This window comes from Scyliorhinus torazame, chromosome 1 (assembly GCF_047496885.1).
Source record: "Scyliorhinus torazame isolate Kashiwa2021f chromosome 1, sScyTor2.1, whole genome shotgun sequence".
NCBI classification, from domain to species: Eukaryota; Metazoa; Chordata; class Chondrichthyes; order Carcharhiniformes; family Scyliorhinidae; genus Scyliorhinus; species Scyliorhinus torazame.
The window spans coordinates 319,100,791-319,172,879 of NC_092707.1; positions in this window are offsets into that span (position 1 = coordinate 319,100,791).

The window sequence follows — 72,089 nt, forward strand, 5'->3', positions numbered from 1 at the left end:
ATGCAGGTAGGGAATATACAGTGAATGGTACAACCCTCAAGAGTATTGAAAGTCAGAGAGATCTAGGTGTCCAGGTCCACAGGTCACTGAAAGGGGCAACACAGGTGGAGAAGGTAGTCAAGAAGGCATACGGCATGCTTGCCTTCATTGGCCGGGGCATTGAGTATAAGAATTGGCAAGTCATGTTGCAGCTGTATAGAAGCTTAGTTAGGCCACACTTGGAGAATAGTGTTCAATTCTGGTCGCCACACTACCAGAAGGATGTGGAGGCTTTAGAGAGGGTGTAGAAGAGATTTACCAGAATGTTGCCTGGTATGGAGGGCATTAGCTATGAGGAGCGGTTGAATAAACTCGGTTTGTTCACACTGGAACGACGGAGGTTGAGGGGCGACCTGATAGAGGTCTACAAAATTATGAGGGGCATAGACAGAGTGGATAGTCAGAGGCTTTTCCCCAAGGTAGAGGGGTCAATTAGTAGGGGGCATAGGTTTAAGGTGAGAGGGGCAAGGTTTAGAGTAGATGTACGAGGCAAGTTTTTTACACAGAGGATAGTGGGTGCCTGGAACTCGCTACTGGAGGAGGTGGTGGAAGCAGGGACGATAGTGACATTTAAGGGGCATCTTGACAAATACATGAATAGGATGGGAATAGAGGGATATGGACCCAGGAAGTGTAGAAGATTGTAGTTTAGTGGGGCAGAATTGTCGGCACGGGCTTGGAGGGCCGAAGGGCCTGTTACTGTGCTGTACATTTCTTTGTTCTTTGTTCTTTGTAATACACCGCCTCCCCCATATGCCCCATCCATTCCCCCATTCTCCCAGGACCCTCTATTCCCACATTGCTCAGGCGCAGTGTCCAGGCATCACAGTCTGATTGGGATGCTAGGCAGAATCCCCCACATGCTATATAGCACACCTACCCACGAGTATCCACTTGGAATCTGTGAGATGCTCACTTAACTATGATTGCAAATTCCTTCTGTCACAAAGCCAGAGGCTTCCGCAGTCAATGGGAGTTATGGGTGGTCGGTGGGGCAGGTAGGCTGGGATTGCCTCCAGACCAGGAACTCATGGTTCAGGGGTTGGCATGGCGGACCCATGGGCACTGAGACACCCATCTCCCCCCCCCCCCCCACCCCTCCCCAGCTGAAGCCATGGGCGACTACTCCCCCTGCTCTCCAACCCCCCCTCCCTTCCCCCCCCGAGATTGGTGGCCCACCGTGACCGGGGCTCCCCCACCCTTCTCTAAGCACAGGGGCAGCAGCCCCAGTGCCCGCTGGGCTCATTGACTGTGAGCGAAGATGGCTACTCAGCTCCCCGGGTCCCTGCAGCAGCCCTTCCGCTAGCTTCACATTTTAAGAAAGGAATACTGATTGGCGCTCACCCTTGGCGCTCACCCATGTGACCGGCTGCTGGGGAGACTGTTAGATCATGGGAGGTCACTAGATAGGGTGTCACTCCCGTTAAGTGCATGGAGATTGGCGTGAAGCAGTGATTTGGTTTCTGGCCATGCTATGGCAGGATCCTGATTTTGCCAATGGGGACGGACCGGTTAGATCAGCTCGGCATGGTTCTCTATTTTGGCCCCTCCGACAACTTAATGGTCTCGTCGCACCCTTGCTTAAGTGCAACATGGCCATCCATTGAATCACGCCAAGAAGTGAGTCCAAAAGTAAAAATGAGTAAAGAGGTATGAATCAGCCTTTTGGCTGGTCTGTGAGTAGATGGTGACCATTAGGTGATTCCTGTGGTGCTGATTTTGGCACTTGAGCAGTTGGTTTGGAGATTCTTGGTTCTGCAGGTCAGCTGCAAGGAATCATCCTGTCCCTTTTCGATTGTGACTTTGCTGACTTGTGACTTGTTTTGAGCAATCAGAGGGGGAGACGTTTTACCTAAAGCACAGGGATGCTTAATGGATGTTCTTCAGCTGTGAAGATGAGCCGGGAGGATGAACTGTGATGGGAGGGTGAACTGTGAGGAGGATGCAGAGATCCTACTGCATTATATAAAACAAAAAGGAGTGGCTAAGGTAAATATTGGTCCTTTAGAGGATGAGAGGGGAGATTTAATAATGGGAAATGAGGAAATGGCTGAAGAACTGAACAGGTTTTTTGGGTCGGTCTTCACAATGGAAGATACAAATAACATGCCAGTGACTGATGGAAATGAGGCTACGACAAGTGAGTACCTTGAGACGATTGTTATCACTAAGGAGGTAGTGATGGGCAAGCTAATGGAGCTAAAGGTAGACAAGTCTCCTGGCCCTGATGGAATGCATCCCAGAGTGCTAAAACAGATGGCTAGGGAAATTGCAAATGCACTAGTGATAATTTACCCAAATTCACTAGACTCTGGGCTGACCCCGGTGGATTGAAAATTAGCAAACGTGACACCACTGTTTAAAAAAGGAGGTAGGCAGAAAGTGGGTAATTATAGGCCAGTGAGCTTAACTTCGGTAGTAGGGAAGATGCTGGAATCTATCATGAAGGAAGAAATAGCAAGGCATCTGAATGGAAATTGTCCCATTGGACAGACGCAGCATGGGTTCATAAATGGCAGGTTGTGCCTAACTAATTTAATGGAATTTTTTGAGGACATCCCCAGTGCAGTAGATAACGGGGAGCCAATGGATGTGGTATATCTGGATTTCCAGAAAGCTTTTGACAAGGTGCCGCACAAAACATTGCTACATAAGATAAAGATGCATGGCATTAAGGGTAAAGTAGTAGCATGGACAGAGGATTGGTTAATTAATAGAAAGCAAAGAGTGGGGATTAATGGGTGTTTCTCTGGTTGGCAATCAGTAGCTAGTGGTGTCCCTCAAGGATCAGTGTTGGGCCCACAATTGTTCACAATTTACACAGATGATTTGGAGTTGGGGACCAAGGGCAATGTGTCCAAGCTTGCAGACAACACTAAGCTGAGTGGTAAAGCAAAAAGTGCAGAGGATACTGGAAGTCTGCAGAGGGATTTGGACAGTTTAAGTGAATGGGCTAGGGTCTGGCAGATGGAATACAATGGTGACAAATGTGAGGTTGTCCATTTTGGTAAGAATAAGTGATAAAATATTGAAACATGCTGCTGAACAGGGGGACCTGTGTGTCCCAGTGCATGAGTCACAAAACGTTGGTTTACAGGTGCAACAGGTGATTAAGAAGGCGAATGGAGTTTTGTTCTTCATTGGTAGAGGGATGGAATTTAAGACTAGGGAGGTTATGCTGCAACTGTATAAGATACTAATGATGCCACACCTGGACTATCGTGTTTAGTTTTGGTCTCCTTACCTGAGAAAGGATGTACTGGAGCTGGAGGGTGTGCAGAGGAGATTCATTAGGTTAATCCCAGAGTTGAGGGGGTTGGATTACGAGGAGAGGGTGAATAGACTTACTGTACTCATTGGAGTTTAGAAGGATGCGGGAGGATCTTATAGAAACATATAAAATTATGAAGGGATAGATAGGATAGATGTGGGCAGGTTGTTTCCACTGGCGGGTGAGGGGAAGTATATTTAGGATTGAGTTTAGGAGGAACCTCTTCACCCAAAGGGTTGTGAACCTATGGAATTCCCGGCCCAGTGAAGCAGTTGGGGTTCCTTCATTAAATGTTTTCAAGATAAAGATAGATCGTTTGTTGAAGAATAAAAGAATATAGGGTTATGTTGTTCGGGCGGGAAAGTGGAGCTGAGTCCACAAAAGATCAGTCATAATCTCATTGAATGGCAGAGCAGGCTCGAAGGGCTAGATGGCCCACTCCTGCTCCTAGTTCTTATGTTCTTATGATCTGGACAGGTTGGGTGAGTGTACAAACCAATGGCAGATGCAGTATAATTTGGATAAGTGTGAGGTTATTCACTTTGAAAGCAAAAACAGGAAGGCAGATTACTACCTGAATGGTTGTAAATTGGGAGAGGGGAGTGTGCAGCGGGACCTGGGTGTCCTTGTGCACCAGCCGCTGAAGGTAAGCATGCAGGTGCAGCAGGTGCTAAAGAAGGCTAATGGTATATTGGCCTTTACTGCCAGAGTACAGAAGCAGGGATGTGTTGCTGTAATTATACAGGGCCTTTTTGAGGCCACACCTGGAGTATTGTGTGCAGTTTTGGTCTCATTTTCTGAGGAAGGATGTTCTTGCTCTCGAGGGAGTACAGCGAAGGTTTACCAAACTGATTCTAGGGATGGCGGGACTGTCATATGAGGAGAGAATGACGAGGTTAGGATTGTTCTCGCTGGAGTTCAGAAGAATGAGGGGGGATCTCATAGAGACGTATAAAATTTTAACAGGACTAGACAGGGTAGATGCAGGGAAGGTGACCCGATGGTGGGTGTGTCCAGAACCAGGGGACACAATCTGAGGATTCAGGGTAAAACATTTCGGACAGAGATGAGGAGAAATTTCTTCACTCAAAGAGTGATGAGCCTGTGGAATTCATTACTGCAAGAAGTAGTTGGTGCTAAAACATTGAAGATATTCAAGAGGCGGCTAGATATAGCACTTGGGGCAAACGGGGGTCAAAGGTTATGGGGAGAAAGCAGAATGAGGCTATTGAGTTGGATGATCAGCCATGATCGTGATGAATGAGGGAGTGGGCTCGAAGGGCCAATAGAACATAGAACATAGAACATTACAGCGCAGTACAGGCCCTTCGGCCCTCGATGTTGCGCCGACCTGTGAAACCACTCTAAAGCCCATCTACACTATTCCCTTATTCTTCCATATGTCTATCCAATGACCATTTGAATGCCCTTAGTGTTGGCGAGTGCACTACTGTTGCAGGCAGGGCATTCCACGTCCTTACTACTCTCTGAGTAAAGAACCTACCTCTGACATCTGTCCTATATCTATCTCCCCTCAATTTAAAGCTATGTCCCCTCGTGTTAGACATCACCATTCGAGGAAAAGGCTCTCACTGTCCACCCTATCCAATCCTCTGATCATCTTGTATGCCTCAATTAAGTCACCTCTTAACCTTCTTCTCTCTAACGAAAACAGCCTCAAGTCCCTCAGCCTTTCCTCATAAGATCTTCCCTCCATACCAGGAAACATTCTGGTAAATCTCCTCTGCACCCTTTCCAATGCTTCCACATCCTTCCTATAATGCGGCGACCAGAATTGCAAGCAATACTCCAAATGCGGCCGCACCAGAGTTTTGGACAGCTGCATCATGACCTCATGGCTCCGAAACTCAATCCCTCTACCAATAAAAGCTAACACACCGTACGCCTTCTTAACAACCCGCTCAACCTGGGTGGCAACGTTCAGGGATCTATGTACATGGACACTGAAATCTCTCTGCTCATCCACACTGCCAAGAATCTTACCATTAGCCCAGTACTCTGTCTTCCAGTTATTCCTTCCAAAATGAATCACCTCACACTTTTCTGCATTAAACTCCATTTGCCACCTCTCAGCCCAACGCTGCAGCTTATCTATGTCCCTCTGTAACTTGTAACATCCTTCTGCACTGTCTACAACTCCACCGACTTTAGTGTCATCTGCAAATTTACTCACCCATCCTTCTACGCCCTCCTCCTGCTCCTATCTTCTATGTATCTACGTATTTATGACCTTCAAAGCACCTACTAGCACAGTAGAACTAGAGCACCGAAAAAGATCACAGAGACCTGGGTAGCAGTTGGCTCTTAACCCATTATCATGTAAATGTCTGGATGTATTTTGCCCAGAAACTGCTTTCTTTCAACTCAGATCATGGGTGGGATTTATCGCACAACCTGCCATGTGTTTCGCGGCAGCGGATGCAACCCGCTATTGGTTGGTAATGGGATCTTCTGGTACCACTGTTGTCAATGGGATTTCCTGTTGAAATCATTCCTTGTTGCCATGAAACATTAAGCGGGACCGCAAGATCCCATCGGCATCAACGGCTGGAAAGTTGCAGCCCCTGTCTGGGATATAACTCACAGGAGATGGTTTTGGCTGAGATGGTAATCAGCCTCCATTGTTTCCATAACCACTGGAGATTAAAGTTCAAAGTTTTGCATTTTCTTCGATCTCCATTTCAAATCTCTGTTTGAAGCCGCCCCAGACACCCTGCAGGTGTGACCTTCAGTTCTCTCTGGACTAGTTAAGCAAGTGAAACCCGCATAGGAATTCCAGTAAGTGGTTACTTTACATTCTCAGACAGCTTTTCCTTGTATGCCTTTCCTTATGTTCGGAAGTAATTTGAGGCTATGATCCGTTGTCATGGCAGAAGTGAGTGTTAGAAGAGGCACTGATGGATGTATCTTCTGTGGAATGAAGGAGATGTTCAGCATCAGTTGAGGGGCAGGTCAATGGTGGAGAGGTTGGAGGTCACCATAAGATCTTGAAGAAGCAAGAGATGTATTTGATCTAGGTGGTTGAAACTCTGACTAGGTATTTGAAGGTGGATAATAAACCAGACCAACCAGCTGGAGGATCTCTCCTTTAATATGTGACAGTAATGACAGGGGATGGGCTGTCAGCTGGAAAAGCTGATTTAAAGTTTAAGCAACTGAGCAGCAGGTCAGATTCACAGGGCGCAAATCTCCTGAAAAATTTCTAAGTGCGGTAGCAAGCGGGAATTGAGCGAGCTTCCCGGAGCTTGGCCCAGCAAGGCCAGCAACGCAATTCACCATTAAATGGTCCACTTAACGCCGTAAATAACAAGAGCTAGAAAGATGCCATTCAGCCCATCAAGCCTGCACCAGCCCTTGGAAAGAGCCCCCTACCTAGCTCCCATTACCTAGCTCGCCATCTGATTCACCAGCCCCCGACTAACTAAGCTGCACTTACTCAGCCAACCCCAGCCAGCTCGTAACAATGGTATCGAGGAGACCAGCCCCAAGATTCAGGGACACTGACCTGGGAGGCTCTTGCATGCGTTGGAGGCCGGGAGGGACGTTCTGTTCCTCCGAGGATCCGGAGAGTGAGCAACAGGGCAGCCAGTGCTGCCTGAGGTGAGGTTGCAGTGGCCGGAAGCTCAAGTAGTATGACCAAGAGGACTCGCCAGCAGTGCAGGAAGAAGGTCAATGACCTACACCGGGTAGCATGAGTGAGTAGATACCAACGCTCCACCAGCCCTAGAATAGACTCAAAGAACAAAGAACAATACAGCACAGGAACAGGCCCTTCGGGCCTCCAAGCCTGTCATGATACCAACCTTTGCCAAAACCCTCAGCAGTTTTTTGTGCCGTATCCGTCTCCACCCATCCTATCCATGTGTTTGTCAAGATGCCTTTTAAACGCCGTTAATAAATCTGCTTCTACAACCTCCCCTGGCAACATGTTCCAGGCACTCACCGCCCTCTGCATGAAAAATCCTGCCTCGCACGTTTCCTCTAAAGTTTGCACCACGATCCTTAAGCCTATACCCCCTAATGACTGACCGACCCCACCTTGGGAAAGAGTGCCTGCCCATCCACTCTATCCATGCCCCTAATAATCTTGTAGACCTCTATCAGGTCACCCCTCAACCTCCGTCTTTCTAATGAAAACAGACCAAGTCTATTCAGCTCTCCACATAGCTAATATCCTCCAAACCAGGCAACATCCTGGTAAACCTCCTCTGCGCCCTCTAAATCATAGAATCATAGAATTTGCAGAAAGAGGCCATTCAGCCCATTAAGCCTGCACCAGCTCTTGAAAAGAGCCCCCTACCTCGCTCCTGTAACCCAGTAACCCCACCTACCCTTTTTGAACACTAAAGTCAATGTAGTAAGGCCATTCCATCTAACTTGCACATCTTTGGACTGTGGGAGGAAACCGGAGCACCCGGAGGAAACCCACGCAGACACGGGAGAACGTGCAGACTCCGCACAGACAGCGACCCAAGTCGAGAATCGAACCTGGGACCCTGGAGATGCAAAGCAACAGTCCTAACCACTGTGCTACCATGTCGCCCTGCTAAGCACTCTGCTGCTGTGCCGCCCATCAGGTGAAGGCAGGAACCGCCAGGCGAGACAGCAGTTGGAGGGCTGCTGGATCCCAGGACTCAGCTGGGTCCCGGCCTGATGCTGAGCCTGTGGAAGTGGGTTACCGAAAGCTGATGGAGATGAGAGGCAGTGGCCGGGATGTTCAGCAACTGCCCCCTGCACCAGTGCACGGCCAACTCCAGCCCCACTTCACCTGGATTAAAAACACAGGTGAAATAAGATTTTATTTAAAATACCAGAGGTCCTTGGCTGAACCCAATATACCGCAGTCACCAGGCCTGTAACTTTCACACAAGTAATCTTTTATTATGTACAGTATTATAATTAAACGGACAGACAATGCGTGGTTGGTGTGGCGCCGGTCGGGGGCCACTCTACGCGGCTGGCCCGCCGATTCCCGGCCCAGGGTGGGCTGCACGGCCGTCGTGGAAACGGCGAGTCCCGCCAGCGACGTCCACACCTGCTCTAACTCAGCGTTAAAGGGTCGGGTGGCGGCCTGTGGCGGGGTGGGGGTGGGGTTGGGGGGGTGGCCTGGGGGGTGGGGGGGCGACCCCAGGGGGGGGGCCTCCGATGTGACCTGGCCCGCGATCGGGACCCACCTATCAGCGGGCCAGCCTCTCTGTCTCCCGGCCTCCTTTCTTCCGCGCTGCGCCTGTACTCCTGCGCCATGCTGGGTCCGGGCCGGCGCGGACAAGGGTGACACCGCGCATGCGTGGAAATCGCGCCGGTGGGACTGCGCATGTGCGGATTCGCGCCGGACCCACTGCGTGAACCGCTCCAGCGCCGTGCTGGCCCCCTATCGGGGCCAGAATTGCTGATCCTGCGACCGTGTTGACGATGTCGAGAAACACGACGGCATTTCCGATGGCGTCAACCCTTAGCCTCAGGATCAGAGAATCCCGCCCAAGAGCTGGCATGGGTGCGAGATGGGCAATTAACCAGCAATTAACGTAGTCCGGGCTAAAATGTAAGGTAAACTTGTCATAGTCCCATTGGCTGCTTTCCCCTTTGAGGGGGAGAACTAACTGGTGGTGATTTAACCCGAGGATCACCACACCTCAGGCAAGGGGCAAGGTTGAGAAGGCGGGCCTGAATGAATTTCCCCATATCCTTTGATCCCTTTCGCCCCAACAGCTATATCTAATTCCTTCTTGAAAGTACAAAACGTTTTGGCTTCAAGTACCTTCTGTGGTAGCGAACTCCACAGATTCACCACTCTCTGGGTGAAGAAATTTCTCCTCACCTCAGTCCCTTATCCTCAAACTATGACCCCTAGTTTTGGACTGTTAGAATTTTGTACGTTTCCAGGAGATCCCCCCTCACTCTTCTAAACTCCAATGAATATAATCCAAACCGACTTTGTCTCTCCTCATATGCCAGTCCCGTCATCTCAGAAATCAGCCTGGTAAACCTTCGATGCACTATCTCAGAGCAAGAACATCTTCCTCAGATAACGACACCAAAACTGCACACAATACTCCAGGTGTGGCCTCACCAATGCGCTATACTATTGCAGTAAAACATTCCTATTCCTATAGTCAAATTCTCTCGCTATGAAGGCGAACATACCATTTGCCTTCTTTTTTTAATTACTTTATCAGAGTTACAAAGCCAGAGATCAGAGTGTGGACAGGGGCAAACTCCTAATCTAGCTCCTTGCCTGCTCCAAAAACCAATTCAAATTGAATCCAATTCATGGTCCCCAGAAGAGAGACCTACCAGATCCAGGCATTACACCTGACCTCACTCTCATCTTAGCCAAAAGGCCGAGAAGCGATACCATTTGCCTTTTTTACTGTCTACTGTACCTGTGCGCTTTCCTTCAGCAACTGATACATAAAGACACCAAGGTCTCGCTGAGTATCCCCTTCTCTCAATTTACACCCATTCAAATAGTAATCTGCCTCCCTCGGCCGCAGAAAAGTACTTTTATTTGTACTTCGGTACATGTGCCAATAAATCAAATCAAATCAAAATCAAATCAAATCAATCCCATGCCACTTTAACTTTACATTGTAATATGCTATGTGAGACCTTGTCGAAAGTCTAAATAAACCACATCCGCCGGGTCTCCCTAGTCAACTCTACTTGTTACATCTTCAAAGAATTCCAGTCGATTTGTCAAGCATCATTTTCCTTTCATAAATCCATGCTGACTTTGTCTGATTACACCACTGCTTTCCAAATGCTGTGTTATTGAAATCCTTAATAATGGACTCAAGCAACTTCCTTACTACTGATGTAAGGCTCACTCGTCTATAGTTCCCTGTTTTCTCTCTACCTCCCTTTTTGAATAGGGGGTTTACATTTGCTACACTCCAATCTATAGGAACCATTCCAGAGCCCAAGGAATTTGGAAAATGACCACAAATGGATCTATTATTTCTAGTGCTACTTCCTTAAGTACTCTGGGATGAAAAACTAGAACCAGATGACACCATCTCAGACTAAAGGGACGATCCTTTAAAACAGAGATGAGGAGGAATTTCTTCAGCCAGAGGGTGGTGAATCTGTGGAACTTTTTACCGCAGAAGGCTGTGGAGGCCAAATCTTTGAGTGTCTTTAAGACAGAGTTAGATAGGTTCTTGATTAACAAGGGGATCAGGGATTATGTGGAGAAGGCAGGGGAATGGGGGTGAGAAAATATCAGCCATGATTGAATGGTGGAGCAGACTCGATGGGCCGAGTGGCCTAATTCTGCTCCTATGTTTTATGGTCTTATGAAGATTATCAGCTTCTAGAGATTTGTCTGCCTTCAATCCCATTAATTTCCCCGAAACCATTTCTCGACTAACACTGATTTAAATCAGCTGCTCACGAAAACTTGTGTTTCTCAAATCTACCGGTACATTATTTATGTCTTCCTTTGTGAAGACAGAAGCAAAGAATGAATTTAGTTCCTCTCCACTGTCTGAACAGTGATCGCAGCTCCAGTGCTCACTGCTGTCTGAACAGTGACCCCAGATCCAGTGTTCTCTGCTGTCTGAACAGTGACCACAGGTCCAGTGCTCTCTGCTGTCTGAACATTGTCCGGTCCAGGGCTGTCTGCTGTCTGAACAATGAGCGCATGTCCAGTGCTCTCTGCTTTTTGAACAGTGCCCACAGGTCCAGTGCTCTCTGCTGTTTGAACTGTGACAGCAGATCCAGTGCTCTCCGCTGTCTAAACAGTGACCGCACATTCAGTGGTCTCTGCTGTCTGAACAGTGACTGCAGGTCCAGTGCTCCCCATTGTCTGAACAGTGACCACAGGTCCAGTGCTCTCTGTTGCCTGTCAGCGAATGAGGTGAAGTGAGCAATCTCCACACCAAATGACTGAAAATTGAGGGCGTGCAACTGGAATGCTCTGTATTTTCCAATCACTTTGTTTATCCAGTCCTGTACCTGCTTCGGACCACTTGTAGAGATGGGAATATCAGCAGATGTGAGGCAGACCCTGAAGCAATGTAAAGGTGGCAGGAACCCAACATCCCTACCCTCTTTTTCTCTATGTAGCACATGGGAAAGCAATTTATTATTTTTGTAATTATCTTAAATTTATGTCTTTGTGTGACAATCTCTGGCTACTTATCTCTTCCAAGATGCTCAATAAGATTTAAAGCTGCAGTGAAAACCGGGTAAACTACTCAAACCTCTCTTCCAAAAAATGTTCTTCATGCCAGGTAACATCCAAATGAATCTAAACTGTATGTTCCCATTGGTCTTCTTTCCTTCTAATAACAGGTTACCCAAAACAGGCGACACAATCATCAGTTGTACAAGCTCAACAATCCCTCCTCGCTTTGGCATTCCAGAAACAAAACCAAAAGTAACATTTGCCTTTTTTGTTAATGACCTCACTTACTAGCACCAGTGGCATAAATGACTTGCATCGCTACATCAAGGTCGCCCTGCTCCATTTAAAACCTTATCATTTAAGGTTGATTCTTTTTGATATTCTTATTTCCATATTGCACCAATTCCGTTTCCACGCTGAAGTGCATCTGTCACCTATCTGCCCATTCTGCAACCTATTAATGTCCTGCAGCATTTTAGTTTTCATCACAATTTTCCATCCACCCCAATTAATAGTTGAAAAATAATGGGAAGCAAATCTACCATCACACTATACAGCTCTGACAAATGTGATTTACTGTCAATAGCATCAATTAATAAAATCAATTCTTAAAACCTTTGTATGCCAGGAGACATTAGATGTTAATGGCTTTTAATTAAAAAATGAGTGTTTTCAAGATTGGCTTAGATATCTCAGTGCAGATAATATTAATGGCAGATATTTTTTACAGTAGAATAATAATAAAAAGCATTGGCATTCCTTTAAATATGATGACTATTGCTATAGATCAGTTTCATAAGTAACTATGTTTTACTTTTCTTATCTTGTACAATAAAGTTATATTGTTTGTTTGAAACCATGGAATATTGTGGTGCTATTCTCTAAGCAAGTGCCTTGGGATTTCAGACTGTCTACTTTAAACTAGAAGTTACTGGTCTCTAACCAGATTGCAACAACATCAAACAGAAACATGTCAAATATACATAAAGGTAATATGAGGAGAAATTGCTCTCTGTTTCAGAATCAATCCTTCAAGGAAGTATGAAGCAAAATCACTAAAAATGGCCTTTCATTTGATTCATTGGACTGATCTCAGAAAATAAGAAAAGTTAGTTTAAAATTAAACTGGCTTAAAAGTTACATTTATTTAAATCAGTTCACATCTGCTTGGATTTAGTGTTTAATATAACTTATTATCTCAATATTCGTGTTGGTTGCAAACAACTAGAATTATAATCATGAAGGACAACATTTTGTGTCTCTTTGGATTTTTGTTAAACTGTAAACATGGAGGCGGCTATTTCCTACACTTCAAAATTAGTGCATATATAATGGAATATATATTTATACTTGATCCTAGAAAAATTTATAATGAAAGTTGTAACAAAACAAGAAAATGCTGGAGATATGAGCATCTGTAAAGGAAAGAGACAGATTGTATGTTGTGTACAGACCTCTCATCAAAACAGTTAACTTGTCTTCCCTCTTCACAGGCAATGATAGACCCAGGTGTTTAGTTGGAGCATTTTCTATTTTTAGTTTAGATTTCCAGCATCTGCAGTTTCATTTCATTTTTATTTTGAAAGAAGTAATTTTTTGAGGCGATGCCAAACTGTACAGCTCACTTCTTCACACATTTTCAGCCCTCGCACTTGCTGCAGTTGACACTACTTCAAAGGGAGAATGTCAGAAATGAAGGTACCAGTGGCAGTTATTGGTACAGATGGAAACGCAATTCCTCAGTCAGCTGCAAACGGTAATTAAGAACAGGAGCAAAATTTATTTTGAGGGCTGGTTTCTAATTTGATCGTGCAAATTGCATCCGGATTGTCGTACGTACTACTTCCATTCATACTGCTGCCAGCTAATTTCTTCCTAAACATCTTGTCAATGGTTGCCTTCACTTTGAATTGGAATCCTAAATAACAGGAGTAAAGCAAATGTTGTGGACTTCACAAGCTGAACATCAGTGTCAGTGTTTACATTTACTGTCCAGAAATCCAGGGAAGAGGCCTGCAAGGGGGCACAACCCTTGGCATTCAATAATCCTGGGAATATACCAATGCATGGATCATCGAAAATGTCACATCTGCTCTCTTTCAGATATGCTTTGGCACCTTCCTACAGTAGAGATGTAGGTAACATGGCTACTTTAATATTTAATATATGACATTGGTGATTGCACAGACTTGTCATTCAGGTTCCATTCGGTTGTATCCCACAAAAACAGAATTGGAGATCTGTCAAGTGCGGATCGTTGGGGTGACCTCATCATTCCGCACGCTCAATGAGGAGATGCTCTAACAGAAGATGCCAGTAGAGGAAAAAAATCAAGCAGCAGCCATACCTAGCTTTAGCAAGCCAGCTCTGTACCACTATTAGCTGGTCGATGTGGTACGGTATCGTACAGGACTGTCACTAAACTAGCAGGGCTGGTTTAGCCCAGTGGGTTAGACAGCTGGTTTGTGATGCAGAACAAGGCCAGCAGCGCGGGTTCAATTCCCGTACCAGCTTACCCGAACAGACGCCAGAATGTGGCGATGAGGGGCTTTTCATAGTAACTTCATACTTGTGACAATAAAAGGTTATTATTATTATTATTATTAGCATTACGATCGCTTAGTTTGGTAACTTTACCAACGCCACCAAATTTCTTCTGGACTCCCTTAGTGTTTCTTATAGATTCCAGCACAGCATTCACAATCCATGTCACTTTTTTCCATACATGTTTGGTGAGTTCTAGCTGTTGCGTAACCCACGGCTTTTCAAATTGTGTGTTGTGACCTGTGGGTGGGTCGTGGGTGGGTATTGGGAGGGTCAAGGAGCAATTGGTCACGGTGTTTCCGATTGCAGGAGAGTTAGTAAGGGAACTGTCAATAGTCTGGCAAGCCTTATTCAGTCACATCTGGCTGCGCTGATCAACAGTTTTGTTCACTGCTTTCTAGAGGAGGAGTTTCAGATTTTGAAAGAGAAGGGGCGGGTGAAAATTGTCCTTCACAACGACGTACTTGCGTGACGTTGGAATTTGATGTCCTCACAAAGGTGAAGACAGCACAAAGGAAGCAGCTAAACTCTGCACCTGATATGAGCTTTGTCCTCTCCTGTGAACCTGATTAGAGTGAGATCGTGAGACCAAGCGGGCTCACCTGTCGCATTAAAGGTAAGCGAAAATGGTGTGCTGCGAAGATCGGCCGTCGTAGGTCGTGAAGATCAGCTGTCGTGAGTTGTGAAGGTCGGCCGGCGTGGGTCGCGAAGGTTAGCCGGTTTGTAAACGTTGGTACGAGGAAAAAAAGTGTGAATAACACTGGTGTAACCTGCGAACTGGCATATTAGTTGGTGAGAAGCTCGAGCTATATCACCAACACAGACACAGCACAATCAATAAACACATTTAATACTTATTAATTTTACAAAATGCATCATTAGGCTGACACTATACCCCACTATGAATCCCATGTGGAGAATATTCAATATCATAACAGCATGACAACCTTTAAAAAGGAGCTTTTGACAATTTAAATGTTTCAGAAAATAATTTATACCTGTACCATTAATTGCTAATATGAACTTTCCTGTTTCAACATTTAATCTGTTAATTTGCATTCTTATTTTCTTTACATTAACTGGGAGGGAACATTAAACAAAAATAAAATATTTTAACCAATAAGAATCACATGTTTCTTGGACAGCACTCTTCCCAAGTGCTTTTACCACATTTACGAGGGCTGTTAAAGCACTTAATAGGTGCTGAACAGCTGCTGCTTGGGCTTTCTCTTTTGCTCCTAATGTGAGTGACATGCAAATTAAATTAGCCACATGCAGAGTGCTTGGGCTGTGACTGGTTGGAATGGATTTCTTATAAATGCTGCGCAGAACAATAGGATTTCCACAGTGCAGAAGGAGGCCACTTGGCCCAACGAGTCCGCACCAACCCTCTGAAAGAGCACCCTCCCCAAGCCCACTCCCCTGGCCTATCCTGTAACCCATAACCCCATCTTAACCTGTACATCTTTGGACACTATAGAGCAATTTATCATGGCCAATCCATCTAACCTGCACATCTTTGGACTGTGGGAGGAACCGGAGGAAACCCACGCAGACACAGGGAGAAAGTGCAAGCTCCACAGAGACAGTCACCCAAGACTGGAATTGAACCAGGGTTCCCTAGTGCTATGAGGCAGCAGTGTTAACCACTGGACCACTGTGCCGCCAGTGACCGCAATCTTGGAGCTGGCATTGGACAGGCCGAGCATTGGGGCTGCAGCCAGCAGCGACTACTCTCAGCATGTTTGCAACAGGCAGGTTCTTGTAACAGTGCCCCAAGCTCAGAGTTGTCGTCTGTTGGTACAGTCATTGCATCACTATGGGGCTCTGCCTCCTCTCTCACTGGACAGCATCCGGGATCGAGTGCTGCATGTGTTAAAATGATATGACAAATTTAATACTGACAAGCTTCTCATTTTGTGAAAGATGTGGACAGTTTGGATCAAGTAGAAATCATCATGCCCATGGAAGGTGGGTTTGGGTTTGGACTTCCGGATGTATATGCTGTAAAGTTAATGAAACCTGATGAAATTATATTTTATATCGCATATAAGAAGGATGTGTGTGAACAATCTTTATCACTGGAGACAATATGTGCTTGCTGCTGTGAGCATGTGAAATACTCAATGTGGGGGATCGCAAGCACTGCTTGAAGCATAAGTGTTGCTCCATGACTTTTGTTGTTAGATTATATTCATTTAACCCGTGAAGTTTCAAGTTCTTCAACACTTGACTTCAGAAATGAATAAATTATACAGAAAAAAATAAATGGCATTATCAGCAACAACTTGAGAGGAGGCAACAGTCCTTGAAATATGCTGAATTGACTGGATTCAGTACAGCAAAGTCTGTTCAGAGTCCATTAAAAAGACATGTTTCCAGTCAATTCAGTGAGGCATTAATGGTAAAATTAGAATCAAATCTGAGCTTTGTCGGAAGTATGTGAATATCTTCAATTGAACTATTAACACCGGCAAATTATGTTATCAATGTAATGAAACAGTATCACGCATTTAAACAGGTTTAAAGAGTTTCATTTTCAAAAATTGCTGTAAAATTTAAAGTCACCATTGTTGCTAATAAACTGATCACACCACTAGGGGCTGGTCCAACAAGAAATTGATGTCAATCTAAATCTTCCGCTTTGTTATGCTTTATCCAGGGCAAAATGTCATGATCCACCGCTTGCGGGTTTGCAGGTGGAGCACCCGGAAAATTTCCCGAGTGGCTTTCCACTGCCCTCCTGCATGTGCCCGACCAGTCCACACATCTACATGAGGTCTGGATCCTGGGGCCATTTTCCACCCAGCCTGGCTGGCAGATAGAGTTCAGAGACAGGCAGACCTCAGGTGCAAAAGGGATAGTGTTTTGCTCAAGGCCGGCTATCGAAATCAGGTGCCCCACTCAAGGTCAGTCCCCACGCGCGCTCTCTCTTCCCTGGACTCTTCTTCAGGACCCCTTAGCCTCTCTCCCTGCCCTGTCCATGGGCCTCTCCTCTCCCTACTGTGTGACCTCCAGTATTTACCTGGTCTTTGACTCTGGGATTAAGATTCTGATGGCTGCTTGTATCCTCAGTACTGGCTACTTCTGATACTAATGCTGGTGGAACTGCAGAGCTGTAGGCCAATCAGATCTCCCAGCATCTGGCTGAGGAACGACAACTGCCCACATGAGGATGAGTGCAGTAAATGCCTACGGGGCTGCTGTGATCTTCTGAGTGCATCTCCCACTAACTCTTTGAGTGCTAAGGCGGAAAACTCACCATGCAAAGTCCTACCCCTAGTTTAATTTGGCTGAACCATTCTGGCCACACGGAGATGGACTTGGAGAAGTGAGAAGCCACATTGAGGCTCTGACAACACATTTCTGCCTCCAGGTACTTTCCGGGACAGTCTTGGACAAGGGTTGACTGCCATGGAGGCAGGCAGCCAATTGGGGATCATGTTGCAACTTCCCCACCATCAGAACGGCCACCCATGAAGTGCAGATATTACCAACCCATTAGAGGTGGCCTCTCATTGTCAGGTTGGATGATCATTGGATCTGGAGCCTCCAAGGATGGGGCCATAGAGATAAAATGCTGACAGCTTCTTCACCACAACACCCATAGAGTAAGTTTACCTTTACTATGTTGGTCTGATCAGCTTTGGGCCTCTTTATTTGATGACTTATTTGCAGTTTACTCTCCTGCTGTAAAATACCCAAAGGATCAAGGTGGCGAGGGTGGGTAGGCGGTGGGCATGTTGCCGCTGTAATCCCAACTAATTTTACACGCTTTACCTGCCAGTCTTCTCCTGGAAGAAGAGTAAAATGCAGCCCATTTCTCAATTTTCCCAGTCTGAGAAGTCTCCAGACATGTGTCTATTATCCAAACGTATTGAAAATCCAAATATATTACATCAACCTCATTACCCTTATCTACCCTTTCTATTATTTCTTCAAAGAATTCAGTAGGTTTGGTAAAGCATTCCCATTTAAAATTCATGCTGTATTATACTTTAACTTTCTAGTTTTTGTCATTACTTCTTTGAATAAAACTTTCATTATTTTTTCTATCATTGAGATTAGGGTAAGTGGTTTAATTTCCTGGACACCATCTATCTCTCTTCTTCATTAAAGCATCTATTTTATGTTTTCATTATTGATAAGCATTCTTTATATGTTACACTGAATTGATCACACTATTTGATAGTGACCCATATCTTCCAGTCTCCGGCTGACCATACCCTGGTTATACCCTGGAAATTGAGCTGCAGGACCCCTCGAAAGTCTGAATACAAAAGGATGCTGCAGGAATTGCTTGGGAAATTTCAACTTCCAGTGGGCAATTACCCAGCTGCCCCGCACCCTCCAAAAAAGTATCTGAGTTAGAGTTCCGATTCGCTTTCCTCAATAGTTACCAAAGAAATGTTAGACTGAAAGAAACCAGGGGTGGAATTTCACGCTCTGGGAGAGTGCACATGGTGGCCTATCCAAACTCATGTGAAATCACCAAAAATCCCGTCAGGAGGGCATCTGATGTCATCGCACCATCGCGCCATATTACACTCAGCAGGCACAAGTGGGGCACAGAAGTGCGCCCACTGACAATCAAACAACCAGTTAAGCCCATTAAAATGTCTGGCTGAATTTCTGCCAATTTTGTACTCGGCACACGGATCACACAGCAGACAGACGGCCATCCCATCTTTTATTGAAACTCAAGGCAGGTAGGGATAAAGGTCGCCCAGGGCTGTGGCATTGTGAGTCGGTAGTATTTGAGGTGAGAGTTGGTTGTCGGTGATTTTCTGACAGTTATTGAATTTCCTGTGATTTCTGGAGGATTCTTTGGCTTCCAAGTTTTCTTACAGGCTTTCTGCGGCGTGTAGCTGTCGGGGCTGTCCCACCTGTATTCCAGCAAATGAAAATTGTATACTCTGCTGGAGCGACTTCCTCCTCTGAGGAGAAAAGAGTCAGAAGGGAGAGGAGGCCTGGTGTCACCAGGCTGGATGCCAGGGAGCAACATGTGGGAAGAGAGGCACAGCCAGAGGAGGTGTAGGGCTAGCAGGAAGTGCAAGATGGAAAGGTCTGCAGTAGATACCAATATCCTGCAGACTGGGTCTACCGCTAATGCTCTAGCTTCCTCGACATATCTGAGGTCCAGCGCCAAAGGAGGCTCAGTCTCTCTCGGGACACTGTGACCTCTATATGCTGGATGATTGGCCCAGAGATCACCTCAAACTGTGTAGGTGGTCACCCTATGCCAGTGGCTTGAAAAAAAGATGGTGCCGGACGAGGCGACTTCTTGCAAGCTGTGCCCAGCATACCCTCTAATTCTATCTTTTACTCTCATTCTATGCTTCTAAAACCTCATTCTAACTCTTTTAAACTCTCCAACAATGTTCTTATTCAATTACTTACAGATTTAGCGATCTTTAGGACCCTGGAGACACCTGAAACTGACGACCTGAAATTGACTTGGACCAGCCGACCACGTGTGAGCAGCTGCCGGAGCTGCAGTCCCAGGCCTGGGAATTCCCTTACAGCAGCTGCCAGAGACCAGGAAAACATTCTAGAAGCCAGGGACTTCACTCTGCAGGCTTCAGAGATCTGGAAAACAATGCAGAAGCCGGGACCTCCATTCTGCTACTCTCCAACGACCAGACCAGCATCGCAGCAGCTGCAGCCCTCCCCAGCACCACCCCCCAAGCTTCCAACCCCTCTGACGCGGAGAGCTGTGACCTCCCGCAGGCCCCAAGCTCTCCCTCCACTCCCCCGCTCTACAGTCGCCCCACAATCCTAAAAATGAACTCTCACAGTCTAACAATCACTAATACTGCTCTTTTGAATTTACTTGCAGGTCTAGAGATCCTGTAACCCCTGAAGGAAGACCACGATCTGGAAAGGACCCTGTGGACCCCAACACATGGACCCGGCCATTGCCTCATCAGCAATCGTGACCCCAGAGACGTCATACACTTGCCGGCCTTCACCCCACCCGCGCCGGAGCGTGGTCTGGACATCCACCAACCTGTGAAGACAAACCGTAGCTGGATAGCGACCCGGTACGCTCGACCGTGCAGACCCATCGACCGACGCAGGAACCGCAAGCAAGGCAACAAATCCCCCATCCACACACCGCCCAGAGTGAATAACCTCATTGGACACAACTATTCCCTCAACACTGCATTCTCTCACCGTCTCCCAGGCTCGAAAAGAAGCCGTCACTCCAGGAAGCGTGGAAAATGTGCAGGTTTGCAGGTGAGAGTGAAACAATGCGGCCCCAAGGCCCCTCTGCCTAGCTTACTCCGAGCTAAGGTCCAATCTCTAGAAAACAAGCTAGACGAACTTAAAGCCAGACTCACTTTTCAAAGAGAACTAAGGGACTGCTGTGTGCTCTGTTTCACGGAGACATGGCTCACTCCTGCTTCACTGTGCCCTACAACCAGAGGGCTTCTCAATCCACCGAATGGACCGTACGGCGTCCTCAGGCAAGGCAAGGGGAGGTGGGGTCTGCCTCCTAATCAACACCTCCTGGTGCCTAGATGTAGCAACACTGGCGAGTTTCTGCTCCCCGGACCTAGAATACCTGACGCTAAAATGCCGCTACCTTCCGCGGGAGTTCAGCTCCATTACCCTGACAGAAGTTTACATCCCACCCCATGCGAACGTGAAAATCGCACTGGACGAAATATTCACCACTACAAATAGCCTTGAAACGAAACATCCTGAGGCCTTGTTCATTGTAGCTGGGGACTTCAATCAGGCCAAGCTCAAGAGCATACTACCAAGTTACCACCAACATGTCACCTGTTCCACCAGAGGCCCAAACATCCTGGACCACTGCTACACAAATATCAAACATGCCTACCGCTCTATCGCCCGCCCACACTTTGCCAAATCTGACCACAAGGCTGTGCTCCTGCTCCCGGCTCATCAGCAAAAATTAAAGCGGGAGAATCCGTCAACGAAAGTAGTGCATTGTTGGTCTGAGGAATCGGATAATCTCCTACGGGACTGCTGAGAGTCAGTGGACTGGTCAGTATTTAAAAACTCTGCGACCAGCCTGAACGAGTACGCCACTACAGTAACTGACTTCATTAGTAAGTGTGTCGAAGACTGTGTGCCAAAGAAGCAAATCCGCGTGTTTCCCAACCGGAAACCCTGGATGAACAGGGATACCCACTGCTTGCTGAAGTCTAGGTCTGAAGCGTTCAAGTCAGACGACCCTGACCTTTACAAAAAAGCCAGATATGATCTAAAGAAATCCATCAAAGATGCCAAAAGACAGTACCGGGCCAAGCTCGAGTCCCAGGCTAGCTTCACGGATCCCCGCCGTCTATGGCAAGGTCTGCAAGACATAATGGGCTACAAGATGAAGGCATGTAAAATCCCCGGCTCCAACGCACCCATCCCTGATGAGCTCAATGCATTTTATGCCCGCTTTGAGCAAGAGGTCAGCGAGAGCGAGCTCTCCACCCCCAGAAGCCGCGGATGAATTTGTATCTGAGATCACCACTGCAGACGTCAGAGCAGCCTTCTCGAAGGTCGACCCAGCCTTCTCGAAAGCCACTGGCCCGGATGGGGTACCCGGACGAGCACTTAGGTCTTGCGTGGATCATTTGGCGGGGGTATTCACAGACATCATCAACCTCTCTTTACAACAATCTGAGGTCCCTATCTGCTTCAAGAAGATGACGATTATCCCTGTACCAAAAAAAAGTCAAGCAGCGTACCTTAATGACTATCGTCCAGTGGCTCTGACATCCATCATCATGAAGTGCTTCGAAGGTTAGTTATGGCACTAATCAACTACAGCCTCTCGGATTGCCTTGATCCACTACAGTTCGCCTACCGTTGCAACAGGTCCACAGAAGGTGCCATCTCCATGTCCCTGCACTCTCCCCTGGAACACCTATATAACAAAGACACCTATGTCAGACTCCTATTTATCGACTACAGCTCAGCCTTCAACACCATCATTCCTACAAAACCCATCTCAAAACTCTGTGGCCTGGGCCTCGGCTCCTCCCTCTGCGACTGGATCCTGAACTTTCTAACCCACAGGCCACAATCAGTAAAGATAGGCAACAACGCCTCCTCCACGATCATCCTCAACACCGGTGTCCCACAAGGCTGTGCCCTCAGCCCCCTACTATACACCTTATACACCTATGACTGTGTGGCCAAATTCCCCTCCAACTCGATTTTCAAATTTGCTGATGTCACCACCGTAGTGGGTCGGATTTCAACAATGACGAGACAGAGTACAGGAATGAGATAGAGAATCTGGTGAACTGGTGCGACGACAATAATCTCTCCCTCAATGTCAACAAAACGAAGGAGATTGTCATCGACTTCAGGAAGCGTAATGGAGAACATGCCCCTGTCTACATTATTGGGAACGAAGTAGAAAGGGTCGAGACCTTCAAGCTTTTATGTGTGCAGATCACCAACAGCCTGTCCTGGTCCTCCCATGACGACACTATAGTTAAGAAAGCCCACCAACGACTCTATTTTCTCAGAAGACTAAGGCAATTTGGCATGTCAGCTACGACCCTCACCAACTTCTACAGATGCACCATAGAAAGCATTCTTTCTGGTTGTATCATAGCTTGGTATGGATCCTGCTCTGCCCAAGACCGCAGGGAATTACAAAAGGTCGTGAATGTAGCCCAGTCCATCACGCAAACCAGCCTCCCATCCATTGACTCTGTCTATAATTCCCGCTGCCTTGGAAAGGCAGCCAGCATAATTAAGGACCCCACGCATCCCGGACATACTCTCTTCCACCTTCATCCATCAGGAAAAAGATAGCAAAGTTTGAGGTCACGTACCAACCGACTCAAGTACAGCTTCTTCCCTACTGCCATCAGACTTTTGAATGGACCTACCTCGTATTAAGTTGATATTTTCTCTGCACCTTGCTATAACTGTAACATTATATTCTGCAGTCTCTCCTTCCTTCCCTATGTACGGTATGCATTGTTTGTACAGCATGCAAGAAACAATACTTTTCACTGTATACTAATACATGTGACAATAATAAATCAAATCAAATCAGTGGCTCTGAAGGACACAGTGGCCCTGAATGTTTTTGTCTCCAGTTCTTTACAAGGGTCAGTGGGAGATCTATGTGGTGTTTCCCAATCTGCTGCCCAAGCTGAGTCAAGCTGCTCACTGAGCTCTGTTCAGACGGTGATGAACTTCACTCATTTCCAGAGCGACACAGCCAACTAGGCCGAGGGTGCCAGAGCCACACTGCAATTGCCGGGTTCCCTGCATCCAGGATGCCATAGAATGCATGTGGGCATAGAGATGCCAGCGGGTGAGCTGGGTGCCTTTATCAACAGAAAGAGCTTCCACCCCCTGAACGTTCAGATTGTTTGCGACCACAAGACACTGGTTTTGCAGGTTTGTACCAAGTACCCTGCCAGTTCCATGCTGCATACATCCTGTGCCATTCCCAGGTGCCAGCGCAGTTATTTCATTGCTCCAGCTGGGCTGGATGATTGACTTCTTGGTGACGAATTCTATCCCCTGAAAAGGTGGCTCATCACACCACTCCAACACCCAAGGGCAGAATGGAGCAGAGGTACAAAATAAATCAAGCAGCAATTGAGAGGACCATTTTCCTGCAAAATGAGATTCCATTGTCAGGCCAGATTAGGGGTGCTCTGCAACATCCTCCAAGTCGCATTTTGCTTATTGGCGTTAGGTGCTGCACTTTGTACAATCTGACTCTGGCGGGGGGTTTCCGCTAGAGGATGAACACAGCATGGCAGCTCCACAGGCTGCAGAGGAGAACACAAGTTATGGATCTGATGAGGAGCCAGAGGAGGCCCAGACTGATTAACCTTGTGGGAAGCCAGGAGACTAGGGATGCCTTGATTCACCGTTCATTCAGCTAGGCATCCAAGACATGGCTTGAAAGTGAGGGGGAGAGTGTTGCACCTTACTGAAAGTTTTTGATGAGACCACCCTGTGACTCTCTTGTCAAATAATAACCTGTGAAATAAAGTTCTGTAGCCCTCCCCATCTGTTACAAGCCAGTCCCAGCATCAATGAAAAGAATAAAGCACATTCAGGCCATGATACATAATAAAATCTTTAAATGGTGACCATTTTTACACAATTTGAACATTGAACACATATAAACTGAAGTTATATAACCCATGACAACCTCTCTTGTCTATATAGTGTCTTTATCATCTGCCTGAGAATGCTGGGTCTCAGTGCTTCCCCCAACCTCACTGGCAGCAGCATTAGTGACAGCTTGCTGGCCGCAATGTCCTGTCGGCACTGAGCAGCTTGGCGGATGTCCTCTGGCCAGCGGAGCCTGTCAGACACCACCTGTGTTACCCCAGGGTGAATAACACGACATGATACCAGGAGTGGCTACTGCTTCTAAGTAATTTACCTTGAAAATTCACTGACAACCAGCAGCTGCCTTCCAGCGCATGAAAAAGATCCAGGCACCTCCACAGCTCTGCATCTCCGGGAACCTTGGCGCCAACTGGCGGGTCTTCAAACAGAAATTCCGCCTATACCTTGAGGCCTTGGGCCTCGAAAGTGAGTCCGATGCCCGAAACATCGCGCTGCTACTGTCGACTTCGGGGGACCAGCCCATCTAAATCTTCAATTCGCTTACTTTTGCCGACGGTGAGGACAAGACCAAGTTCCAGACCGTCTTAGCCAAATTCAACAGTCACTGTGAGGTCAAGACGAACGAAAGCTTTGAGCATTATGTCTTCCAGCAGCGCCTTCAGGGTAAGGATGAGCCTTTCCAGTCTTTTCTCACTCATCTTTGCATTCTAGCGCAATCCTGCAACTATGGTGACACCACTGACTCCCTCATCGGGGATCAGATTGTGTTTGGCGTCCACTCCGATGCCCTGTGGGAGCAGCTCCTAAAAATAAAATATATAACCCTGCCAGTGGCCATCGAGACATGCAAAGTCCACGAACAGGCGAAAAGTCGCAATTCCAGCCTTAAGTCGGCAGAGCAGGACCAACCTGCCTCCCACGAGGCTGAGAGTGTACAGGCCATCGCCCGAATGTGGCGCCTGAGCATCGATGAAGGCGGCCATTTTGCGTGCTTTTCCAGGGGTCCCACGCATGCGCACCACGGTTGGGGGAACAAAGCGACCGAAAACTACACTGTGCAGGTAAGAGCGGCGGCTGACTGCACTGCGCATGTGCGACAACGCACCGAGCGTCACGACGTCAACGTGATGACGTGCCCCAACTGCGGCACCGCCCATTTAAAGCAGCAATGCCCTGCAAAAGGCAGGCGATGTCTCAACTGCAAGAAGCTTGGCCATTATGCAGCTTTGTGCGGGTCTGCACCTCCGATAGGGGGCCGCGATCCCAGTTCCAATCAAGATGCGTTCGAAGTGTGCAGCAAGGTCTGCTGGATTTGGAACCTGATCCCATCACGGATCCAGAGGATGACTGTTCTGGCCATTCATGTACCTGACCTGGATCACCTTCCAGTGCTGCAAAAGATGCAGCAGATCATAACCCGGCAAAAGCTGACATATGATGCTCATGTTACTGATCTTTCCGTGCTCTCTCCGAAGGATGCTGTTCGCATCAAGTTGCCTGGTGGAGGCCGATCAGCTCCAGCTGTTGTTGTTCGACAGGCTGCTCCCAGGTCGTTTGTGGTTGGCAAGGCTGATGGATTTATTGTCTGGCGCAACAGAAGGGCACTACACAAACTTGCCTGGCCACCACCGGATCTCACGTTCCCAGATGTCGTTCTGCCTATGCTTGATCATTTAACTGCATCGTGTTGCAGTCCGTGTTACCCCAGGGTGAATAACACGACATAAGAAACCTGGGCTAATGCACTGCTGTTCGACTAGGGTGCGATTTAATGGCCGCGTTGCACTTGAGCAAGAACACAGAGAGGTGGTTAGATCGCGGGAGAGGCCAAAACTGAGAACAGCGCCGGGCGCTGATCGGGTTTGCAATCTAACCGGCCTGCTCCCGTTGCCGAAATCAGAATCAGGAAGGTAGACAGCATTATCGGAGACCCTTCCCACCCAGGCTTTGCCTTCTTCCAGACCCTTCCATCAGGCAGAAGGTACAGACGTCTGAAGATCCGCACATCCAGATACAGGAACAGATTCTTCCCCACAGCTACAAGACTCCTCAACGACTCTCCCTCGGACTGATAGACTGATCTGTTCCCTGGAAGAACACTATTCACGACACCCTATGCTGCTCTTGTTCATGTATTTGCTTTGTTTGGCCCCTTGTTCCGCACTGCAACCAATCATTGTTTGTCGATGTACCATTTGTCAATGTTCTCTGTCGATTATTCTTTTGTCTACTATGTACGTACTGTGTACGTTCCTCAGCCACAGAAAAATACTTTTCACTGTACTTCGGTACATGTGACAATCAATCAAATCAAATTAAATCAAATCCCACCGTGGTGTGGCGAGAAATCAATAATCACTAATTAAAGATAATTTCGATACAATTATCGGGAATGATCCTCATCCGACGGCCTCCTGTGATCTAAGCTCCTTCCCAGCAAATGGTCACCCGGGCGCCGATGAGTACACATTTTAAAAACGTGAAGCTGGCGGAAGGGCTGTTGCAGGGATCCGAGGAGTTGAGGACCCATCTTTGCTCCCAGGCAATGAGGGAGGGTGGTGGAGCCCCCGGGGAGCACCTTGATTGGGGTGCGCCACCATCGGTGGGGGGGCGGGGGTTCGCCCCTTGGCTGGGAGGGCGTGTGTGTCTTAGCACCCGTGGGTCTGCCACTGGGTCATGTGTACCTGCTATGGGGGCAATCCCAGACCCTACAAGTCTGTCTCACTGACCATCCATAACTCCCACTGACCATGGAGGCGTCTGGCCGTGAAGGTGACGGTTATTGCTCATAAGGATTATTGGCAGTTGTAGTTAAGTGAGCACTTCACAGTTCCCAAGTGGATTTCCATGGGTAGGCATCCATGTAGCATGTGGGGGTTATTGTCCATCATCCCAATCAGACAGGGAGGCCTGCAATGGCCCAGGATGTAAAGACATCATGGTCTTTCGAAGAGATGATGGACAGCGGGTGTCGCGGGACGCTCTGCCTCAACAACGAGATGGTGCGGCACCAGTGTCATGTGCTTGGGACTTGGCACCACCTGGAAGAGGAGGAGGATACTCGTTCCCGATGGCCATCAAGGTCACCGCAGCCCTGAAATTCTACTTCTCGGGATTATTCCAGGGCTCGGGTGGGGACTTGCATGGCACCTAACAAGCTACAAGTGAGGTCGCGGATGCCTTGTTTGCCCAGGCAGTGAACTATATAAACTTTGTCATGGAGCAGCCCAACAAGGTGTCCTGGCATCAGGATTCTGCTCCATCGCTGGAATGTCCCAGATCCAGGGGGTAATAGGTGGCACACATGTCACTTTGCGTGCACCGGGTCATCAGGGCATGCCCTTCATCAACAGGAATGGGTTCCACTCCCTGAACATACAGCTCACGTACAACCACCACCTGCAGATCATGTATGTGTGTATATGCTTCTCAGGGATGTGCACAACAGCTGCAGCCTGGGGCAGTCAGACATTCCTGTCCTCTTTGGTGGCTCTTGGAGGATAAGGGGGATAAGGACACCCACTGAGGACATGGCTAATGGCACCAGTGTGGAGACCCGATACAACAAGGCCCATGTGGCCATCTCGACTATCATTGAACGGTGCATCAGACTCCTGAAAATGCGGTTCCGATTCCTCGACTGCTCCGGTGGTGCACTACAGTACACCGCCCAGAGGGTCGCCCACTTTGTGGTGGTCTACCTAGCCTTCCAAATTGTGGCACACCAGCCGAGCACTCTCACCCCTTACAAGGCTCCATTGCCATTTGACTCCCTCTTCCACTCCTGACAATCTCTCGAACCCCATCTCTCCGACTCTCCTTGACCCTTTGGCCCACTCACCCCAATCCCCCTGTCTCTGTCTTCTCCAACCCTCGGACTCTCCCTGAACTTCCAGCTCCTCCAACCTTCCAACAACCCCTCAACCCTATGACTCCATACTGACCCCCCCCCCCCGACTCTGACCAATCTGACCCAACCTCACAACATTTCCCATCCTGCCATCCTACTCGGCTACCACCCTACTCACTCCCACCTACCACCCTGCCAACCTATCACCTGTCTCTTTACCCATGCTGCCACCTACCCCCCTAATATGCTGCCACCTACCAGCCTGCTAACTACCACCCTGGCACTCGACCCAACGTGCCACCTACCTGCCTGCAATCCTACCTACTTAACCACTTAGTTCATACACGCATTCTGACGCACCGAAAGACAATTTAAATGTTCCAAAGCTTTTTGCTGTGTTAGTGAATAAGGACGTACTAAAATATGGCAGCTCGTGCTGTAGAAAATGGTACATGGCTTGGGCTTCTCCCTGACCATGGGCTTCGAAAACAAGTGTTTCTGGAGGTGCCAGGTTGCGGATGAAATGTAAAACTGAATAACCATTTGTCTTTTTTGATGGATACAGAAGATGTTGCAGCGCTTTCCAAAGGAGAGCAGAAAAGTTAAACTGGTGTCTTGACAAATATTTATCCTTCAACAGCCGTCATTAAATGAAAGGCAGATTATCTGGTCATTATTCTCACTTTTGTGATTCCTTGTTGCTTACAAATTGGCTTCCACGTTTCACCATATGAAAACATTAACTTCATAAGTATTTAATTGGCTGTGAAGAGCTTCAGCCCGCCTTGAGCTTGGGAAATATGTTACAGAATTGCCAATGATTTTGTTTTGAGGAGAGCTCACTCTGAGCAGTCCATCGGATGGGTGAAACTATGCTCAGTGCAGTTTTCTCTGGTGATTCCAGTGGAAGCCAACATTAGCATTTGAAAATGATCACGTATTGAAGAAAGACTCTCTGATCGTGCTAGAGGGAGATATCGCTGTCGTAGTCCCAACAGACAAAAAGTGCAAGTGGGGGCTGAAGCTTGAATAGGCTACACAATGAAATAATGGCCACAAAACAGCCCCAGAACAGAACTAGAGGCAGAAGTCCTCATGACCATTAAGTTTCGATGGAGTCCAATAATTCTGAGGTTAAGCTAAGAAAGGAGGTAAAAAGAAAGGGAATAAGATGGTTAGAGAGGTTTTGGAGAGTATTCAGAGGACAACCAGTTTTGTCACGTTGGTCAATTTGTACTGGAAAATGTTAGAGAGGCTAAGTGCTAGGAGTAGGGCTTGTAATGCAGAACCATGCCAGAGCGCAGGTTCAATTTCCGTACCGGCTTCCCCGAACAGGCGCCGGAACGTGGCTACTAGGGGCTTTTCACAGTAACATAATTAAAGCCTATTTGTGACAATAAGCAATTATTATTGTTATCGAAGTGTGTTTGGTCGACACAAATGTAGATTTTATCACAGCTGGAAAAGTAAGTTTAAAAATATTTTGGCCCCATTCATGGGAGTGTAGATCCATCAACAGAAACACTGCATTTCTGCAGGATGATACTTTGCAGAGAGTAGTGCTCCTCAACCTGCCCAAAGAAATAACAGATGCAGAGCGAAAACCATGTAAACTAAATAAATGTTGATGTGTTGGGTGCTCTGGATCCGTGGAACACATACAGGCCACCAACACTTAAAATAGTGCAACACTATTTTATTAAGTTAGAAAATGTTGAACATACTTTCACTGTGGGTGAACACGATGTTAGATTAAACTAAAGACCTATGCCTGTCCGAACCAGTCTATGCACTCAGCACATGGTGAGGATCTGTGCTGTAAACTGTAAGCTCTGTCCTTGTAGGAGGCTGTATCCCGAATGAGCCAGGCTTGCCACACCTCAGGCATTGTCGGGATTTGGCAGGGCATTGCCGCTTTAAGTGGGTGGAGCCACAGTTGCCGCACGTTGTAGCGTCAGTAGGTTCGCTGCGCCACCGCGCATGCGCGGTGCGGCCGTACATGGTGCGCGCCTGCGCAGTACGTTCGTCGACATCGCCGTCCCCTCGTTCGGTTCGCACAAGCGCGGGAGTCCGCGAAAAGGGCACAAAATGGCCGCCCTCATCCAGGCTGAGGCCCTGGAGTTGCTCGATTGCTTGGACCCGTTTTGCCTCGTGGGAACCTTGCCGCACTGTTTCAGCCGCTTGGAAGTGGGAATACCGACTAGTGGCGTGTTTGTGTAGCACGCAGGTCTCGATGGCGGTCGCTAGGGTGAGCTGCTTCACCTTGAGGAGCTGCTGGCGTAGGGGGTCCGACTGAATACCGAAAACGACCTGGTCGCGTATCATGGAGTCAGAGGTGGGCCTGTAATTACAGGACTGCGCAAGGATGCGGAGGTGGGTGAGAAAGGATGGAAAGGTTCATCCTTACCCTGCAAACGCTGTTGGAATACATAGTGCTCGAAACTTTCATTCACCTCGATGTCGCAGTGACTGTCGAACCTAAGGAGGACCGTCTTGAATTTTGATTGATCTTCATCATCAGCAAAGGTGAGAGAATTGAAAATGTGGATAGCATGTTCCCCGGCCTTGGATAGGAAGAGAGTGATCTTCCTGGTGTCCGAGGCATCTTCCCGGTCTGTGGCTTCAAGGTGGAGCTGGAAGCATTGTTTGAATATCTTCCAGTTGGCTCCCAGGTTACCGGTAATCAGAGCGGCAGTGGCGGGCGGACGCTGTCCATTTTGCAGGATGACTGTATGCTGGTGGAAGGCAGATCACTTGCAGGTAGGTCTGAGACATTCTAATATCCCTCAACTCCTGGTATCATGATGTGTTGGGTGCTCTGGATCCGTGGAACACATATAGGCCACCAACACTTAAAATAGTGCAACACTATTTTATTAAGTTAGAAAATGTTGAACATACTTTCACTGTGGGTTAACACAATGTTAGATTAAACGAAATACCTATGCCTGTCCGAACCAGTCTATGCACTCAGCACATGGTGAGGGTCTGTGCTGTAAGCTGTAAGCTCTGTCCTTGTAGGAGGCTGTATCTCGAATGAGCGGGAACTCTGATGCCCCCTGTCTTTATAGTGAATGTGCTCTAACTGGTGATTGGCTGCAGTGTTGTGTGTGTTGATTGGTGTCCATCAGTGTGTGTGTACTTGCACCATGATATACTGGTGTATATTATGACAAATGTGTTTATGGCCTGGATTATGTTTCCAGCATAGGGTGAGATCCACTTTGCAGCAAACAGATTCAACTGTGGGTAGTGGCAATGGAGTGACTTGAAAACATGAATAAGAAATTTTAAATTGCAGCATTGCTCAACTGGGACACAATGTAGGTCAGTGAACACAGGGATGTTGGGTGAATAGAACTGGCGTGAGGCGAGGGGAGGGATTCTCCGATCGGTAACACCAAAATTACGTTCGGCGATCGGCCGGAGAATCCCCGTTTACGCCGAAATCGGGGGCGGTGCCGCTTTTGCGATGTTCCGCCCCCTCGAAAATGGCGTACTCGAAAATTACGCCAAACGCCATCGGAATGGCCTCAGACCTGAGGCTCTCCCCCAATGCTCCGCCCCTGATAGGCTGAATTCCCGACGGCGTGGAAAACTTATCCTTTCTTTCGTGAACCCGGCGTGGCGGCTACGCACTGAGTCCAGCGCTGCCACGGTCGGGAGGGAGCCACTCCACGGGCAGGGGGGGCTTTGGCGGGAGCTGGGGGCGCTAGTAGGGGGTGGTCTGGGGTGGCAACGGGTGTTATTGGGGGACAGTATGTGGCAGACCGGGGCCTGGCCCGGCAGCGCCTTGTTGCACGGTGTGGTATTATAGGTATTACGGTACCTGATAGGCTAAAGCACCATTGGTGGAAACTGTATGCTTGCTATTGGTTAGAGTGTATGATAGCTCCGCCCTGATAGGCGGGGTATAAGAGCCCGTGCCACCCCAGCAGCCCTCATTCAGTACCTGAGCTGCTGGGGGAAACATCGAGCTTATTAAAGCCTTCAGTTGGACAACAAACTCGCTTGAGTGGTCATTGATCGTGCATCAATTTAATAAGCTAGTTTTTTAAGAAGAAAGGATGGAGCTCCGAATCAAACTGGAGTGTCTGCAACTTAGCCCCCACGCGGCGAACTCAGCGGCAATCTTTAAGCACTGGCTGGCGTGCTTTAAACGATATCTCGGGATGGCCGAAAACGCACCCACGGGAGAGCAGAAACATCACGTCCTGCACTCAAGGGTGAGCCCGGAGATTTACACCCTCATCGAGGAAGCGGAAGACTTTGATGCAGCAATAGAGCTGCTAAAAGGATACTATATTCGCCTGGTAAACCAGGTCTATGCCCGGCACCTGCTTGCAACAAGGCGACAAACCCCTGGGGAATCGCTGGAGGAATTCTACCGTGCACTCCTGGTGTTGGGCAGAAGCTGCGGCTGCCCGCAAGTTTCGGCGAGCGAACACACGGAACTCTTCGTCGGGGACAATTTCGTGGCAGGTATGCTATTGTCACAAATCCGCCAGCGCCTGTTAGAAAAGGACACCCTGGGTCTCAGGGAGGCACAGGCCCTTGCAGGCTCCCTGGACATGGCCTCCAGGAACGCCCGCGGTTACGTTCCCGACCGCGCGGCAGCCGCCTGGGCAGCGTGGAAGCCCTCAGTGGCCGACCCCGAGACATCCCCCATTCCCCCACAGGCCTGCGCTGCAAGGTGGCCTGGCAACCCCGAGGGGCCCCGCTGCTACTTTTGCGGGCAGGCCAAGCACCCCCGCCAGCGCTGCCCAGCCCGCACATCCACCCGCAAGGAATGCGGCAAAAAGGGCCATTTCGTGGGGGTATGCCAGGCCCGAGAGGTGGTCGCGGTCTCCAGCGGCGAGTGCGGACCGCAACCAGACTTCTCCATGGGCCCCGTGCGGCCAGCGGTCGCCGCCACCTCCATATTCCAGGGCCACGTGCGGACCCCGGGTGCCGCCATCTTGTTTAGCGGATGCCACGTTGGAAGGATGGGCGCCACCATTTTGTGCACCTCCAGCCATGTGTGACCAATGGGAGACGCCATCTTGGATGAACCCCCAGGACTCCAGCCCGGCTGACCACACACTGCCCGAACAGAATTCTCAATTGCTGAGATTGGCCTCGGTGACTCTGGATCAGTCTCGGCCTCGAACACTCTCAACCACTACGACGACCGTATTCATCAACGGGCACGAGACGTCCTGCCTAATCGACTCTGGGAGCACTGAGAGCTTTATACACCCCGGCACGGTAAGGCGCTGTTCTCTCCTCATCCACCCCGTTAATCATAAAATCTCACTGGCCTCCGGTTCACACTCAGTGGAGATAAAGGGGTTTTGTGTAGCAAACCTCACAGTCCAGGGAAGGGAGTTCAAAAATTTCTGTCTCTACGTTCTTCCCCACCTCTGCGTGGCTACACTCCTGGGTTTAGACTTCCAGTGTAATCTTCAAAGTCTGACCTTCCAATTCGACGGCCCTATACCCCCCTTACTGTCTGAGGCCTCGCGACCCTTAAGGTCGACCCGCCTTCCCTGTTTGCGAACCTCACCCCGGATTGCAAACCCGTCGCCACCAGGAGCAGACGCTACAGTGCCCAGGACCGGATCTTTATTAGGTCAGAGTCCAAAGGCTACTGAGAGAAGGGGTCATTGAAGCCAGCAACAGCCCCTGGAGAGCTCAAGTAGTGGTGGTAAAGACTGGGGAGAAGCATAGGATGGTCATCGACTACAGTCAGACCATCAACAGGTTTACGCCGCTGGACGCGTAACCTCTCCCCCCCATATCCGACCTGGTAAACAGGATCGCGCATTATAAGGTCTTCTCCACGGTGGATCTCAAGTCTGCCTATCACCAGCTCCCCATCCGCACTAGTGACCGCAAATACACTGCCTTCGAGGCAGATGGGGGGCTCTATCACTTCTTAAGGGTTCCCTTTGGTGTCACCAACGGGGTCTCGGTCTTCCAGCGCAAGATGGACCGAATGGTTGACCGGTACGGTTTACGGGCAACATTCCCGTACCTCGATAATGTCATCATCTGCGGCCACGACCAGCAGGACCACGACACCAACCTCTGAAAATTTCTCCAGTCCGCTAAAATCCTTAACCTTACATATAACAAGGATAAATGCGTGTTTAGCACCGACCGTCTAGCCATCCTCGGCTACGTAGTGCGAAATGAAGTTATTGTCCCCGGCCTTGAACGCATGCGCCCCCTTATGGAGTTCCCCCTCCCTCACTGCTCCAAGGCCCTGAAACGCTGCCTAGGGTTTTTTCTTACGACGCTCAGTGGGTCCCCAACTACGCGGACAAGGCCAGTCCCCTGATTCAATCCACAGTTTTTCCCCTGTCGATAGAGGCCCACCGGGCCTTCAACCGCAATAAAGCAGACATTGCAAAGGCCACGATGCACGCCATCGACGAGTCCCTCCCCTTCCAGGTCGAGAGCAATGCGTCCGACATAGCTCTGGCGGCCACCCTCAACCAAGCGGGCAGACCCTTGGCCTTCTTCTCCCGTACCCTCCATGCTTCCGAAATCCGCCACTCCTCAGTCGAAAAGGAAGCCCAGGCCAAAGTAGAAGCTGTGTGACATTGGAGGCACTACCTGGCCGGCAGGAGATTCACTCTCCTCACTGACCAACGGTCGGTTGCTTTCATCTTTGATAATGCTCTCCACCTACAACTACGAGATCTTGTATCGTCCCGGGAAGCTAAACGAGCCTCCTGATGCCCTATCCCGCGGCACATGTGCCACCGCACAAGTGGACCGCCTCCGAGCACTCCACGAGGACCTCTGCCACTCGGGGGTCACTCGCTTTTTCCATTTTGTCAAGACCCACAACCTGCCCTACTCCATCGAGGAGGTCAGGACAGCCACCAGGGACTGCCAAATCGGCGCGGAGTGCAAACCGCATATCTACCGCCCAGAGAGGGCGCACCTGATAAAGGCTTACAGTCGCTTTGAACGCCTCAGCATGGACTTCAAAGGCACCCTCCCCTCCACCGACCGCAACACGTACTTCCTGAATGTGATTGACGAGTACTCCCGGTTCCCATTCGCCATCCCCTGCTCGACATGACCGCAACCACCGTCATCAAGGCCCTTCATAGCATCTTTGCACTGTTCGGGTTCCCCGCTTACATACATAGTTATAGGAGGTCCTCCTTTATGAGTGACGAACTGCATTAATTCCTGCTCAGCAAGGGCATCGCCTCGAGCAGGACGACCGGTTACAACCCCCGGGGTAACGGACAGGTAGAGAGGGAGAACGGAATGGTCTGGAAGACCGTCCTACTGGCCCGGAAGACCGTCCTACTGGCCCTACGGTCCAGGAACCTCCCAGTTTTCCGCTGGCAAGAAGTCATCCCGGATGCCCTCCACTCCATCCGGCCACTGCTTTGTACGACCACCAATCAGACACCTCACGAACGTCTCCTTGTCTTCCCTGGGAAGTCCTCCTCTGGGACTTCGCTCCCGACCTGGCTGGCAGCACCCGGACCCATCCTGCTCTGTAAACACGTGCGGGCACACAAGTCGGACCCGTTGGTCGAGAGGGTCCATCTGCTCCATGCTAACCCCCAGTACGCCTACGTGGCGTACCCCGGCGACCGACAAGATACGGTCAACCTACCTGGCGCCCGCCGGAACCCCATGCACATTCCAGCCACCAGTCCCACCCTCCCCTCCACCGCAGCACCTTACAGGAGGATCGGTCCTTCCGCCGCCCCCGTCTAGGCCTCCCCACCCACCGACGCCCCCCGCAGGTGCTCCCTCCCCAGGTCAGCCGTTTTCCCCACCAGCGCCGTCTAGGGGTGACGAAGCTGCCATGGAGATCGAAGCCACGCTCCTGGAGTCACAGACGCCTAAGCCTCCACCGGAGTCACCACCGACGATCACAGAGGATGACCAGGGACCCCGATCGACTGATTGCTTCATTTTAACTGTAATTTGTAAATATTAACCATCAAATGTACATAGCTACCAGACTTGTAAATATTTACTAAACACTGTACGGAGGTATTATGGTACCTCCATTACTAATTATACCATGTTGTTATGTTTTGTAGTTTCTGGTCACCACCCCCGCCGGACTCTTTTTTAACAGGGGGTGAATGTGGTATTATAGGTATTACGGTACCTGATAGGCTAAAGCACCATTGGTGGAAACTGTATGCTTTCTATTGGTTAGAATGTATGATAGCTCCACCCTGATAGGCGGGGTATAAGAGCCGTGCCGCCCCAGCAGCCCTCATTCTGTACCTGCGCTGCTGGGGGAAACATCAAGCTTATTAAAGCCTTCAGTTGGACTACAACCTCGCTTTAGTGGTCATTGATTGTGCGTCACACGGCATGGCCACCGCCGTGCGCATGCGTGGCCATGGACCTGGCAATTCTCCGGCCATATCCGCAGGTAAAGCAGGGGGCTTTACACTGCTTCCTGCTAGCCCCCCCCCCCCCACCAGACGGAGGAACGGTGCAGCTTTTGGCCATTTTTTCTGGCGTAAACGCCACTGTTCCCACGTCGGCGTCAGCACTTAGTCTGCAACTCGGGTAATCCAACCCGAGAAAAAGGTAACGTAACTTTGTAAGGAACTCAAATTTATGAAGTCTTCAAGAACATAGGAACAGATTAGGCCATTCGGACCTTTGACCTTGTTCCACCAGAGAATTAAATCATTAAATTCATCTTTTCTATATTACCATGTTGTTGGGTTGGAGCAGTTTCAATAACTCACAATGATTTCCAACTGTAAATACTCTAACTGTTGTCATGATCCCAGCTGCTGTTAATACTGGACAAGTCAGATCCCTGAGTGAAACTTGATTTAGGGATTCTCCGTTGGCTGATGGCGAAATCGGGAAACGCGATTGGGCGGCGAATCGGCTCCGACGCCAAAATCGCGGTGGGCGTCGATTTGCAGCTAAATTGCAATTATCTGTCACCTCGTCAGCGGCATCAATGCAGTCCGGAACGCACATACAGTAAACACCGTTTGCATATCATTAGTGGGCCTGACCCGGTATTCTCCGGGGCCTCCATGCTTCTCCGCCTCCGATGGGCCGAGTTCCCGATGGCCTGGTTCACTTGTGCTTTTAAAAATCGTGAAACTGGCGTCATGGCTGCTGAGGTAGAGAGAGGAAGAGGAAAATGTCCAACATTGCCATAGTTTGCTGACAGTTGTGCCGCTGGCCAGGGGACTTCTGCCAGGGCTGGGGAATGTAGCGAGGAGTGGCAAGGAGGTGGACTGTGGGGTCGGCACGGAACACTATTGCCATAGCCAGAAAGGCATCCATGCAGCTGCACACGCTGCTGACAGCCCACCGTGACCTTACGGGCACGGGTTGTATATGTGTCCCCCAGACCACCCCCCCTAGGTGCCCTCTGGCCCCAGCCAACCCATCAGCTGTATGGGCGCGCTCCAGCACATACAGTGCCATCTTGTTGGCTGGGGTAAGTGTGTCTGAGGATTGTAATGTGTATATGCGGCTGCAACTTGTCAGCCTCCCGAGTGTCAATCACGGACCCGGCGAATTCCACACCAATTTTCATTGGAATTGATTGTGTTCCATGTGACACTGGTGCCAGCCCCTCCACAGTCGCTGAATCGGTCCAGGTTCAGTGCCAGTTTTGCTGCTTTGAAAGTCCTCGAATCTTGCCCCGGTGTCAACACTTAGTCTCAAAAACGGAAAATCCAGCCCCCTATCTTTTTTAAAGAAATTGTGGACGACAGTAACTGAACAGATTCACAGGAATCTGCTGATGAATATTTAATGCAAAGAATAAAATATTTATTAAAACAGGAAAAATGAACTACCAGATGCACAGGTTGGAGAGATCTCAATACAAAGAGAAGAAGACAGTTCAAATTCCTTTACCCCAGCAATATCTTTACAGCCACATAAACCAGTGAAAAGTTACCCCGAGCTTGATATAAAGGTTTCTCGCTTGGCACTGGCACAGTTGAAACTGGTTTTCTTCCCATGAATTCTTGAGCATTCACTTGATGCTTCTCATTTAACTCTTAACCCTCCTTGCGACATTAAAAAAATGCACTCTACACTCACTGTCCCTTCAACAGCAAGCAAATAAATTAGTTCCCTTAACTTTGTCTTCTTGTAGCATCTCTGCTAAACTAATCATTTTACTGAGTCCTCCAACTAAAGTTTTTGTTTTTAGAAATTGTGCCATTTGATTCACCATTCCCATGAATCTTTGTGACTCCATGATATTCCTTGGAGCTGGAAATTCTTTCATACCTCTGGTCTTCACTATACGACCAAGAAACCTGAAATGTGGCTGTGAAAACTCACACTTACTGTTGAGTGTCAATCCTGCCTCTTCTCAGCACTGTCCCTACTCTCAGCTTGAGTGGACACTTATATCAACGCATCATCCATGTGGCAAATAATTCCATATAAGCCCTCCATTGACATTGTTGTTTGAAAGATCTCTGGTGCTGATGTTATTTCAAAGGGTAACCTATTAAACGTGAATCTTCCAAATAGTGTTGTGAACATGAGGAGAAGCTTGGACTCCTCTTCTACTGGTTTCTACTGGTCTATTTGCTGGAATCTACTGTTAACATTTAATTTAGAGAATATTGAACTCCTCCCCAGTTTAACTAGACACTCATCCACAGATAGCATTGGATGGACTTCCCTTTCCACAGCTTTACTGAGTTGTGTGATGTCAACAGATAGTCTTCTAGAACATATAGTATCTCTGTGCACCACTCAATGGCTCTTTGGCAAGTGAAATACTCTTTGTCTTACTGTTGATTCGATCTCTTTCCTGAACTTTGGAAATAATGGGTATGGAAACTTTCTGGGTATACATAAGTATATTGGATTTGTTTCTGGATTTAGTGTTATACGATATGCTGTTGTGAGCTTTCCTAGTCTGGTAAATAACTTTGAAATTCTGCTTTGAAGTCTCCTGATTGATCTTCGCCATTCTTTATTTCTTTATTGTGTGAATTTAGTTAAATTCCACACATGCCAGTTCAAATTCCTTTACCCCAGCAATATCTTTACAGACACATAAACCAGTGAAAAGTTACCCCGAGCTTGACACAAAGGTTTCTCGCTTGGCACTGGCACAGTTGAAACTGGTTTTCAACTCTGATATTGAATTATGTACAGTATTCAGTAATTACTTTCTCTCTATGCTTTAAAGTAGCTGTTAATTCTCCCAGAACCTTTCGCTCTGTTCCTGCCAGTCTGTGTGGCTTTCTGAAGGAAGGTTGACGAATTATGGTTCAGCAGCTGAAGGAAATGAAACTGATTCTTCAGTATCTAGTTTAAAGTGAGTCTTGTGACTTTCTACCAGGATCTCTGCACTCCCAACAGACTTAATTTTTCAATCACTCCGAAGAAGGATAGCTCAATGTCTTGTGGATCTTCAACTTCATGGACTCCGTTCTCTGTTCAAAATGGTTTTTTTAATGTTCTGCCTATTTTTTCTGACTGCGGTGTACTGTCTGGAAATGACCCATCTTTTTCATAGTAACTTCATTGCAGTGTTAATACAAGCCTACTTGTGACACTAATAAAGATTATTATTGTGAGTCTTTGCCGGTACAATGACTACACCCGTGTCTTTCCCTTCCGTACCAACAATAATTAGCCCGGGCTGCCACCATTACATGCTTTTCATGTAAGCTACCTCTCCTTCTCTATTTTTTCCTTTTTTTATGTCTGATGAATTTGAATGGGATTCTCTCTCCTCTGACTACTGATCGGTTTTGCCTCCTGATCTCTATTTGCTTACTTAATTGAATTACCTACTCCAGCATCAAGTCCTCTGGAGACTGCAATTTATCTGATCATGTATCACGCACTTCTGCAACAGCTATTCTGTCATGAAATTAGCTCCTCTGTCACATTACCATACTCACAATCTGCTGCCAAATTGCTACAAATCATTCATAAATGTGTCAATGCGCTCCCCATGTCTCTGGATATATTTATTGAACTTTGTGCTTTCCACAATTGTGATCTTGCAGAGATTGAAATATGTTTCCAAAGCATCAATAACATCAGCAAATCTGACTTTATCCTCATCGATCGGCAAGGTTACTAAAGTATTGCCCATACAGACGCTCATTGTACACACAAGTGCACTGGCCTGCTCACAGTCAGGCTTTGCTGTGGGACTCAATGCAATGCAAAATTGATTGAATCTCTTGCAGCTCTTCGGCCACATTTCAGCCTGATTTAAGCCTACAACTTTCTCGAAACTCCCCGGGAGAGATAGAGATTTTTCTCTCACCATCCTCTTACTGCTTGCCACCATGTTATTGTGTTGGAGTACTTTCAATGACACCTGACGATTGTTGGCTGCAAACACACTAACTATATTGTCGCATATTTACAGTTATTAAACACTCCCTTATTCAATATTCTTTGCATGCTGCTATCTCCTAGACCTGCAGATCATATGAGTATATGTCACTTCCTTCTATGACTTTGCAGGTTAGTATGGTTTGTGGGACATAGTCTAAAATATTACATAATTGCATACGGCACAACAGAACATTGATGGAATAAAATCCATTACCGTTCATGAATGCCATGGGATTTTCTTAGGTGGCCAGATGGCCACGTGGTTGTCATCAGTCACTGATATGAAGAATCTGACAGAAAAGAAACAAGTCCTTCCATTTTAATGCAACCTTATTTTGAAGAAGGTGAAAAAGATGCTTCTTCTGATGAATAGTGAATAATACATCAGTTCTCTGCTAAGGGGTGGCACGGTGGCACAATGGTTAGCACTGCTGCCTCAAAGTGCCAGGGACCCGGATTCAATTCTGACCTTTGGTGACTGTCTGTGTGGAGTTTGTACATTCTCCCTGTGCCTGTATGGGTTTCCTTCTGGTGCTCCAGTTTCTGCCCACATGTACAAGTTAGGTGGATTGGCCATGCTAAAATTGCTCCTTTGTGTCCTGAGATGTGCAGGTCAGGTGCGATTGCGGGGGTAGGGCATGGGAGTGGGCCTAGGTAGGGCGCTCTTTCAGAGGTTTGGTGCAGCTCAATGGGCTGAATAGCCTTCTTCACACTGGAGGAATTCTATAGTTTTATAGTAAGGTACCACAGAAAGAGATAGAAGTTTAAAAGTTTCATGCCTGTTTGGATTTTGGGAAATGCAATCGTTACTAAGGAAGGTAAAGCCACCATAGTCCCAGATGACCATTGGCTGCTTTCCCCTTTGAGGGGGAGAGCTGACTGGTGGTGGTTTAACATGACAATCACCTCACCTCAGGCAAGGGACACAGCTGAGAAAGTAGAGCTTTCATAAATAACCTCAGATGATATGGGAATTGAACCTGTGCTGCTGGCTTTATTCTGCATCACAAACCAGCTGTCTAGCGCACTGAGCTAAATCAAGGGCTTTGTTTTCTCAACCTTTTCCCTCGCCTGAGGTGTGGTGATACTCAGGTTAAATCACCACCCGTCAGCTCCCCCCCTCAAAGGGGAAAGCAGCCTATGGCCATCTGGGCCTATGGTAACTTTACCTTTACTAAGTGTACTACTTGGTCTTGTCATAATCATGTGACTCTGCCATGAGGCAAACCCACTGCAGCCTCCATGCCTGATCAATTCAATAAAGCATCTCACTGAGGACACACCGAAGTGCAGCTGTCCTTATACATGAAACATCGTGTCAGGAAGTGAAGAAAAAATAAATTTTTTATGCCGGGAAATGTTGCAGAGGACACACAGCTCAGAAAACCACACATAGATGTTCCAATCTGAAAAACAAAGCTGCACAGTAAGAAGTTCAGGAAAAGCACAAAGCTGCAGAAAAAGAACAAAAGTAACACAAACAATGGCTGTGAATAAATTGCAGAGTGAGTGAAATGGCTGCAGTAGATTTTCCATCACCATCTCCAGTCGAGCTGAATAGTGATGCTTGGCAAAACTAGCAGTTTTACCACTTAATGTGGTGAAGCTCGAAGATTATAACAGATTTAATTAACAAGCCTGAACTGATGACATTAGCCACAGGCGAACATACGAAATAGGACAGAAGTTGGCCATTCGGCCCCTCGAGTCTGCTCTGCCATTCAACAAGATCATGGCTGATCCGCCTGTGCTGAGCTCCACATTCCCCAGCTAGCCCCGATAAACTTTGATTCCCTTGCCCAAGAAGAATCCATCTACTTCTGCCTTAAAACATTTGGTGATCCTGATCCCACTATCTTCTGAGGAAGAGAGTTTCAAAGTCGCACGACCCCCTGAGAGAGAAAAAATATTCTCCTCATCTCTGGTCTAGCAGGGCGACCCCTAATTTAAAAACAGTGTCCCAGGGCAGGACGGTGGCCCAGTGGGTTAGCCCTGCAGCCTCACGGCCGCCGAGGTCTCAGGTTCGATCCCGGCTCTGGGTCACTGTCCGTATGGAGTTTGCACATTCTCCCCGTGTTTGCGTGGGTTTCGCCCCCACAACCCAAAGATGTGCAGGCTAGATGGATTGGCCACGCTAAATTGCCCCTTAATTGGAAAAATTAATTGGGTACACAAAATTTAAAAAAGAAAAAAAAAAACAGTGTCCCTTACTTCTGGACTCATCCACAAGAGGAAACATCCTTTCGATGTCCACCTTGTCAATACCGAGCCGTCAAACACTGCTCGGAAGATACTGCTACAAAGTTTAAATCTAACGGGTGAGCTAAGAAAACAAACAGCAGATATTTCGAACATACTGAATGCACGTTTTGAACCTTGTGTATCTTACATATGAACATAGGGGCGGCACAGTGGTTAGCACTGCTGTCTCACAGCATCGGGGACCTGGGTTCAATTCTGGCCTCGGGTAACTGTCTGTGTGGAGTTTTCACTTTCTCCCCGTATCTGCGTGGGTTTCCTCAGGTTTCTCCGGTTTCCTCCCACAGTCCAAAGATGTGAAAGTTAGGTGGATTATCCATGGTAAATCGCCCCTTCGTGTCAACAAGGTTAGGCCAGGTTACGGGGATAGGGTGGGCGCTTGGATTTAAGGTAGGGTGCTCTTTCCAAGGGCTGGTGCAGACTCGAAGGGCTGACTGGGCCTCCTTCTGCACTGTAAATTCTATAATCTCTAATCTAAAACCTACAAACATTATGTATTCAACACTAGAGTTCAGTGTGAAAATAAGACCATCGAACAGTATGAGACTGCAATAACAGAGCTTGCAGAAGCATCTGAATATGGAGAGCTAAAAGAGTTAGGTTAATCTTTAATGTGTAAGACCGATCAATGAGAGCAAGTCTATTAAAAGATGAGAAACTGATGCTCAAGAATGCGATAAAATGTTAGCTAGTGAATATGTATGCCAAAGCAGACCAGGAGATACATTATGTTGGCCAAATACATTATTTTGGCCAGGTCTAAAGAGCTGAACAATTGCAGAAGAAGGGAAGGATGCAAATACTGTGGAAGGCAGCAGAAAAAGACAAAGGAAAAGAAGAATTGCCCATCATGAGAAAGCAGTGTTTTATCTGCAAGGAACAGAAAAAGAGAGTTAAGTGCTGTCAATTTCCAGCTCAGCATTTCAAAATCACTCAAGCATGAAGGGGCATGATTGGAATGCACTTAACTCTCTTTGATCTGGTTGATATTAGTAAATATTGTTGTTTCACCACTTAGACTTCCTCATCCATGAAGAAGATAAATGGAGCATGGCTCACAGCTGGTTTTTGGAAGCTGCCACTCACAGCCCACTACCTAAAATGAATGAATGACTTACAGCTAATGGATCGGAGGGGTTTAAACACAGGTCACACTCTTTCCAGGAATGGACATGTGGTGCTTCCAGGTAAGTGTTACAACTGTATGCTTTGTCACTGCCCCTTCTGGATTGCTTTCTAGCTTCCAGACAAGGGTCTCTTTCCTGGGAGAGCTCTGTGGGGGGGGGGGGGGGGGGGGCTCTAGTTAGGGGGTTCCTGGAGGGTCCCTCTAGTTAGTGGGTCTTTCTGGGGGGGGGGGTCCCTTTCATTAGGGGGTCCGGGGGGATTTGCCACAGGGGTCCCTGTGGGGGGCGGGCCCTCTAATGAGGCAGTCTCTGTGTGGGTCCATTTAGTTAGGGGAATCTCCCATTTTAGATGTCTCTGGGGCGGGGGGGGGGGGGGTTAGTGGGGGAGTTTGGTAGAGGAGGGGTGGGTAGGGCGTGCATTGTGGGGAGGGAGGGTGGGCCTCGGATGGATTTTGAGGGCAACTCTGTTAAAGAGCTATCCCCTTGGCCCACCATGAGGTCCATCAGGTTAGTTTCACGTTAGGTGAATCTTGCCGACGTAATTCCCAACCCAAAGTACCGTAGAATCACGAGGGCCCAGAGACTCTGGTGTGGGCCCGCTAAGCATCCTCCCACTGGCGGTGGGGTTGGAGCATACCGGCCAACTTGAACCTAGATTTTGGCCGGGCACCTGATTCTCCGCCCGATCACAATTTGCGAATCCAGCGCCGAGGGGCAGAGGATCCAGGACACTTGATTTTAGTCTTTCTCATTTGGCATGCCTGAGCCTGTAAATATGTCTACAAAGAACTGATGGTCCACCTCCAGTACAAGTGAGCCTGTTTCTTTGCATGTGCCTCTGTCCAGCAAAGGATCAAATAGGAGGGATATGTATTTTAAGATTTTGGTTGCACTAATGAAAAATGCAAAGACACATGCTTTAAATATTAATTTCCTGAAACAAATTGTTTGCCTTTTCCATTCACTTTATCTGGACAAACTTAAAACACAGACATTCCCAGTGTGATTCTTTTCATTTACACAGGATTAGGGTTTTAATGAAACTCTCGCACATTCAGTACAAGAATACTTTGAAGGTGGCTGGATGATTACATGCAGTACAAATCAAACCAGGGATTTGTCACAAAGAATTCCTGTCTGATTTCCTGGCCTTCTCAAACCTCATTCTGAACATATAATATGGCTCATCAAACCACTTCTCTTTAATTTCCTGTGAAACTTGACAATACCCAACAATAAAATGAAAGCAGTTTTCATAAATCAAGTTGGGATTCAGCTGAAAATCTTAATAACTCATTGATATTATTACAAGTAGAGTTTCCACTTTGGGCATGATCAGTGATCCAGCCATGAATTGCATCAAAATTGCACGAGTTTTCAGAAGGTTTTTTTCTCCCCTCAGGTTTTTGCTCAAGCTCATTGCATCTTGCTTAATGTAAAACCTGCCATGAACCAGCACAATTCGACAGCGTTTTACAAAACAATTTTGAAAAATATTTTGCTTTAAATATATTCCTTGATATATTTAAGAGTGGTATCTGGCAGTGGGACATTTTTTTGTTGCTGCAAAGAGAAAAGGTATGGAGGTGCCCATACTCTGGATTCAATCGAAATGCCAGGCAACAGCTGCACCAGTGGCTGCAAAGAGACGAGAGACAATAGTAACGCAGAGAAACCAACGGACGAGACAATGGGCCCATGAGGCGAAAAGGCCTTGGCCACAACAGAAAGAGAGGGCCAATGAGCCGAGCAAGGAATTCCCCCTTGTCCGACGACAACTGGTGGAAATTCCTAACCCGAGAGCAGAAAGAGCTCAAAGAGGGCATAAAGCTCAAGATCCAGGCAGCATGGAAGGAATCATGGTGCTCTTGAAAGAGTTTGGAGCCTGCTTGGGCTACAAACTCAACTTGAGCAAAAGTGAAACCTTCCCAGTGAACCCACAAGGGAGAGGGGCAGAGCGAGAGGGAATGCCATTTAAACTGGCCTAGAACAAATTCCGCTACCTGGGGATCCAAATCACCCACAATTGGAGACAAGTCCACAACTAGAACGTGGCCACCCTGCAGGAGGAAATTAAAAAGGACCTGCTGAGGTGGGGCGTGTGGTGAGGCACGTATGGCTATGTAAGGCTGTTGTATATGTTCTACTGTTCTACTAGTATTGTTATCTCCACTGTTGTATATACTTATTGTTATTGCTGTTCCGTTATTGGTTGTTGCTGTTGTACTGTTGGAATGTTATTATTGGTGCTGCTGTTGGCTCCGCCTGTGGCTCCGCCCAGCTGTGGAGGTATAAAGCCTGTTGACCTGGGTCAGCCCTGCAGTGCGGGAGGAGCTACAGGTCGGCACATATTTAGCTTATTAAACCCTTATTAAAGCTTATTAAACTGCTTCTAACCCGAGTTAACCCGTCCTAACTCCTGAATACAGGAGTTGGGACGTCTTGTTGAAGTTGTACAAGACATTGGTACGGCCACACTTGGAATACTGAGTGCAGTTCTGGTCACCCTATTATAGAAAGGATATTATTAAACTAGAAAGAGTGCAGAAAAGATTTACTAGGATGTTACCGGGACTTGATGGTTCGAGTTATAAGGAGAGGCTGGATAGACTGGGACTTTTTTCCCTGGAGCGTAGGAGGCTTAGGGGTGATCTTATAGAGGTCTATAAAATAATGAGGGGCATAGATAAGGTAGATAGTCAACATCTTTTCCCAAAGGTAGGGGAGTCTAAAACTAGAGGGCATAGGTTTAAGGTGAGAGGGGAGAGATTCAGAAGGGCCCAGAGGGGCAATATCTTCACTCAGAGGGTAGTGAGTGTCTGGAATGTGCTGCCAGAGGTAGTAGTAGAGGCGGGTACAATTGTGTCTTTTAAAAAGCATTTAGATAGTTACATGGGTAAGATGGGTATAGAGGGTTATGGGCCAAGTGCGGGCAACTGGGACTAGCTTAATGGTAAAAACTGGGCGGTATAGACTGGTTGGGCCGAAGGGCCTGTTTCCATGCTGTAAACTTCTATGATTCTATGGTTCTCAGCGTCTCGTCTGAATTGATGTTTATCAACATAATAAGCTAAAATTCTGATAATGGATGCTGCCCTCAAACCTGAACGTCTCGAACTGGACCCACAGGCCACTGAAGCGCCGGCTATCTTTGAGCATTGATTCAGCTGCTTCGAGGCCTACCTCGAATCCTCGACTGCTGCTGTGTCCCCGGCACTCAAGCAATGTCCCCTCAACGCCCGGGTGAGCCACCGGATCTTCCAGTTAATCCGAGATGTGGGCTCGTATACAGAGGCTGTAGATGTACTCAAGGAACAGTTTGTGAGGCCGGTCAACAAGGTCCTTGTCCGACACCTACTCACCACGCGGCGTCAGCGCCAGGGTGAGTCGCTCGCGGAGCATCTTCGCGAGTTGAGGGTACTCGCCCGCAGTTGTAACTGCCAGGCGGTCACTACATCGGAGCATTCGGAGTTAATGATTCAGGACACCTATGTGGCTGGAGTCTGGTCCAGCTATGTCCGGCAGCGTCTCCTCGAGAAAGGGGCTCTCGACCTCGAGGCTAAAGTGAAGATGGCAACCTCATTAGAAGTGGCTTTCCAGAGCATCGAGGCCTTCCCGTCCGACCACGCGGCATCCTCAGGGACCTCAGAGGCGAAGCCATCACCCGACCCAGGCGTATCTCACTCCTGCGTCGCACGGCTGCCAGCCAGCTCCGGGGGACCTTGCTGTTATTTCTGCGGGCAAGGCCAGCATCCCCGGCAGCGCTGTGTAATGGATGCGGCAAGAAAGGTAATTTTGCGCAGGTATGTCTGAGCCGCTCTAAAGCCCCAAAATCAAAAGCCGGTCGGCCTGAGGCTCACAGACCCCACAACGTGGCATCGTGCCTGCCGGGACCGCCCCCTTCCGACACATCATCCGCTGCGTGCGACCCGTGGAGGACGCCATCTTGGTCGTCGGTGCTGCCACGGCCCGCCACGTGCGACCAGTGGACGCCGCCATCTTGGCCGACATCGTCGACGCCGCCATTTTGTGATCGTGCTGCTGCCACAGATAGTCCTCCGCATTACCTCAGCTCGGTCCAGCTCGACCAGTCCCGGCCTTACCATCTGCGAAATGCGATGATGGCCGTCATACTCAACGGGCAGGAGGTGTCCTGTCTCTTCGACTCCGGGAACACAGGTAGTTTTGTCGACCCGGATATGGTGAGGTGCTGTGCCCTACAGGTCCTCCCCGTCTCGCAGACTATATCCCTCACGTCCGGTTTGCACTCCGTACAGATCAGGGGGTATTGCGTCGCAAACGTATCAATACAAGGCGTAGAGTACACTAACTTTAAGATCTACATCCACCCTCATCTCTGCGCACCCCTCCTGCTCGGGTTAGATTTCCAGTGCAACCTCAGAAGCCTAACACTGAAATTTGGGAGTGAGGTACCCTCAATAATGATGCTTAGAGATTAAACTGTAAAGAAGGCTTTATTAGGCTAATAACTATGCTACAGATTTGGACGAGAGCTGACTGCTATACAGACCATGAGGCAGGCCTTTATGTATGGCTCCCAGATGGGCGGAGCCAGAGGCGGAGTCCCCAGGGTTCCAAGCCTGGTCTTAAAGGGGACATCACCTTACATGATGATAAGGCAGTAACCGTTCATCACATTCACCCCCTGTTTAAAAAGGAGTCCGGCGGGGGTGAAGTGCCATCATAGGTCCATCCGTCTCGGCGGCCGGATCGTCCTCCTCGATCTCCTCAGTTCGGGCGGTGGTGCGGCGGGCACGGACGTCCCGGTTGAGGGCACATCCGGGAGCACAGCGGTCGGAGCTTCGGTCCGGGTCGGGGCAGAGGAACTAGGCAGGGCCGGGGGTAGCGGAGCCGGCGCCGGCGGGGTGTGTAAAGGGGGGGTGCAAGGGGGGGCGCACGGTAGGAGCTCACCAACGGGTGGTAGGGCCGGAAGGGGGTGTGTTGAAGGGGGCGACGGGTCCTGCAGGGGAGCGGCGCGGGAAGGGGCGTCTGTGGTGGAGGATCCAGCGGGCGCCAGATCCCGGAGGGAAACCGTATCTTGCCTGCCGTCGGAGTACTCCACGTAGGCGTAATTGGGGTTGGCGTGGAGCAGTCGGACCTTTTCAACTAGGGGGTCCGTTTTATGGCTCCTCGCGTGCCTCCGGAGAAGAACAGGTCCCGGAGCCGTCAGCCAAGGTGGAAGCGAGACCCCGGAGGTAGACTTCCTGGGGAAGAGAAACAATCGCTCATGAGGGGTCTCATTTGTGGCCGTGCAGAGGAGTGACCTAATGGAGTGTAGGGCATCGGGTAGGACCTCCTGCCAGCGGGTGGTTGGGAGATTTCTCGACCGCAGGACCAGAAGGACAGCCTTCCACACGGTCGCGTTCTCCCTCTCCACCTGCCCGTTTCCCCGTGGGTTATAGCTGGTCGTTCTGCTCGAGGCGATGCCTTTGCTGAGCAGATACTGACGCAGTTCATCGCTCATGAACGATGTACCCCGGTCTCTGTGGATATAAGCAGGGAAACCGAACAGGGTGAAGATGCTGTGCAGTGCCTTAATCACCGTGGCTGAGGTCATGTCGGTGCAGGGAATGGCGAATGGGAAACGGGAGAACTCATCGATCACGGTGAGGAAATAGGCATAACGGTTGGTGGACGGGAGGGGCCCCTTGAAGTCCACGCTCAGTCGCTCAAAGGGGCCCGAGGCCTTCACGTGCCGAACCTTGTCTGGCCGATAGAAGTGCGGTTTGCACTCCGCACAGACCTGGCAGGCCCTGACCATGGCCTTGACCTCCTTGGTTGAGTAAGGTAGGTTGCGGGACTTGATGAAATGGATGAGCCAGGTAACCCCCGGGTGGCAGAGGTCATTGTGGATGGCTTGCAGGCGGTCCTCCTGCGCGTTGGATATGTGCCGCGGGACAGGGCATCTGGGGGCTCGTTGAGCTCCCCTGGACGATACTTGATATTGTACGAGTAGGTGGAGAGTTCGATCCTCCACCTCAAAATTTTATCGTTTTTTATTTTGCCCCGTTGCGTGTTATCGAACATATAGGCGACCGACCATTGGTCGGTGACGAGGGTAAACATGCTACCGGCGAGGTAGTGTCTCCAGCACCGCACAGCCTCCACAATGGCTTGTGCCTCCTTTTCGACTGCAGAGTGTCGAATCTCGGAGGCGGTGAGGGTTCGGGAGAAGAACGCGACTGGTCTGCCTCCTTGATTGAGGGTAGCAGCCAGGGCGATGTCTGATGCATCGCTCTCTACCTGGAAAGGGATGGTTTCGTCCACCGCGTGCATGGCGGCCTTGATGATGTCGGCCTTGATGCGGTTGAAGGCCGATTGAGCCTCAGCCGAGAGGGGAAAAGTGGTGGTCTTTAGGAGTGGGCGGGCTTTGTCCGCACACTTGGGGACCCACTGGGCGTAATAGGAGAAAAGCCCCAAGCACCGTTTGAGGGCCTTGAGGCTGCGGGGGAGAGGGAGTTCCTTAAGGGGGCGCATGCGGTCGGTGTCGGGACCTAGGACCCCTTCTTCCACGACATAGCCGAGGATGGCCAGCCGGGTGGTGTGGAAAACGCATTTGCCCTCGTTATAGGTCAGGTTAAGGGCTCGGGCGGTCTGGAGGAACTTTTTGAGGTTAGCGTCATGGTCCTGCTGATCATGGCCGCAGATGGTGACATTGTCCAAGTACGGATATGTAGCCCACAAACCGTACTGGTCCACCATTTGGTCCATCGCCCTTTGAAAGACGGAGACCCCATTTGTGACACCAAAGGGGACCCTGAGGAAGTGGAAGAGCCGGCCGGCTGCTTCGAAGGCAGTATAGAGGTGGTCTTTTGGTCGGATGGAGAGCTGGTGGTAGGCAGATTTGAGGTCAACCGTGGAAAAGACTCGGTATTGGGCGATCCGATTTACCATTTCCGCGATGCGAGGAAGGGGGTACGCATCAAGCTGCGTGAATCAGTTTATGGTCTGGCTATAATCCACGACCATCCGTTTCTTCTCCCCGGACCGGACTACCACCACTTGCTCTCTCCAAGGGCTGTTGCTAGCCTCGATGACCCCCTCTCCCAGTAAACGCTGGACCTCTGACCTGATAAAAGCCATATCTTCGGCACTGTAGCGCCGGCTCCTGGTGGCGACGGGCTTACAGTCGGGAGTGAGGTTAGCGAATAGCGAGGGGGGTGCGACTTTCAGTGTCGCAAGGCAGCACACCGTGAGGGGGGGCAAGGGTCCGCCGAACTTCAGTGTCAGGCTTCGGTGGCTGCATTGGAAATCCAGTCCGAGCAGCAGGGGGGGCACAGAGGTAAGGGAGGATATAAAATTTGAAACGGGTGTATTTGGCACCCTGGATCGAGAGATCCGCAATACAGTACCCCGTGAGTTGTACCGAGTGGGACCCAGATGCGAGGGCTATGGTTTGGGATGTGGGATGGGTGCGTAGGGAGCAGCGCCTTACGGTTTCAGGGTGGATAAAGCTCTCCGTGCTCCCGGAGTCGAAGAGGCATGCAGTGTCGTGCCCGTTGACCTGGACCTGCATCATGGAGTTCTGCAGGTGTTTTGGCCGAGTTTGATCGAGGGTGATCGCACCCAGTCGCGGGTAGTCGGAGTCGTAAAATGGCCGCTGCCGTTGGTCGCACGTGTCGGGTCGAGAAGATGGCCGCCGACCAGATGGCCGCTCCCATGATTCGCACGAGGCTGATGACGCGTCAGAAGAGGACGTGTCAGGTCGGTGCGCAGCAGCATTGCGAGGCCTGCGGGCCTGAGAGCCTGATTTTCGGGCCGGCTGTTCTTTATTTTTCTGGCCCCTGGGTCTGGCCAGGCAGACCCTCGCAAAGTGCCCTTTCTTCCCGCAGTCGCTGCAGATCGCGGAGCGGGCTGGGCAGCGTGGGCGTGGGTGCTGGCCCTGCCCGCAGAAGTAGCAAGGTGTGCCCCCATGGTGAGCGGGTCGCCGCGTGGCGCAGGCCTGTACTACGGGCGATTCTGAGGAAGTCCGGGGGGGGCTGGCAGAGTCTGCGGGGTACGTACCCAAGTTATGTCGGGCCACCTCCAGCGAGGAGGTGAGCGTTAGCGTCTCCTGGAGGTCTTTTGCCCCGTTTTCGAGCAGTCGCTGCCGGATGTAGGTCGAGCGGATGCCGGACACGAAAGAATCTCTGATGTGCAGGTTCATATGGACTTCCCTTGTCACATCCTGATGGTCACAGTCCCTGGCCAGCGTGGTGAGTTTCTCAACAAACTCATCGAGCGATTCCCCCGAGCGCTGCCGGCAGGTAGAGAGCAGATGCCGGGCGTGCACCTCATTGACGGGTTTGACAAACCGCTTGCGGAGCAACTCAATCGCTTCCTCATAAATCGTCGCCTTTTCGAGCGTGGCGGAGATTCTGTGACTCACCCGGGTGTGGAGTAGACGCAGCTTGCGTGGCCCCAGGATGGGAGTCTCTGCGGAGTCCAGGTAGGCCTCAAAGCACCGCAGCCAGTATTTAAAAATTTCCTTTGCCTCCGCTGTTCGTGCTTCCAGATTGAGCTTCTCTGGTTTTAGGCCTGCGTCCATCCTGAATCTAGTTTAGCCTAATAAATTGAGGTACCCTCAATAATGATGCTTAGAGATTAAACTGTAAAGAAGGCTTTATTAGGCTAATAACTATGCTACAGATTTGGGCGAGAGCTGACTGCTATACAGACCATGAGGCAGGCCTTTATGTATGGCTCCCAGATGGGCGGAGCCAGAGGCGGAGTCCCCAGGGTTCCAAGCCTGGTCTTAAAGGGGACATCACCTTACATGATGATAAGGCAGTAACCGTTCATCACAGGGAGACCCCTGCCCCCTCTCACGATCTGCAGCCTCGCGACTCTGAAGGTCGCCCCTCCCTTGCTCTTTGCGAACCTCACCCCAGACTGTAAGCCCGTCGCCACCCGGAGCAGACGGTACAGTGCTCAGGACAAGGCCTTTATCAGGTCAGAGGTTCAGCGGCTCCTGAGGAAGGGATCATCGAGGCCAGCAACAGCCCCTAGAGAGCGCAAGTGGTGGTCGTCCGGACCGGAGAAAAGAACCAGATGGTAGTCGACTACAGTCAGACGATCAACCGATACACACAGCTCGATGCGTATCCCCCTCCCACGCATATCTGATATGGTCAATCAGATTGCGTAGTATCGAGTCTTCTCTACGGTAGACTTGAAGTCCGCGTACCACCAGCTCCCTATCCGGCCGGAAGACCGCCAGTACACTGCCTTCGAGGCAGATGGCCGCCTCTTCCATTTCCTCAGGGTCCCCTTCGGCGTCACCAACGGGGTTTCGGTCTTCCAATGAACAATGGACCGAATGGTGGACCAGTACGGGCTGCGGGCCACGTTCCCGTACTTGGATAATGTCACCATCTGTGGCCATGACCTGCAGGACCATGACGCGAACCTAGACAAATTCCTCCACACCTCCCGACTCCTTAATTTCACCTACAATAAGGAGAAATGCGTTTTCTGCACAACCCGGCTAGCCATCCTTGTCTATGTCATGGAAAACGGTGTCCTAGGGCCCGACCCCGACTGCATGCGTCCCCTTCTCCAGCTCCCTCTTCCCCACTGCCCCAAGGCCCTGAAATGATGCCTGGGGCTTTTCTCGTATTATGCTCAGTGGGTCCCCAACTACGCGGACAAGGCCCGCCCACTCATTAAGTCCACCATTTTTCCCCTGACGGCTGATGCCCGCTTGGCTTTCAACCGCATCAGAGCCGACATTGCCAAGGCCACGATACACGCTGTGGATGAATCCCTTCCATTCCAGGTGGAGAGCGATGTGTCTGACTTTGCCCTGGCCGCTACCCTCAACCAGGCAGGAAGGCCTGTCACCTTTTTTTCTCGGACTCTCCATGCCTCCGAGATTTGACACTCCTCCATCGAGAAGGAGGCGAAAGCCATTGTGGAAGCTGTGCGACACGGGAGGCATTACCTGGCCGGCAGGAGATTCACTCTCCTCACAGACCAACGGTCAGTTGCCTTCATGTTTAATAACACGCAGCGGGGCAAGATTAAGAACGACAAGATTTTACGGTGGAGAATCGAACTCTCCACCTATAACTACGGCATCTTGCATCGCCCTGGGAAGCTCAATGAGCTCCCAGATGCCCTGTCCTGCGGTATATGCGCCAGCGCGCAAACAGACCGGTTGCGGGCCATCCACAACAACCTCTGTCACCCGGGGGTCACCCGGCTTCTTCACTTCGTCAAGGCCCGCAACCTGCCCTACTCCACTGAGGATGTCAGGGCTGTGCCCAGGGATTGCCAAATCTGTGCAGAGTGCAAGCCGCACTTCTATCGAACGGACAAGGCTCACCTGGTGAAGGCCTCCTACTCTTTTGAATGCCTCAGCATGGACTTCAAAGGGCCACTCCCCTCCACTGACCGTAATGTGTACTTTCTCAACGATGTTGATGAGCACTCCCGCTTCCCGTTTGCAATTCCTTGTCCTGATACGTTCTCTGCCACTGTCATCAAGGCCCTGCACAGCACTTTCTCCCTGTTTGGTTTCCCCGTCTATATACATAGTGATCGCGGTTCCTCTTTTATGAGTGAGGAACTGCGTCAGTACCTGCTCAGTAAGGGCATCACCTCGAGCAGGACTACCAACTACAACCCCCGGGGGAACGGGCAGGTGGAGAGGGAGAATGCTACGGTCTGGAAGGCCGTCCTTCTGGCCGTACGGTCTAGAAGTCTCCCAGCTGAGGCGTTCGCAGCGAACAATTCATCCTCCTGTGTGACTGAACTTATGAGTCCCTTTCACCCCCGCCGGACTTTTATTTAATGGGAGATGAATGTGGTGAGCCATGTATGGCTACGAAAGGCTGGTGTATATATGTTCTACTGTTCTATTAGTATTGTTATCTCCACTGTTGTATATACTTATTGTTATTGCTGTTCTGTTATTGGTTGTTGCTGTTGTACTGTTGGAATGTTGTTATTGGTGCTGTTGTTGGCTCCGCCTGTGGCTCCACCCAGCTATGGAGGTATAAAGCCTGTTGACCTGGATCAGCCCTGCAGTGCGGGAGGAGCTACAGGTCGGCACATATTTAGCTTATTAAAGCATCAGTTCACTGCTTCTCAGCGTCTCATCTGAATTGATGTCTATCAGGGTGTACTCCCACTCCCTGGCGGGGAGGATGCAGATGATCAAGATGAACGTAGTGCCCAGATTCCTCTTCCTTTTGCTCATACAATCTAAGATGGAGAACTGCAAAGCCTGCTCAAATACTCTGCTGACATCACTGTCCATCATGTGACGCTTAACCATCAGGGATGCAATCCCAGATGCATAACAAGCTGAAAATAGGTTTATCACAAAAAATAAATGTTCTTAATCAGAGTGTCTGCTCTGGAACCTGTGAGTGCTGGTGGTGTGTTACCATTCACCCAGGGATCCAGGCTGCTGTAGCAATGTGCACTTCAGCTGCAGGTTCCAGTCTGCGGCTATGGATAGTGAAGTAGAGGCTCCAACTTTGTTTCCATCTCCTGAACCTGTGAGTAACTGATTTCTTATAGCTGAAAATTACTTTAAAATCTGTACTGAGGCTTCTGCCAGTTTTTTTATTTTTTTATTCGTTCATGGGTCCTGGCGCCGCATTTATTGCCCATCCCTAATTGCCCTTGAGGGGGCAGTTCGGAGTCAACCACATTGCTGTGGGTCTGGGAGTCACATGTAGGCCAGACCAGGTAAGGATGGCAGATTTCCTTCCCTAAAGGACATTAGTGAACCAGATGGGTTTTTACGCCAATCAACAATGGTTTCATGGTCATCGTTAGACTTCTCATTCCAGATTTCTTTTATTGAAGTCAAATTTCACCATCTGCAGTGGTGGGATTTGAACCTGGGTCCCAGAGCATTCCTCTGGGTCTCTGGTTTACCAGTCCAGTGACAATACCGCTATGCCACCGCCTCCCCATGTGCGCATGTACAGTTTTGTAACAGATTTTAAAAGTATATATATTCCAAAATTTACACCCGAAAGAACCAGCTCGTAAATGGGCAGAATTAATGGAAACTTTTCCAATGGTAAATAATTTGATTTTAGGGATCAGCCACATTTGTGGGCGGCTTATAGTGATATATTTTTTAATTTGCTTTACAGGTTCCAGAAACTCACTTTGTGCTGAGTGTAATTTGCACTTGAAATGCTACGATCCATTACACAGATTTTTCCATTTCCTTTATAATTGTGCTTAAAATAATTATAACCCAGCGAAAACTAACGCACAATTACATCATCAAAACACTTCAGGACTTGTCTCTGAAAGATTGACATATTTTAAAATTAAAGAAACACAGAACATTTCAAGAAATCAATTGGATTGTCCTCAAAATCAGAGATCATGATGCGTGATTAACTCAAGCAGCATGCTGACGTAGTGCAACCTGCTTATTTTAATGATTTTGGCATCCAGTTAGCACTAACTGTGCAGTTCATTCGCTGGACACATCAGCAGGGTGCCTATATTGTGAGGGGTTAATGCCACTTAAAGCTATGGTGTAAACTGCTTTAAGCTAACTTTCACCTCCTTCAAAGGGAGCTGCATTGCAGTTGGAGAAGGTTGGAAGTATGCAGGAAGTGACTCTGGCCTGGGAAACTGGAAGCGAGTGGGCTAAAATGTTTTGAATGTTGCGTTAGAGGCCTTAATGCAGGAGGTGAAAAGGAGGAGCGAGGTTCTATTCACAAGAGACCCTCAAGACACATACCCAGAAAATAGTGGGAGCAGACAGCTATGGAGCTAAAAGCCAGGGATCCCAAGCACCTAAACATGGTGCAGCAAAACTTGAATGAACTCACACCAGTGGACAAGGGTAGTGAATGTACCGTCAAATGCCATTTCTTACCAACAGCCTTAGACACTGCTTAATTCACCAGACCTCCATCACTCACCCACCAACAAACCCTTATCTATCGGAGCTCATACTTGACATTCATATATTCACCTCACCTTCATACACTGAGCACTCCTGCATGCCTCATACCCTAATCTTACTGGCTACGCACCATCAGCTCATTACTCAATATGACACTTGCATCACCCAAACTGACCCCATTGATGCACTTCTCTCTCTCTTGCAGGACAGGGTAATACACAAGCAGAGGCTGCAGGATTCAACTGGAGGAGGACCTTCTCACTTTCATGTATTAACTCCCAACGAGGAGTCAGCGCTGACCATTATTGGGAGGCTTATCACTCAGCCCATGGCCAGCTGAGGAGCTGAACCCCAATGAACACCTAATAATACTCCTTCACACATCCCATCTCTCCTTCGCCCCATCTGCTTTCTAAGTTGAATATGATGTAAGTATACACCTCTTACCTTTCCCTCTCCTTCCCCTTGCTACACCCCAACCGTGCACTTGTGCTTTTCTCCTTTCAGATAATAAGCACAATCTGACCAGGCAGCGGATGGACAGTAAGACAACAATGATGGTGAAGATTGGTCAACACTCGATTTGATTTTCACAGCCACTCTTTCTGGTTCAGACACAGTGTATGGCTTAGAGGAGAGCACAGATGAGGGATCTACATGAGTGAGACACTGGGCAAGAGTGGCCTGCCCCAGGGCAAGGAACGAGGCGAGTGCAGGTATTATTCACCAGAGAGTCAGGTTGCTCGCAGAGACTCAGATGAACGTTATACTGGGCAACCTGCAAAATAATACTGATGGTAATGCACAGTAACATGCTTGGGTTCATTGGAAAACCTACTAGGGAACCTATGGTCAATGTTAAGATATATGAAGGAATTTGGCATTAACTTGGCAGAGGGCTTTGTGAGAATGTGAAACCATGGAAGTGTGATCGACTTAGTTTCTGCACATGTGGATGCAACATAGTGGAGTGTATGATCGTCAATGTCATAGCTTCCATGCAACACAAGACATCCCCACTTAACCTTTGAGTGCTTGCAGTGGAAGGTTACACTGCTGTCATGCAAGGCCAGTTTACTGCCATAAATTGGATTATCTTGGCCAGAGGCATCTGTGGGATGTCACAGAAGTCCAGTAATCGATCCTCTAACAGATTACTAGCATTTCTGAAATGCTACCCTGGGGAAATGACAGTTTCTATGGAGCACAAACCTGTTTTCCTCACTCAGGAAGGTAGATAGGCCAACGAGAGGCGAGCCATATTGGATTTGGTACTGGGTAATGAACCAGGGCAGGTGTTAGATTTGGAGGTGGGTGAGCACTTTGGTGATAGTGATCACAATTCGATTAAGTTTACTTTAGTGATGGAAAGGGATAGGTATATACCACAGAGCAAGAGTTATATCTGGGGGAAAGGCAATTATGATGCGATGAGGCAAGACTTAGGATACATCGGATGGAGACGAAAACTGCAGGGGATGGGCACATTGGGAATGTGGAGCTTGTTCAAGGAACAGCTACTTCGTGTCCTTGATAAGTATGTACCTGTCAGGCAAGTGGTCGAGCAAGGGAACCGTGGTTTACTAAAGCAGTCGAAACACTTGTCAAGAGGAAGAAGGAGGCTTATGTAAAGGTGAGACATGAAGGTTCAGTTAGGGTGCTCGAGAGTTACAAGTTAGCTAGGAAGGACCTAAAGAGAGAGCTAAGAAGAGCCAGGTGGGGACATGAGAAGTCTTTGGCAGGTACGATCAAAGATAACCCTAAAGCTTTCTCTAGATATGTCAGGAATAAACGAATGACTAGGGTAAGAGTAGGGCCAGTCAAGGACAGTAGTGGGAAGTTGTGCTTGGAGTCCGAGGAGATAGGAGAGGTGCTAAATGAATATTTTTCGTCAGTATTCACACAGGAAAAAGACAATGTTGTCGAGGAGAATACTGTGATTCAGCCTACTAGACTAGAAGGGCTTGAGGTTCATAAGGAGGAGGTGTTAGCAATTCTGGAAAGTGTGAAAATAGATAAGTCCGCTGGGCTGGATGGGATTTATCCTAGTATTCTCTGGGAAGCTAGGGAGGAGATTGCTGAGCCTTTGGCTTTGATCTTTAAGTCATCTTTGTCTACAGGTATAGTGCGAGAAGACTGGAGGATAGCAAATGTTGTCCCCTTGTTCAAGAAGGGGAGTAGAGACAACCCCGGTAACTATAGACCAGTGAGCCTTACTTCTGTTGTGGGAAAAATCTTGGAAAGGTTTATAAGAGATAGGATGTATAATCATCTGGAAAGGAATAATTTGATTAGAGATAGTCAACACGGTTTTGTGAAGGGTAGGTTGTGCCTCACAAACCTTATTGAGTTCTTTGAGAAGGTGACCAAACAGGTGGATGAGGGTAAAGCAGTTGATGTGGTGTATATGGATTTCAGTAAAGCGTTTGATAAGGTTCCCCACGGTAGGCTACTGCAGAAAATACGGAGGCATGGGATTCAGGGTGATTTAGCAGTTTGGATCAGAAATTGGCTAGCTGGAAGAAGACAAAGGGTGGTGGTGGATGGGAAATGTTGAGACTGGAGTCCAGTTACTAGTGGTGTATCACAAGGATCTGTTTTGGGGCCACTGCTGTTTGTCATTTTTATAAATGACCTGGAGGAGGGCGTAGAAGGATGGGTGAGTAAATTTGCAGATGACACTAAAGTCGGTGGAGTTGTGGACAGTGCGGAAGGATGTTACAAGTTACAGAGGGACATAGATAAGCTGCAGCACTGGGCTGAGAGGTGGCAAATGGAGTTTAATGCAGAAAAGTGTGAGGTGATTCATTTTGGAAGGAATAACAGGAAGACAGAGTACTGGGCAAATGGTAAGATTCTTGGCAGTGTGGATGAGCAGAGAGATCTCGGTGTCCATGTACATGATCCCTGAAAGTTGCCACCCAGGTTGAGAGGGTTGTTAAGAGGGCGTACGGTGTGTTAGCTTTTATTGGTTGAGGGATTGAGTTTCAGAGCCATGAGGTTATGTTGCAGCTGTACAAAACTCTGGTGCGGCCGCATTTGGAGTATTGCATGCAATTCTGGTCGCCGCATTATAGGAAGGGTGTGGAAGCATTGGAAAGGGTGCAGAGGAGATTTACCAGAATGTTACGTGGTATGGAGGGAAGATCTTATGAGGAAAGGCTGAGGGACTTGAGGCTGTTTTCGTTAGAGAGAAGAAGGTTAAGAGGTGACTTAATTGAGGCATACAAGATGATCAGAGGATTGGATAGGGTGGACAGTGAGAGCCTTTTTCCTCGGATGGTGATGTCTAGCACGAGGGGACATAGTTTTAAATTGAGGGGAGATAGATATAGGACAGATGTCAGAGGTAGGTTCTTTAGTCAGAGAGTAGTAAGGGCGTGGAATGCCCTGCCTGCAACAGTAGTGGACTTGCCAACACTAAGGGCATTCAAATGGTCATTGGATAGACATATGGATGATAAGGGAATAGTGTAGATGGGCTTTAGAGTGGTTTCACAGGTCGGCGCAACATCGAGGGCCGAAGGGCCTGTACTGCGCTGTAATGTTCTCTGTTCCTATCCTGTCACTCCACCAGTGTTCATGTTCTTGCCTGTCTGCTGACACCACTGCCAAGAGGGTGCAGTGCACTCAGAGTTCTGGTCCCAAAGCTACTCAAGGTTATCCCACGGGGCTACCTCCTGTCTCTTCCAATGAAAATGAGCAGCCTTCACCAGCCATAGTCGAAGTGGAGCACCAAGACAGGCAAAGGCACATGCAAGACAGGGTCTAAACCAATGCACAAGGATGATGAGATGGCCTTTGTGTGCAATAAGGAATGATTCCTTTTATACATTTGTTATGAAATAGTTATATTGTGGTAGCATACATTTTTGCCTTTTGGCCAACTGGATACTGTGATGGTCAATAACAGATGCAAGGTTAGGTGCGGGACAATTGATGAATGGGGAATTTGGCTGCAGTTACTCGTATTGCACTCAGATGAATTCTTCACAGACGGCCTGCTCAGAAAGGTTTGATCTAATTTGCGTCTCCCCTTCCCCTTCTTCTTCCTCCCCCACTCTTCATGCTCCTGCTCCTTAGTTGCTCATTGGAGAATGACTGACGAGGTCTGAGTTAAGCGCTAGCGTATGGTGGAGGAATGTTACAGAAGCCTGTCTTTTCCTTTCAGCAAGTTCCAAACTGCCTCAATCATCTATCTGGAGGATGTGAGGGATGGGCTGGGTGCATAGGATGTGCCGGGTGGGTGGGGTGTGGGGGGGCGGCGGGGGGGGGCGGGGGGGGGGGGGAAGAGAGTGGAGTGGCATGTAGGAGAACGATGAAGTGGGGTGTAGGCATTGGAGGATGGCACAGGCCAGGGCCCCCAGGACAGTTGGGGGTACCCACCAGAGATGGCAGGGGACTGGACCAGAGATGTGGGGATCCATGTGGTAGGGCTGCCCTGGTGAGTGACCCATCCTCGCACACTACCCCCAGCACTAGCCCCCCTCCTCTCCCAACCTCTCCTGATGGCCTAGGACTTATCTGATGGAATGGCCAGCATGTATGCAGGGGTCCCCCTGGCGGACTGTGGAATGTGACACCGGGGTAGGAAACGGACTCTGTCAAATGATGCGGAGCACCAGAGTTCATCGAACTGTGGGCCGTTATCCCAAGGACCAGACCTGCTGATATTGCCAACGCAGGGCCAACACCCTGAGGTGAAGTTGGTTGGAAGCTCGGAGTGGGGGGTGGAGGTGCTGGGGTTGGGTGGGATGGATTGCAGGTCGGGGGTACAGGGGAGAGGGTAGGTGGCCATAGGGGTGGGGCGTGATGGCTGGTCTTCGCGACCCATGCCGGCCGACCTTCGTGACCCACGCCGGCTGACCTTCGCGACCCACCATTTTCTCTTACCTTTAATGCGAGAGGTGAGCCTGCTTGGTCCTCACGATTTCACTCCAATCAGGTTCACAGGAGGAGAGGGCTATGCACATATCGGGTTCAGGATTCAGCAGGTTCCTTGGTGCCGTCTTCATCTTTGTGAGGACAGAAAATCCAACCTCACAAATGTAGGTCGTTGTGAAAGCCAAAAGCAACAAAATGCTTGTTTTACTCAGCTCCGGATACTCCTCGGAGACACTTCTCCAGAATGCTGACAGTTTCATTGGCTTGTGCCGTGTTTTTAATGTGCTGTCAAAGCTGGGGCGTTGAAGTTCAGTCAGCTTCATTTGGAGTCAGGCTTGCCAGTCCATTGACAGTTTCTTTACTAATGCTGTCTTTTTTGATGTGTCGTAGCAGTGTGGGGAACATGTAGTAATTTTGGCTTTGCACTCGCAATTGCCAAACTTTCAATGACTTTTGGAAAGCTACAATTTCTTCACAGTGCGGAAGCAATCATCATCCTTCCCTTGCAATTTGAGGTTCAGTTCTTTTAGAATTGAAAATATGTCTGCAAGGTAAGACATAATTAACATCCAAGTTTCATTTGGAAACGAATCAGTCAGAGAGGATAATTTCTCGAGGTGGAAAGCATGGATTTCGTACCTCAATTCGTAAACTCTGAGTAGCTCCCCTGTTGACTGATCATTACAGTAACTCTTCAAGCGGATGAAGTCCACCGCCATTGAGATTGACTGGTCACTGTTTCGATTCAATGCTTTAATGTAGTCTAAAAGGTCAGCAAAAAACTTTTCGCCACACTTCAGTACACAGAGGGCGACGATGTGATGATTTCCCATGCTTTCATTGTATCCCTTGCCAAACATTCAGTTCCATCCATGATTAAACCATGAGGAACATATACTCTCTCCAGAACATTTGAGTGCTGTTTAGGGATGCAAAACAGATCGAGGTCATAGCCTTGTTCATCATCGGTGATTACCACGCAGTCAGCCGCTGGCAAGCTGCGATCGCACTTTGACCCTGGGTTTAGGTCCCAACACTCCCAGGCCGCATGCGCACTGATGAGCGGGCACGCATGCTCAGTGCGTTCGCATTTCTTTAGTTGGTCGCGGCCGCCATTTGTAAAGCCGCTTGCAGCCGGTATTGTTAAAAGCTGGCTGCTGAGGCTGTTGCGTGTGAATTCCCGTGTTTGGGAATGCCGCAATGGCTGGCGCCGTGACCCTCCTGACACCCGCCCGCAACCCTCCCGCGGGTCGCTACCCCCACTTCGAAAATGCCTGTTCTAGATGGTAGTGGTTGTGGGTTTGGAAGGTGTTGCCTAAGAAACCTTGGTGAGTTACTGCAGTGCATCTGGTAGATGGTATACACACGGCTGCCAATGTTGATCGGTGGTGGAGGGTTTGAATGTTTGTGGAAGGGGCAGCAATCAAGCGGGCTGCGTTGTCCTGGATGGTGTTGAGCTTCTTGAGTATTGTTGGAGCTGCACTCATCCAGGCAAGTGGGAGTATTCCATTACACTCCTGTCTTGTGTCTTGCAGATGGTGGACAGGCTTTGTGGGGTCAGGAGTGAGTTATTCGCCGGAGGATTCCTAGCCTTTGCCCTGCCCTGGTAGCCACAGCATTAATATGGCTAAAATATGGCTAGTCTAGTTCAGTTTCTGATTACGGGTAATCCCCAGGATGTTGATTGTGGGGGATTCAGCGATGGTAATGCCATTGAATGTCAAGGGACGGTGGTTAGATCCTCCCTTGTAGGAGATGGTCATTGCCTGCCACTTGAGTGGTGCAAATGTAACTTGCCACTTGTCAGCCCAAGCCTGGATATTGTCCAGGTCCTGCAGCATTAAGACATGGACAGCTTCATTATCTGAGGTTTCACAAAAGGTGCTGAACATTGCGCATTCATCCACAAACATCCCCACTTCTGACCTTATGATGGAAGGAAGGTCATTGATGAAGCAACTGTAGATGGTTGGGCAGAAGATACTGTCATGATATTCAAACACACATCACAACACACACATCATGATAGACAGACCAACAGACCAATTAGCACACATAACACGACAGCCAATCACAGACAAGAGCAGACACAGTAAAAGAAAAGAAACACGACACCTGCTGGCCAGTCCATCTGGAGACAGGACAAGGCCAGGACCTCATTAACAAGACACTCACTATGTCACCACGTGCTGAGTACCAAGTCAGATGTGTAAATAACTAGTTTGAATAAACCTGCGTTGTACCAATCGCAACCGTGTTGGTTTGTCTGTACCTCAGAGCACCCAACACCACATGGTACCAGTGAGTGAATCGATACTTACCGGCAAATCTGCCATCCTGAGCCATGGACACCCACAACAAACTGCAGCCGTTGCAAGTCGCTGGGAACCTGGGCACCAATTGGAAGCTCTTCAAGCAGCGATTCGAACTGTTCGTGCGAGCCAACGAAAAACAGGGCGCCTCGGACGAAACAAAGATTGCCATGCTCCTCACTACCACAGGTCAGCACGCCATCAATGTATACAACTCCTTGGTATTCACGGAAGGCGAGAACAAATCTAAATATGACATGGTCCTCCTCAAGCTCGACCAGCACTTCAACGTTGAGGTCAATGAAAGCTTTGAGGGGTATATCTTTCAGCAGCGCCTACAAGGTAAGGATGAGCTCTTTCAGTCCTTCCTGACGCACCGCCGCATACTCGCGCAGTCCTGCGGTTACGGCACCACCTCTGAGTCCATGATCCGGGACCAGATCGTTTTTGGCATTGCCTCCAGTGGCCTACGCCAGCAGCTTCTAAAAATTAAAGGCCTGACCTTAGCATCTGCAGTTGAAGCCTGTGTCCTGCATGAAAATGCGACCAGCCGCTACGCCCAATTTCAGGCGACCGAATCGGCACGGAGGGGGTCCCAAGCGATCGAATCGGCAAGCCAGGCCGCCCATGAGGCCGAACGCATCCAGGCAATCGAGTTTCTCCCGGACGAGGGCGGCCGTTTCGCGCGCTTTTTGAAGCCTCCCGTGTTTGTGCGCGCCAAAACCTACGGCAACACTGAGGACGTGCTGCGCAGGCGCCACCGACGCAAGACCGAACTGCGCATGCGGAGTGGCGTAACGAACGCCATGACGTCATGACGTGCGGCAACTGTGGAGCTGCACATTTAAAAGGGTAATGTCCTGCAAAAACCCGACAATGCCTAGGCTGTGGCAAGATGGGCCACTACGCTGCCTACTGTCGAGCGGCTCAACCTGTGGATCTTCCACATCTCCGACAACCTCGCAGACACGTGCGGACCATCCAGCCTCCACATCACGACATCCAAACCGATGACACAGATGACCAAGACGCCTTCCGGGTTGCTGTCATTGATGTAAACCGGGTCAACGCCATCAATCCGGCTGATGAATGGAGTGCCACCCTGACGGTCAACCGATCACTTTCCGCCTGGACACTGGCGCCTCCGCCAACCTCATAGCATGGTCAGCATTCTATGCCATGAAGGTCAGACCACCAATCCAGCCATCCCGGTGCAAGATGGTCGACTACAACGGGAACGTTATCCCGATCATGGGATCCTGCCAGCTCCAGCTAACACACAAAACACACACGGCCACACTCTCGTTCGAGATAGTTGGCTCATCGATGGACTCCCTGCTGGGCGCACAGGCATGTAAGGCTCTCCACCTTGTGCAACAAATTCTCTCTCTCTCTCCAGACGGCACGTCTGACTTCCCGGATGCAGAGTTCAACGCACAGCTCCAATCGCTCCTCGCCCACAACCAGGAGGCATTCGAGGGCATGGGAACACTGCCATACACCTACCGAATTTGCCTCAAACCGGACGCCATCCAGGTCGTTCACGCACCTCGCAGGGTTCCTGCGCCACTTAAAGACCGCCTCAAGCTGCAGCTGCAGGATCTCCAGGACCAAGGGGTCCTATCCAGGGTCACGGAGCACACGCCATGGGTCAGCTCCATGGTGTGTGTCAAGAAACCCTCTGGCGAGCTCCGCATCTGTATAGACCCCAAAGACCTCAATAATAACATTATGCGGGAACATTATCCCATACCCAAACGGGAGGAGATCACCAGTGAAATGGCCCAAGCGAAGATATTCACAAAACTGGATGCTGCTAAAGGATTTTGGCAGATCCAACTGGACCCGTCTAGCTGAAAGCTATGCACCTTCAACACCCCTTTCGGCTGATTCTGCTACAACCGGATGCCATTTGGCATCATCTCGGCATCCGAGGTCTTCCACAGAATCATGGAGCAGATGATGGAAGGCATCGAAGGGGTGCGCGTATATGTGGACGATGTCATCATCTGGTCCACCACACCGCAAGAGCACATACGTCGTCTCCAACGCGTTTTTGCCCGCATACGGGAAAACGGCCTGCGCCTCAACCGAGCCAAGTGCGCCTTTGGCCAGACCAAATTGAAGTTCCTGGGGGACCATATCTCCCGGTCAGGGGTCCGTCCGGATGCAGACAAGGTGAGCGCCATCACAGCCATGCTGCAGCCGGCCGACAAGAAGGCTGTCCTACGCTTCCTTGGAATGGTCAACTTCCTAGGGAAATTCATTCCCAACCTTGCCTCCCACACAACGACTCTGCGCCACCTCGTCAAAAAATCTAAAGAGTTCCAGTGGCAACACACACACCAGCTGGAATGGGCGGAGCTCAAACGCAAACTCACCACGGCACCAGTGTTGGCGTTCTTCGACACGTCTCGTCCCACCAAAATCTCAACTGATGCCAGCCAATCCGGCATTGGAGCAGTGCTCCTGCAGAGGGATGACACGTCGTCATGGGCCCCGGTTGCCTATGCATCGCGGGCCATGACCCCCACAGAGCAGCGCTACGCGCAAATCGAAAAAGAATGCCTGGGCTTGCTAACCGGTTTGGACAAGTTCCATGATTACGTCTATGGTCTTCCACGGTTCACGGTCGAAACTGACCACTGCCCCCTGGTCAGCATAATAAACAAGGACCTGAACGAGATGACCCCTCGCCTCCAGCGCATCCTACTTAAACTCAGGAGGTACGACTTCCAACTGGTCTACACTCCAGGGAAGGACCTCATCGTGGCGGATGCCCTATCCAGAGCAGTGAGCACGCCGCCAGATGCAGAAGGGTTCGTATGTCAGGTCGAGGCACAGGTGGCCTTGACAGCGGCAAATCTGCCGGCTGACGACTCCAGTCTGGCCCGCATCCGCCGAGAGACAGCGGCCGACCCCCTTTTACAGCGAGTGATGCGCCACATGATGGGAGGATGGCTCAAAGGGCAGTTCTATAATGTACAAGGCGACCTAGCCATCATTGATGGGATCCTTCTGAAGCTGGACCGGATTGTCATTCCGCACAGTATGCGCCAGCTGGTTCTCGATCAAATACACAAAGGCCACTTGGGGTTCGAGAAGTGCAGACGGAGGGCCCGAGAGGCGGTATACTGGCCGGGCATCAGTGACCATATTGCCAACATGGTGATCAACTGTACAACCTGCCAACGGTTTCAGCCGGCGCAACCTCCTGAGACGCTTCTGCCCCATGAGCTGGTGACGTCCCCCTGGGCGAAGGTGGGTGTCGACCTATTTCACGCGCTTGGCATGGACTATGTTATCATAGTGGACTACTTCTCCAATTACTCAGAAGTCATACGCCTGCACGATCTCACGTCGTCTGCTGTCATCAGGGCTTGCAAAGACACCTTTGAGCGCCACGGCATTCCGATGAATGTTATGTCGGACAATGGGCCCTGTTTTGCCAGCCATGAATGGTCGTCCTTTGCGGCCTCGTATGGCTTCACACAAGTGACGTCTAGCCCTCTGCTTCCCCAGTCCAATGGAAAGGCGGAGAAGGGCGTTCACATTGCCAAGCGGCTCCTCTGCAAGGCTGCTGCTGCCGGATCAGACTTCTACCTCGCCCTGCTGGCCTATCGCTCGGCCCCACTAGCCACGGGTCTCTCGCCAGCACAGCTGCTGATGGGTCGCGCCCTCAGAACCACTGTGCCTTCCATCCTGGTACCAACAATAGACCATGCTACGGTACTGCATAGGATGCAACTGCAGCGCAATCACCAGAAGAGATCGTACGACACAAGGGCAACTGACCTTCCCTCCCTGGCCCCTGGGGACAACGTCCGCATTCACCTACCAGACGGTGGCTGGTCAGCACCTGCCAAAGTTCTCCGATGCGTGGCTCCCCGCTCGTTCCTGGTACGCATGCCGGATGGATCCGTGCGTAGGCGCAATCGCCGAGCCCTTCGCCTACTTCCCCGCTCGCAACGGAACCATACACAGACGCCGTGTCCTCCACTGGTTCCTGATAGTAACTTTGTGGAGCTGCCATATACCATGCCCCTTCTGTCGCCACCCGTGGCCAGGCTCGCACCTCAGCCAATGGTTCTCGACCCACCCTTGAGGCGGTCAACCCAAATTTGTCGCCCACCAACTAGACTGGACTTATGAGACTGTTCACACGTCACATTTTAGCAACTACTGTATTGTAACATGTCACTGTTTTATCGTTCCAGGCCTTGTTTGATCGGTCCAAATTTCAACGTTCTTCTTCTTTTGTTATGGTACAACCTCGTTAGCATGTCACACCTGACATCGCCCCTTGTATATAGTTACGCCACATGTACATGCTGTAAATATCACGCACACACACCTTTAGCTGCACTCAGGACACATTATTTATAACCACGTAGGCACATAATCTTGTAAAAAAGGGGGGATGTCATGATATTCAAACACACATCACAACACACACATCATGATAGACAGACCAACAGACCAATTAGCACACATAACACGACAGCCAATCACAGACAAGAGCAGACACAGTATAAGACAAGAAACACGACACCTGCTGGCCAGTCCATCTGGAGACAGGACAAGGCCAGGACCTCATTAACAAGACACTCATCCTGTCACCACATGCTGAGTACCAAGTCAGATGTGTAAATAACTAGTTGGAATAAAACTGCGTTGTACCAATCGCAACCGTGTTGGTTCGTCTGTACCTCAGAGCACCCAACACCACAGATACTACCCTGAGGAACTCCTGCAGTGATGTCCTGGAGTTGAGATGATTGACCTCCAACCACCACAACCATCTTCCTTTGTGGCAGGTATGACTCCAACCAATGGAGACTTTTCCGTGTGATTTTCATTGATTCTAGTTTAGCTCGGGCTCCTTGATGCCATAGTTGGTCAAATACTGCCTTGATGTCAAGGGCAGTCACTCTCACCTCACCTCTGGCATTCGCTCTTTTGTCCATGTTTGAACCAATGCTGTAATGAGGTCAGGAGCTGAGTGACCCTGGCGAAACCCAAACTGAGCATCCGTGATTGCTGAGCTGGTGTGGCTTTTCGCACCGTTGATCACTCCTTCCATCACTTTGCTGATGATGGAGAGTAGATTGATAGGGTGGTAATTGACTGGGTTGGATTTGTCCTGTTTCTTGTGTACAGGACACACCTGGGTAATTTTCCATATTGCTGGGTAGATGCCAGTGTTGTAGCTGTACTGGAACAGCTTGGCTAGGGGGCACGGCAAGTCTTTAGTACTATTGCTGGGATATTGTCAGGGCCCATAGCCTTTGCAGTATCCAGTGCCTTCAGCCGTTTCTTGATATCACGTGGAGTGAATCGTATTGGCTGAAGACTGACACCTGTGATGCTGGGTCATCCACTCAGCACTTTTGGCTGAAGATTGTTGCGAATGCCTCAGCCTTGCCTTGTCTTATATGCTAGGAGATATGGAAGTCCCCCACCCAGAGCATATCCTGTGCCCTTGTCACACTCAGTGCTTCCTCCAAGTGGTGTTCAACATGGAGACGTACTGATTCATCAGCTGTTGGTGGCCGGAACGTGGTAATCAGACGGAGGTTTCCTTGTCCATGTTTAATCTGAAGTCATGAGACCTCATGTGGCCCAGAGTCAATGTTGAGGACTCCCAGGGCAACACCCAGAGCAGCTGTGTACCACTGTACCACCACCACTGCTGGGTCTGTCCTGCCGGTGAGACAGGACATATCCAGGAATGGTGATAATGATGTCTGGGGCATTGTCTGTAAGGAATGATTCTGTGAAAATGCCTATGCCAGGCTGCTGCTTAACTAGTCTGTGAGACAGCTCTCCCAACATTGGCACAAGCCCCCAGATGTTAGGAGGGATGACTTTTCAGGGTCACTAGGGCTGGGTTTGCCGTTGTCTTTTCTGGTGCATGGTTCGATGCCGGAGGGTGCATCCAACTTTTGCGTTTTCGTAGCAGTAGACAACTGAGTGGCTTGCTAGGCCGTTTCAGAAGGCATTTCAGAGTCAATCACATTGCTGTGAGTCTGGAGTCACATGTAGGCCAGACCAGGTAAGGATGGCAGATTTCCTTTCCTCATGAACCAGTTAGGTTTTTACAACAATGGTTTCATGGTCATCATTAGACTTTTAATTCCAGATATTTTATTGAGCTTAATTCCATCACCTGTCATGGTGGGATTCGAACCCGGGGCCCGAGATCCTGGGTTTCTGGATTATGAGTCCAGCGACAATACCACTATGCCACCGCCTTCCGTCACTGGTGGAGATGCAGGCGCAGAGCTTTTCGATAGCCATGTGTTACCTGTCATGTGAGAATGCCTTTAAGAATTGGATGCTGAAGAAATGTACCTTTAACAGATGAAGCTGATCATATTACTGAAGTGATGTCACAGGGGGGGGGGGAGCTGAGCTCACTTCTGCTTTTGGTTTCCGTTTGAGAAAGCAGCTTGGGTCTGTTTGTGTTTTTCCAGAGAGCTGCAGGAAGAAAAGCAAGGTGCTGGAGCTGAAGTCAAACAAGCTGATATATCTCTGCCATCCAACAGAAAATATATATATTCTGTGACCTGGTGTGTTACTGTTTTGAAGGTTTGAAGCCTTTTGGATGTTTGAAGGAACATTTTGAGGGATTATTTAGTGTTGTATTATTTTTGGGGTTATCTTTGAAGTAAGGGGTGTTAAGGGATCCACTGTTTATTTAAAAGGTTAAGTTGAGTTCATGGAATAAACATTATTTTGTGTGTTAAAAACCACGTGTCCATAATTGTAATATCACACCTGGGGAACAAGCCGTGTGCTTCAAAAGCAATAATCCATTAAAGGGAGAGGTTGGTTGAACTCCATGATACATTTTGGGGTTCTGAAAACACCTCGCCCATAACATACCCCGCCAGCAGGATGGTACCTGGTTGTGTGGTAGAGAGGGTCACTCTGTGCCACTAATCGGCTCCATGCTTAGAGGCTTGTGTGTGGACTGGTCCTCAGGTGGGGGTGAGCGAGGGAAGTGTGCATCTGCTGGGAGGGTAGCTACAGTGTGATGTGGGTCCTGGGTGTGATACACAGGTTGTCTGGGGGCAGGATGGATGGGAGCAGGGAGGCGGTGGGCAGGTAGGGCTTGGAGACAGCTGGTGGTCTTTGGCAGTGGCATAACTGTTAGTGTCACTGGTGAGGCCTCTGCCCTGAGAGAGGCAGTGTGACAGGGAGTGTACTAAATAGCTCTGCTATTATTATTATTATTCCACTGCTTCCCCTGTAGTGGGGCCGCACTTCTGATGAGAGCACTAAGGAGTGGCAGCATCTGGCGTACCACTAATTGAGGTAGGCCATGGCCATCCTGTTGGTGGGTCAGCTGGGGTATAAGGATATGAATGTCTTCCCCGCTACTTCCCCCTAGCCCTGGCAGCCACCCTCCAGCAAACAGTACAAAACCATTCAGCTTCTCAAACTGAAGCAACCTGCATTGTTGTGGAACCAGGAAGAACACTTCTGCTCCTGCTGACTTAACAAAAACATTAGGTTAAAAAATATTGACTCAGATTTTGTAGTCAGCGATGAATGAGCATCTGATACTGATCATTGCAATTAAGTTTTCCACAGACTTTCCACGGGATTTTGCTTTGGAAATTGTGACAATTAACATCACCAATAAAAATAACAACCTGAGGGATTGAGACCCCATACTTGTAAAAGTTAATTTTGGTGCCAGCGAAGTCATTTGAAGGTAATTAAAATTTATGCCCCTGATAAAATCCAGTTACACTGTAGTGGACTAAAATACATTTTCACTTGTGAGTTTATTGGCTAGCTAATGAATGTGTACAACAAATTAATAGCTTTTTGGCTTCTTCAATGCCAGGTTTCTGGGTGAGACACTGGCTGGGTGAAGTAGGGAATCATGGACAGAAAAACTTCAATTCTACATTTCATTGTGTACGTCTTGTCACTGGAAGTTGCCGTTTGATTTGTTCTTTTATAACATCCGCAAATTCATTGTAAAATTAATTTACTTTTTGTAAGTGACCACAAGAGGTTCCTTCAAGGTTCCTGTAGACCCATGAAAACTGAGTGCAATCAAGGTGTTCTCATGGAAGCTAACATCTGAGAACTGGTGACTTTTGGGGAGGTAAGTTTAGAACCATAGAACCAATGAATTTCTACAGTGTAAAAAGAGGCCATTCAGCCCATTAAGTCTGCACCGACCCTCTGAAAGAGCACCCTACAACAGCCCACTCCCCCACCCGATTCCCATAACCCCACCTAACCTGCACACCTTTGGACACTTAACGGGCAATTTTAGCATGGCCAATCCACCTAACTCTCCAACTCTAACTTTACATT